The 72,089-nt window shown below is 39.5% G+C and overlaps 3 protein-coding genes across 4 annotated transcripts in view; 2 read left to right on the top strand and 1 right to left on the bottom strand.

The window, feature by feature from the left end:
- Positions 1-32,293: 32,293 nt before the first annotated feature.
- On the bottom strand, positions 32,294-36,617 carry TFPI2 (tissue factor pathway inhibitor 2). Its single transcript, XM_086397865.1, has 5 exons — positions 36,453-36,617; positions 36,017-36,199; positions 34,629-34,808; positions 33,295-33,465; positions 32,294-32,933 (listed from the first exon to the last, which is right to left on the bottom strand). The coding sequence occupies exons 1-5, from the start codon at positions 36,538-36,540 to the stop codon at positions 32,851-32,853; spliced, it is 705 nt and encodes a 234-aa protein (XP_086253991.1). The 5' UTR covers positions 36,541-36,617; the 3' UTR covers positions 32,294-32,850.
- Positions 36,618-38,401: 1,784 nt separating this feature from the next.
- GNGT1 (G protein subunit gamma transducin 1) lies at positions 38,402-63,484 on the top strand. Of its 2 annotated transcripts, XM_086397866.1 has the most exons (4): positions 38,402-38,487; positions 54,567-54,651; positions 57,369-57,474; positions 63,213-63,484. In XM_086397866.1, the coding sequence occupies exons 2-4, from the start codon at positions 54,644-54,646 to the stop codon at positions 63,339-63,341; spliced, it is 243 nt and encodes an 80-aa protein (XP_086253992.1). In that variant the 5' UTR covers positions 38,402-38,487; positions 54,567-54,643; the 3' UTR covers positions 63,342-63,484. The 2 variants fall into 2 exon arrangements, with proteins under 2 accessions (XP_086253992.1, XP_086253993.1); XM_086397867.1 differs by lacking the exons at positions 38,402-38,487; positions 54,567-54,651 and adding an exon at positions 57,180-57,280.
- Positions 63,485-70,951: 7,467 nt separating this feature from the next.
- GNG11 (G protein subunit gamma 11) overlaps positions 70,952-72,089 on the top strand; it is a 4,835-nt gene continuing 3,697 nt past the window's right edge. Inside the window, exon 1 of the mRNA XM_086397864.1 lies at positions 70,952-71,116. Within this exon, the coding sequence (XP_086253990.1) occupies positions 71,021-71,116 (96 nt within the window). The 5' untranslated portion in view covers positions 70,952-71,020. The remainder of the gene's footprint in view (positions 71,117-72,089) is intronic.

The raw sequence follows: 72,089 nt of genomic DNA, 5'->3' as shown, positions 1-72,089 counted from the left end.
AAGTTTCATGTCGAGTAAAATGAACTTCAGAAAAAGAGAAATTACAGAAAAGAAAAAATGACCTTACATAATGATAAAAGGATCAATCTACCAGAAACACAAAATGACACCAAACATGCACACCAAACAAAATTCTCGAAATAAATGTAGCAAAAACTGATGGAGCTGACATAGCAATAGAAAAATCGACCATTCTAGTTGGGGAACATTAACCAAGATACCATATCCTGACCCATAAAATGAATATAAATAAATTTAAAATAATTGAAATTATATATAATTAATCTTACAGAAATTCTAGTTCAAAACTGAATTGGTTAAATAAATCCTGTTATAGATTTTCCCCAATAATTACAAAAATACCTATGAAGGTGTAGAGAAATAAAGAAACCCTTACTGGTAACAATTTCTAACCGAAATTGTTAGAAAATGTTATCAATGTCTGAGAGAAATCTGTACTAATTGTGATACTAAATGAACTAGATTGAAAAACTCCTGCCCGCTTAGGCAGCCATGCTAGAAGAGAAAACTTCTTTTTTTGAATGAAAGGTCCTTTGAAAGTGAAAGTGGCTCAGCTGTGTTTGACTCTTTGTGACCCCATGGACTCTACAGTCCATGGAATTCTCCAGACCAGAATACTGGAGTGGGTAGCCTTTTCCTTCTCCTGGGGATCTTCCTAACCCAGGGGTCGAACCTATGTCTCCCACATTGCAGACAGATTCTTTACCAGCTGAGCCACAAGGGAAGTTCAAGAGTACTGGAGAGGGTAGCCTATCCCTTCTCAGGGGATCTTCCTGACCCAGGGATTGAATCGGGCTCTCCTGCACTGCAGGCAGATTCTTTACCATCGGAGCCTACTTTTCCTCACCAAATGGTTCTTTCCACGAGCTACCTGACTGTCTGCAAGATGTGGAAACCAGCCTCTCCCCGAACAAATAATCAGAAAAGAGAAAGGAGAAAGAGACAGAGAGAATACTCCAGATGGAAGCTTTTAGAATCCTAGAAGCTACATCCCACGGTATTGGTTGTATGCTGTTGATCTCAGAGACCAACCGTGATCCAGTGTGGGAAAGGACCACACAAGAGGTGCACATCACACAGCAGGGGAGCGTCGGGCCACCTTGGAAGGAGAGAATCACAATCCCGCGTCAGCAGCACTCTTTCTCTGTGTAGCCAATTAGAATTTGTGACTCCCTAGTAAACAATGCCGGAGAAGGCAATGGCACCCCACTCCAGTACTCTTGCCTGGAAAATCCCATGGACGGAGGAGCCTGGTAGGCTGCAGTCCATGGGGTCGCTAAGGGTCGGACACGACTGACCGACTTCACTTTCACTTTTCACTTTCATGCATTGGAGAAGGAAATGGCAACCCACTCCAGTGTTCTTGCCTGGAGAATCCCAGGGACGGGGGAGCCTGGTGGGCTGCCGTCTATGGGGTCGCACAGAGTCGGACATGACTGAAGCGACTTAGCAGCAGCAGCAGCAGCAGCAGTAAACACTGTGAAAGCAACAGAGAAGGCAGAAGAACGATCACTACTGAACATTGCATCTCAGGAGTTACGGTTTCCCAAATACATGCTATTCGAAAACCTGCAAGAGGAACCACAGCGTGAGGTTTTCTGCTTTGTCTTTGATTTATCCCAGTTCAGTATCTCAGGAAGCATCTGGAAATGGGGACACAAGAATTAGGAAACCTGGGTCCGTTTATTATCTGCTGAACTCTGGTAATTGCTCACTGTACATAGATCCAGGCGGGCGTGTGCATTCTTGGGCGTGTCCGACTCTTTATGACCCCGTGGACTGTAGCCTGCCAGGCTCCTCTGTCCGTGGAATTTTCCAGGCAAGAATACTGGAGTGGGTTACCATGCCCTCCTCCAGGGGATCTTGCTGACCAGGGATCAAACCCGTGTCTCTTTCATCTCCTGAATTGGCAGGTGGGTTCTTTACCACTAGTACCACCTGGGAAGCCCACATAGATAATATCCAACTGCAGTTCTAAAGTAGAGATCTGGGCACCACAGAGAGTGGTAGTGGGGACTTCCCGGTGGTCCAGTGGTTGAGACTCTGTACTTCCAGTGCAGGGGGTGCAGCTGTGATCCCTGAGCAGGAAACTAAGATCCCACATGCCGTCTGGCATGGGCAAAAAAAGAGAGCGGCAGTGACTAATACTGTCAAAGGAAGTCTACATATACCCTCTTAATAGGCCAAATTGATTTCTTTTCCTGTAAAAAGGCAAAAGGTATAAAATTAGTGTGGGACCTGTGAAACTACACTGTAAATTTATATTAAATGAACATGTCCTTAAAAGACTCAAAGGAAAAGCAAACTGTTTTACTTCAGGGAAAACATTTTATATAACAGAGTGCCAGTATAAAGCCTTTACGAAAAAGAAGAAATCCAAGAGGTTGCACAGACTATGATGAAAAGAATCTAATTAGAAGAGAGGGGTAAAAGGCAAGAAAAAATTTGTAAGAAAATGAAAAATGAAGTGCTAGAATTTTGGTGAACATTAGAGGAAGAACAGAAAGTGTGGGATTGAAACTGACAAAATAAAATGAATAAAGAGGAGGAAAAGCTATGTAAGCTTTTCCAGAATGTAAGAGAGAGGTAAATAGATAAGCAAGAAAAAAAGAACATGGTAGAATTCTAGCTATGCTTATGACAGAAAGCCTTTCTGAGTATGTGGATAGGAAAGGTTCATAGATTGTTACAATGTTAAAGAATAGAGCTGAGCATAGAATTCTTCTCCTAGACACTAAATGACAATCAGTTCAGTTCAGTCACTCAGTCGTGTCCGACTCTTTGCGACCCAATGAACCGCAGCATGCCAGACCTCCCTGTCCATCACCAACTCCCGGAATTCACCCAAACCCATGTCCATCAAGTCGGTGATGCCATCCAACCATCTCATCCTCTGTCGTCCCCTTCTCCCCCTGCCCTCAATCTTTCCCAGCCTCAGGGTCTTTTCAAATGAGTCAGTTCTTCGCATCAGGTGGCCAAAGTATTAGAGTTTCAGTTTCAACATCAGTCCTTCCAATGAACACCCAGGACTGATCTCCTTTAGGATGGACTGGTTGGATCTCCTTGCAGTCCAAGGGACTCTCGAGAGTCTTCTCCAACACCACAGTTCAAAAGCATCAATTCTTTGGCACTCAGCTTTCTTTATAGTCCAACTCTCACATCCATACCTGACTACTGGAAAAACCATAGCCTTGACTAGACAGACCTTTGTTGGCAAAGTAATGTCTCTGCTTTTGAATATGTTGTCTAGGTTGGTCATAACTTTCCTCCCAAGGAGTAAGCATCTTTTAATTTCATGGCTGCAATCACCATCTGCAGTAATTTTGGAGCCCAGAAATATAAAGTCAGCCACTATTTCCACTGTTTCCCCGTCTATTTGCCATGAAGTGATGGGACCAGATGCCATGATCTTAGTTTTCTGAATGTTGAGCCTTAAGCCACCCTTTTCACTCTCCTCTTTCACTTTCATCAAGATGCTCTTTAGTTCTTCACTTTCTGCCATAAGGGTGGTGTCATCTGCATATCAGGTTATTGATATTTCTCCTGGCAATCTTGATTCCAGCTTGTGCTTCCTCCAGCCCAGCATTTCTCATGATGTGCTCTCCATATAAGTTAAATAAGCAGGGTGACAATATATAGCCTTGACGGACTCCTTTTCCTCTTTGGAAGCAGTTTTTTGTTCCATGTCCAGTTCTAACTGTTGCTTCCTGACCTGCATACAGGTTTCTCCAGACATGTTCTTCCTCATATATGAAAACAAAGAAAGACACTCAAAAATTTTTCAGAAAATATACCATTGATGTAACCTTCCTGAAAAAATGTATTCAAGGTATACTCTACTTCCTCAAGATATAAGATGACTAAAGACATAAGAGTGTGAAAATTGGTTATTTTTCATCTTCTTGGAAACTATCATATAACAGAAGTAGGGGAGTAAAGTTTTGCCTTTTTTGTTTTTTTACAACTCTAGATAGACAGAAAGTATAGTCTTATTTAGGATATATTTAGGAGGAGGTGAAGCTTAATACAAAGAAGATCTAAGACCAATATTTTTACCTACTTCACTGTTAGGACCCATTTCCCCCATCAGCTCTTTAACGTTATTAGCCCCAAAGTCCACCTTCCACCTCTACTTTAAGATTCTATTCAGAAACTCAGTGATTGCAAACTGGAACTGAAGGCCAAGGCTAGAAGATAGTAAGGTGGGAAACAAGGGTTTAAAGCAATTAGACTATAAAGGAAGGAGTTTCCAAAGAGAAACATTTGTGTCTTTGAGAGTCAAGAATGGAGGCATTCATTGTTATGAGACGCTTGGCGCTCACAGAGGTACTCTGGAACCCCCACATGCTATGCGCTTGTGAGCACTAGAGAATAATAGTCATGGTACAGAGGAAAATTTACTGGTGGAGAATAAAACCCAAGGGCTTTCCCCCTGTGATTAGTGGGTGTTGTTTGTTGGGAGTTACAGAGTGTTTGTGGGTAGGGGAGCCAGAGTACAATCAAGAAGCATGTCTGTACAGAGTTTTCCTAGAGACTTCAGGAAAAAAAAAAAACGAAATTTGTATCTCTCAGGCTCAAATATTTCACTGGCATTTCTTTTCTCATTCAAAATAAGTACTTTGTCACCTAATTTTGGATTTGTAAATTACCTTCTTTATATAAGTGTTACTTTCTCATTAGTGTCCAACTCTGCAACTTCATGGCCTATAGCTCGCCAGGCTCCTCTGTCCATGGGATTTCCCAGGCAAGAATACTGGAGTGGGTGGGCATTTCCTTCTCCAGGGGATCTCCTGGCTTAGGAATCAAACCCAGGTCTCCTGCATTGCAGGCAGATTCTTCTCAGCCACCGAAGTATATAGTCTCAAAACCCTGTAAGCTTCACATCTGTCACCTGGAAAATACCATTTATGTAGTGCTGATGAAGACTGGAATGGAAGTAAAGAGCTTTTCTGTACACTTTGCTGACTTCACATGTTTAATTGACTGGTCCCTCTAACATCTCTTATAATTTCAGCTGCATGAAAGCTGATTCTGTGTCATAAATGCATACATATTCATAGCTGCTATCTTTTCATTGTCATATCTCTTAACATTATATTAATATTATGTCCTTTGTCTTATTTAAGCCTAGTTTATAACCATTTCTTCTACTGTGTCTCTAAGCATGCTATCTTTTTCCTTTTTAGTTGCCTTGACTTCTTTTATTTTTGACTTTGAATCAGATTTTATTTATTTATTTTTCTTTTCACTTATTTTTTTAATTAATTTATTTGTTTTAATTGGAGGCTAATTACTTTACAATATTGTGGTGGTTTTCACCATACATCGACATGAATCAGCCGTGGGTGCACATGTGTCCCCCATCCTGAACCCCTCCCTCCCCATCCTCCTACTTCCCTCCCCATCCCATCCCTCAGGGTCATCCCAGTGCACTAGCTTTGAATGCCCTTCTTCATGCATTGAACTTGGACTGGTGATCTATTTCACATATGGTAATATACATGTTTCATTGCTATTCTCTCAAATCATCCCACCCTCGCCTTCTCCCACAGAGTCCAAAAGTCTGTTCTTTATATCTGTGTCTCTTTTGCTGCCTTGAATACAGGGTCATCCTTATCATCTTTCTAAATTCTATATATATGCATTAATATACTGTATTGGCATTTTTCATTCTGACTTACTTCACTCGGTATAATAGATTCCAGTTTCATCCATCTCATTAGAACTGATTCAGATTACTTTTAGATTTGTCTGTTGTATATAGTACAGAAGGAGGTTTTTCTTTGTGAGCTAATCTTTTCTTTTCCATGTGATTTAAATCAAATTACTGTCAGGGATATGACAGGTATGTTTGGATCCTTTCATAGTGTTACATTATTTATTCTGTTTTTTAATTAATAGACTATATTTTAGAGAAGATTTGGTTTTGCAGAAAAATTGAGGATGCAGTACAGAGTTCCCATTTTTACCCCTCTTTTGCTCACAATTTCCCCTATTATTAATGGTGTGCATTAGTGTGATGTAATTGTTATAAGTCATGAAATAATATTGGTGCATTATAATTAAATAAAGTCCATAGTTTGGGTTAGGGGCACTCTTTGTGTTATGCGTTCTGTGGGTTTTGACCTATGCATAATGTCATGTATCCACCATTAAAGTATCATACAAAATAGTTTCATTGTCCTAAAAATCCACTGTGCCTATGTATCCCTCCCTATCTCTCCTCAAAGTGCTGGCAACCACTGATCTCTTTGTTGTCTCTATAGTGTCATCTCTCCCAGAATGTCATTTAATTAGAATCATATGAGATGTAGCTTTTCTAAACGGGTGATTTTTACTTAGCAACATGCATTTGGGTTTCCTTTATGTCTTTTGGTGGCTTGATAGCTTTTTATTGTTAATAATATTCCATTCAATGAAAGGAATGGTATTTTGTTTATCCATTCACCTACTGAAAGGCATCCTGGTTATTTCAGATTTTTAGCAAATGTAAATTGCGAAGATGATTTGTATGTAGGTTTTTGTGTGGATCTAAGTTTTCAACTCATTATGTAACTATGTTGGAGTGTGGACTGGGGATCACGTGGTGAGACTGTGTTTAACTCTGTAAGGTTGAGTCCCCAGGTGTCTTTAATCTCTTGAACTAGCCCATGTTCAGTCTCCAGCAAGTGGTCAGTTTTTATTTAAGCGTTCCTATCAGTTGCTGGTGTGAGCAATGGGTTTCTGCTGCCGGACCTCTGGGATTCCTGAATTCACCTTTATCTTTAGTTTCCAAGGTGGCCATTTACTCTGTGACCTCAGTTATCTGGATCTAAGAGCCGTTGTTAATTTTTAGTTTGTTCAGCTTTTATCTTGTTGTAATCAGATCCAACCAGTCCCTTCTAAAGGAGACCAGCCCTGGGTGTTCTTTGGAAGGAATGATGCTAAAGCTGAAACTCCAGTACTTTGGCCACCTCATGCAAGGAGTTGACTCATTGGAAAAGACTCTGATGCTGGGAGGGATTGGGGGCAGGAGGAGAAGGGGACGACAGAGGACGAGATGGCTGGATGGCATCACTGACTCGATGAACGTGAATTTGAGTGAATTCCGGGAGTTGGTGATGGACAGGGAGGCCTGGCGTGCTGTGATTCATGGGGTCACAAAAAGTCGGACATGACTGAGTGACTGAACTGAAGTGAAGGACAAAATAATAACTTTCAAGTTCTGTGTTAGTGACTAGAAACTGGAAATCTTCTATTTTCTGAAATATGTGTATTTCACTAAATGTTCTGTTTTCTGTGCTTTTTATCCCAACTCTCAGATAGTTGAGAAGTTTATTTCGTTTCTACTGGCTACTTGACAATTCTACTTTTATAAAACGCTCTCAGTTCCTCCTTTCTGTAGCCCCTACCTGTGTGGGTGCATGCTCAGTCGCTTCAGTCATGTTCAGCTCTTTGTGACCCCATGGACTGTAGCCTGCCAGGCTCCTTTGCCCATTGAATTCTCCAGGCAAGAATACTGGAGTGGGTTGCCATTTCCTTCTGCAGGGGCTCTTCCTGGACCCAGGAGTCAGACCTGTGTCTCCTGTGTCTCCTGCATTGCAGGCAGATTCTTTTTAACAGCTGAGTCACCGGGGAAGCCTTAGCCCCTGTGTGTCAGTCCTCTCTGTGAGCTACAGTAAAGTTCGCTTATGCTGTGCCTTCCACTGATGACTGAACTGCACGGCTGTAGTCAACAGTTGACCTTAGTCTCTGTATTTGTGAATGTGTTACCAGTCCTGCTGCTTGACTTCTCAGCTGGAAATGACATCCTTTGACTCCCGGGTATCACAGATGATTCTGTTTTCCATCTTCTCTTCTTTTTGTGTTCCTCTGTCCATGGAATTTTCCAGGCAAAAATGCTGGGGTGTAACAACCTAGAGGGGTGAGAAAGGGTGGGAGGTGGGAGGGAGGGGACATATGTATACCTATGGTTAATTCATGTTGATGTATGGCAGAAATCAAACCAATATTGTAAAGCAATCATCCTTCAATTAAAATTAAATTTTTAAAAAGTGCTGGGGTGGGTTGCCATTTCCTCCTTCAGGGGATCTTCCCGACTCAGGGATTGAGCCTGCGTCTTTTATGCATCCTGCATTGGCAAGTGGGTTTTTTACCACTAGCACCACCTGGAAAGCCCTCTCTCTCTCCCTCTTTTTTTTTTTTTTTTTTTGCATCCTGATTTATGGTAGGTGTTTCATTTCTACATTGAGCATGCAACAAAAACACTCCATTCTGTTAGACCTACTCCCACCTTTTCTTTCCTAATGAGTCTACAGTTATCAGCATTCACAGCACCCCACAATCCTTTACTCACTTTTCTCTGTGATCACTTACTTGGCTGCAGTTCTCTAGGACTGTGTCCATTTAAGATTTCTGATTTGTTGTCATAGAGATTGTGGCAAAACTGCTTTTAATATCCCTGTAATCTCTATTCACATCTAGTCTTCTGATATTTTTCTTTGTTTTCATTTTGTTAATCTTTCCAGAAGTCTATCAATTTTACTATTAATTCCAGTTCCTCAGCATTTGGTTGTGTTTTTGGTGTCTGTCCATTTTCTCTTTGCCTCAACCTCCTTAATTCTTCTGTCATACTCTGTTTGGGGGCTTTGTTTTGTTATGAGTTTCATTTCATTGTTCTGACTCTAGTTTCTTGGGAAATAAATGATTAAGTAAAAAAGTCTGCATCATATCTACTGTGCTAGTCAGGGGAGGAAATGTTGCTGGAAGAGTGAAGGCAGATATCCTGGTCTAATCTCCTTGTAAACATATTGATGACAGGCTTCATAGTAAACAAACCGAGTGGTTTTGTAGGCATTATCTATGAAAGGCTTTTATCAGGGGGTGCCTGGTTACTTAGAATCACTTAAAGTAAAGAAACCCGAAATCTATGGATTTGTAGGAGTTGACTCCCTGAAAAATATCATGTAAGCTATAAGCATCTGAGTATAAAGCAGAGATGGCTTATGACCTAAATAGTGCCTTCGCTGTGAGTGCTCTGAACCACAGACTATCTGAGGTAGGGAAAAAAAGACTAGAGAATGCCCAAGCAGAGGTCCTGCACCTCTCTCTGTGATTTGACTATGCTCTTTGACTATTTGCATTCTTAATAAAGCTTGATCTCTTATTCATGTGAGTCTTATTTGATTATCCAAGCTTTTTAATCTCAATTTTTACCTAGGTCATTCAACTCATTAGTTTAAACCATTCAGATTTTCTAATACATGCATTAAATGCCACCAATTTTTCTCTAGCCACTTCTTAGCTGCTCTCTGTGAGTTTTATGTAATATTTTCACCATTATTCAGTTCAAAATATTTTCTGACTTCCAATTATTTTTTTTCTTACCCATAGTGTTTTTCTAAATTTCCAAACACAAGTGATTTTCTAGTTAACTTTTTTCATGGCTACTAACTAAGTTAACTGTACTATTTTCAAAGAATGTGGCTTATGTGATAGCAGTACCCTGAAATTGGTTGAGTCTTGTTTCATGGTTAGGTGGTAATTTTCATTAATGTTCAACATGTACTTAAGAACAAGGATTAGCAAACTATGGTCTACAGGCTAAATCGGCTAGGTACCTTTGTTAATAAAGTTTTATTAGAACACAGCTGCCCTGTGTATTTCTGCATTGTTCATGGCTGCTTTTATAGGTATCCTAGATGGCTCAGTGGAAAGACTACACCTGCCAATGCAGGAAACACAAGAGACTCAGGTTTGATCCCTGGGTTGAAAAGATCCCCTGGAGAAGGAAAGGGCAACCCATTCCAGTATTGCTGCCTGGGAAATTTCATGGACAGAGGAGCCTGGCGGGCTACAATCCATGGGGTCGCAAAGAGACAGGACTTAGTGACTGCACAGCAACAGCATGGCGGCTTTTATACTACGTGGTGGAGTTGAGAAGTCGTGGCAGACACTGAATCCTGCAAAGGCTGAAATATTTACCATCTAGCTCTTCACTGATCAAGTGTGCTGACCCCTACTGCAGGAAAATATGAATTCTGCAGTTTGGAGGCAGTGTTCTATATTCTATTAATAGTATATTTGTTCATTTAGCCTTGTAATTCGGTAAAGTTTTTCAGGTTTGCTGTAGCAAGATAGATAGATAAATAAATGATTTGTTCTTAGATGCACAGAAATAGAATAGTTACATCTTTCTGGTGAATTGATTTTTTAATTGTGAATATTGGATGGAATTCTGACCTAATATTAATATATACTACCCCTTGTCTATGTTTTAGATTTGTCTCTGCTGAACAACAGAGATCTGCAATTTATTGTTTATTCCAGGAAAATTGTCTTTAGAATTTCTTCCATGTGCATTTAATGTAGTTACTGTTATATTTATTCCTAACACTTATATTGTACTGCTTTCTATTTGTCCTGACTTTGGACTCTTTGACTCTTTTTTGCCCCTTTCTTGTTCTTATTTGAAATGATTATGTTTCTAATTTTATCTTTTCTCTTTAACCTAAATCACATATCAGTAAATATGTTTATGTTCCTGGAATCAGATCAGATCAGATCAGTCGCTCAGTCGTGTCCGACTCTTTGTGACCCCATGAATCGCAGCACGCCAGGCCTCCCTGTCCATCACCAACTCCCAGAGTTCACTCAGACTCACGTCCATCGAGTCAGTGATGCCATCGAGTCAGTGATGCCATCCAGCCATCTCATCCTCTGTCATCCCCTTCTCCTCCTGCCCGCAGTCCCTCCCAGCATCAGAGTCTTTTCCAATGAGTCAACTCTTCACATCAGGTGGCCAAAGTACTGGAGTTTCAGCTTTAGCATCATTCCCTCCAAAGAAATCCCAGGGCTGATCTCCTTCAGAATGGACTGTTTGGATCTCCTTGCAGTCCAAGGGACTCTCAAGAGTCTTCTCCAACACCACAGTTCAAAAGCATCAATTCTTCAGTGCTCAGCTTTCTTCACAGTCCAACTCTCACATCCATACATGACCACAGGAAAAACCATAGCCTTGACTAGAGGGACCTTTGTTGGCAAAGTAATGTCTCTGCTTTTGAATATGCTATCTAGGGTGGTCATAACTTTCCTTCCAAGGAGTAAGCATCTTTTAATTTCATGGCTGCAGTCACCATCTGTATATCAGTAAATACGTTTATGTTCCTGGAATACTTACATTCTAATCAATTTACTTTCCACTTAAACATAATTTTTCAGTTTAGTTCTATCATATTTTAACCTCCTCCCCTAAAACTAGTGTTACTGTTTCTTTTATTTTTTACACAAATTTATTTGAATTTAACCACAGATTTCTACTTTTATAATTCATTTCTAACAATATTTAAAATCTTTAATGTAAAAAATTTCAAGTAAGAAAAAACAACTTTACATGCTTATTAAAAGATATGGTGGAATTAATAAAGATAAAAGCAAAAATTAATTTATTAGAATACATACAAATGGCAGAATCATGTTTAATTGAATATTTGTTTATTTAAAAGTCTAGTGAAACTGTAAACAAGGATAAAATTAATGAAAATTTTGTCTTTAAAAATTCGATGTAAATTTTATTGCTAAAATTTTTGAAGCTTCCATCAAATTACTTTAAAGGAAAAGATTGATTGCCAAAATCAACCCAGGAAGATATAGAAAGCCTGAATAAATCAAAAGTTATAAATCAAATGTAAAAGGTTGACAAAGAATTTCCTTTAAGAGTGCCAGGTTTAGACAGTTTAATATGTGGGTTATTAAATCCATCTTAAACACAAATAAATAAATCTTATAACATTATAAAATCCCAGAGCATAGAAAATGAGAGAATATTTTACAACACACTTTTTTTTTTTTGTTCAACAAAATACTAATGCCAAAATTTGAAAGAGCATTAGAAAGGGAAAAACTACAGATTTTAGATGAAATTCCTTTAAAATGATCAAATTGAATTCAGAGCTTTGTTAAAGTTTTAATGTTTATATATGGTTTATTTTAAGAATTTATAGACTACAACCACTATAGAAAGCAGTATGGAGATTCCTTTAAAAACTAAGCATAGAAATACCATATGATCCAGCAGTCCGGCGACTGGACACATACCCTGAGAAAACCATACCTGAAAGAGACACATGTACCCCAGTGTTTGCTGCAGCACTTTCTACAACAGCTAAGACACAGAAGCAGCCTAGATGTCCATCGACAGATGAATGGATACAGAAATTGTGGTGCATATACACAACGGAATGTTACTCAGCTTTAAAAAAGAATTCATTCTAATGAGGCGGATGAACCTGGAGCCTATTGTACAGAGTAAATCAGAAAGAGAAAGACAGATATTGTATATTAATGCATGTTATGGAATCTAGAAAGATAATACCAATGAACCTATCAGCAGGGTAGCAGTGGAGACACAGACATGGGGAGCAGACTTGTGGACACAGTGTGGGAGGGGGAGTGGGGTGAATTGAGAGAGCAGCATGGAAACATGTACATTACCATATGTAAAATGGATAGCCAGTGGGGATTTGCTGTTCGACACAGGGAGGTCAACCCAGTGCTCTGTGACAACCTAGAGGGGTGGGATGCAGTGGGAGATGGGAGGGAGAGTCAAGAAGGAGGGGATGTATGTATGTATGTGGCTGATTCATGTTGATGTATGGCAGAAACCAGCAATACTGTAAAGCAAATATCTTGCAATAAAAATTAAAAAAAAAATTATAGGCAAGCTCATGTTAAGATATCTATTAATTTATCTATTAATCTATTAATGTCTATTAATATCAAATTTCAAGGGAGATAAAATGTCACATTTATTTGCTGAAAATCTGTCTAACTTGATCCATGATCTCTTCACATTAAGAAAAATCTTATAGTAATTTAGGAAGATGATTATGTTTCATTAATCTGATAAATAATATTAATTCAAACTTGTAATCAATGTATAGTTAACTATAAGACACAAAAGGTATGTTGATAAAGATCAGAAATAACCAAATATATTTACTTAGTATTATGTATCATTGTTTCTGGAAATTTCAGCTAATGCAACAAGGCAAGAAAAAGAACAAGGAGTTTAGATATTAGTAATAAGGAGATACAATTTTTATTGCAAACTTTGTGAATCTCTGTAGAACAACTTAAAAATCAACTGAAATAGTAAGTTTTCTTGTTTGATTAATCAGAAAATAACTAGGCCATAATTTTTTTAAAAAGAAAAAATAAGACACGTGTACCCCAATGTTCATCGCAGCACTGTTTATAATAGCCAGGATGTGGAAGCAACCTAGATGCCCATCAGCAGATGAATGGATAAGAAAGCTGTGGTACATATACACAATGGAGTATTACTCAGCCATTAAAAAGAATTCATTTGAATCAGTTCTAATGAGGTGGATGAAACTGGAGCCTATTATACAGAGTGAAGTAAGCCAGAAAGAAAAACACCAATACAGTATACTAACGCATATATATGGAATTTAGAAAGATGGTAACAATAACCCTGTGTATGAGACAGCAAAAGAGACACTGATGTATAGATCAGTCTTATGGACTCTGTGGGAGAGGGAGAGGGTGGGGAGATTTGGGAGAATGGCATTGAAACATGTATAATATCATGTATGAAACAAGTCACCAGTCTAGGTTCGATGCACGATACTGGATGCTTGGGGCTGGTGCACTGGGACGACCCAGAGGGAGGGTATGGGGAGGGAGGAGGGAGGAGGGTTCAGAATGGGGAACACAGGTATACCTGTGGCGGATTCATATCGATATTTGGCAAAACTAATACAATATTGTAAAGTTTAAAAATAAAATAAAATTTAAAAAAAAAAAAAGAAAAAATAACTAGGCCAAAATCATATCTTTTCTATTTAACAGTAATTACCAGTTGAAATGTGGAAATTATAAGATGCTCTACTTACACAAAAAAACAAAACTTAAAAAAAAAAAAACATGAAAAATAAACTTTAAATGTAAATAATGAAGCACCAAGGAGTGATTTTTATTATTCTGATATAATGCCCTACCAGAGAGGTCGTTATGTGTCTCACCCCTTTCTTCATCTTTAAGAGAGTAAAAGTAAAGATACCTTTGAAGTAAGTGGGTAGGTGTTTAGGGTTGGCATCCCTAGAAAGGAATGAGATGCATGCTTTTATCATAGCTATCCTTAGACTGTCTAACCTAACTCCATTATAGGAAGAGAGGGTTTTGTCAGCCTTTTATTTCCATAGGGCTTAAGAAATGCATGGAATCCTGGGGATTTGTTGGCACAGGGATTACAGACATCCTCCTTGTAAAATATCTTATTCCTTTCAGACTCAGCATCTCCAGAGAACACCTCAGGAGAAGGTGGCTGTGAGTGAGCCCATAAAGCCTGGGTGTGCCTCGGAGAGGAGTATCCCTGACTTCAACATGAAGCAACAGGATACAGATGTGATCTGAGCCCACGTTCCTTTGTAGGGCCAGTTGATTTGGACAATGGCTGAGAAAGCCACATTAAAGCACAGAGAAGCCAGGTGGAGTTGCAGATGATTGCCGATAGCACATCCTATTTTATAAAAGGATAACAAGAGTCAGGGACAGAGAGGCGGCTTCTCTGTGACTCTAAAGTTGGATACCTAGAACTCTCATCTGTAAGTGAGGAAGGCTTCTAGCTCCCATTACTCAAGTGAAGTAAGAATTCTCATAGATTTGTACTGGACTATCTATGTCCTCATAGTAGTACCTGGAAAAAAAAGTCATACTATGATTTTATAATATAAAGGAGATAAAAAAATATACATGGCCCTGCTGCTGCTGCTGCTAAGTCACTTCAGTCGTGTCCGACTCTGTGCGACCCCATAGATGGCAGCCCACCAGGCTTCCCCGTCTCTGGGATTCTCCAAGCAAGAACACTGGAGTGGGTTGCCATTTCCTTCTCCAATGCAGGAAAGTGAAAAGTGAAAATTGAAAGTGAAGTCGCTCAGTCGTGTCGGACTCTAGCGACCTCATGGACTGCAGCCTACCAGGCTCCTCGGTCCATGGGATTTTCCAGGCAAGAGTACTGGAGTGGGGTGCCATTGCTTTCTCCGATACATGGCCCTAACTGCATACTTTGTGTTATTGACAGATTTCTTGTATTACAGATGACAGTTCTATTGCAAATGAAAGTGTAGATACTATGCAAACCCAACTAATGGGATGGGAGTATTTTTAGCTTGAAAAACAGATTTTGAAATTAACCTGGAAAATAAATGTATCAATATAGTGAAGAAAAAGAGGAATGAAATGCTGTGATATTGTTATAAAAATTAATATAAATCTTTAGAAAAGAAAGTCAAGAAATTTTGTCTTTTTTCTAAGAAGGGCAAATACTGGTCTTCAGTAGTTAAATGTTTAAACCAATGACAATAATTCAGAAATATCCTGATTTTAAAGATAATTACCTCCTTGAAGCATAACAAGTAATCTTGAGATAAGGCTAGCCTTGATTATTAGTTACAAGAAGTGACATTTGCATACAAAAGTTTGATTTATAACATAACATTTTATTATAGACAGCAATATTTGTTAAAAAGTTGTAAATAGCTTTGGTTGCTCACTTAAAATTGTAGACTACTATTTAAAACAAAAGTTTTGTTTAGCAGGTAATAATTAAATTGGTGGTATACCATCATTCATCTCACTCAAATAAGCTCAAGAAACAAAAAATGACTGAGAATATCTTGTTTAAAATTATAGCTGAACAACCTCTATATAAAACAAAATGTAATTTACAAGTAGAAGTTTTCTGAAAAGATTAAAACACAATGCAGAATATCAATTTGTCATGACAATTACAGTGCTGTGATTCAAATGAAAAACTCTCAGGAGAGGATGGTTAAGACAGGCATCTTTAGTATCAAATATCAAAAGAACTGTTAAAGCAAAATATAAAATTAAAATAAGATTAACCTCCATTTTAGAGGGGAACAGCTGGCCTCCACTGCAAATTTCTATCTTCACTGAAGACTCTATTAGCTTTGAATAATAGGTAAGATAAAGTTATACATGGATTCGTGGGGTTAAGGTGCTTAGGTTCTGAAGATAGTGTCAACGTATAGGGTTGACCCTTGAACAACTCAGGGATTAGGAGCACCTGCTTTTGTGCAGACGAAAATCTGTGTACTACTCTCTCTGCCTCAGAAACAAAGGAATTAATAAATGACTAACCCAAGGGCAGGAAGCAGAAAGGTTAGATAGAATCAGAACTGAAACCCCAGTTCTTTCGACTCCACATAATGTGATCTCCAGTCAAACAGAAACTTTTCCCCAAACATAGTTAATTCAAAGATCTGTAAACTGAAAATATGGGTAGTATATTTATTTTTAAAAGTCTGCATATAAATGGGCCTGTGCAGTTCAAATGTGTGTTGTTCCAAGAGTCACTGTAATTTATATTCTGTATACATTAAGAGTTATGAACATAAATATCAGAATAGGTTTATTTCTGATATCAAAGGAAAATTGATCTATGGTTCTTAAACCTTGATTATTTCAGTTTTAAAATGATGTTTTGGATGTCAGTTTTCCCTAGGATAATAGTGGTTACTTAAGTAATAATTTTTCCACATACCCTCTGAAGATGTATGGATCCATAAAAGGTATAAAAGATATATCTCTTTTATATATAAAAGAGATATAAAAGAACCATCCATAACTCACATCTAGAGCAAAATTAGGAAAAAGGGACTACACAAACTTCAGTTCACATGTAACTGAGGAAATAATGTGAAGATTGTGCCAGAAAAAGGGGAGTGTGGTGGGTTCCTGCAGTTAATGAAATACAGATAATATTACACCAAGAAAATAAAAGAGGGTTTTACCCAAACTGGAGTCTGAGACCTGGTGGATCAAAGCCATGACTATTAGGGGACTGGGAAGGAGAAAAGATGGAAAGTGAAGACCCAAAGGTGGCAGTCGTGGGAAGGCATAGTTTAAAGTGGCGGTGTTGTTGCTGTTTTAGTCGCTAGGTCATGGCTTTTGCAACCCCGTGGACTGTAGCACACCATGCTCCTATGTCCCTGAGATTTCCCAGGCAAGAATACTGGAGTGGGTTGTCATTTCCTTCTCCAGGGGATCTTGCCAAGCCAGGGTTTGAACTTGCACCCCCTGCTGCTTCTGCTGCTGCTACTAAGTCGCTTCAGTCGTGTCCGACTCTGTGCAACCCCATAGATGGCAGCCCACCAGGCTCCCCTGTCCCTGGGATTCTCCAGGCAAGAACACTGGAGTGGGTTGCCATTTCCTTCTCCAATGCATGAAAGTGAAAAGTGAAAGTGAAGGCGCTCAGTCATCTCCCACACTTTGCCATCACATGGACTGCAACTGAACTACAAGGGAGCCCAGGATGACAGTGAGGCAATCTAAAAGAAGTTTAAGTATCCTTTAGAGGCTCGAATGGAAATAAGGAAGAAATAGTGAATGGAAAAAAGGAAGAAAATGATGGAAAGCAAGAACCTCACAGAAAGTACAAGAATCACAGAAGTAGAAGACACACCAGCATGTAAAGTCTTTACAATTCTGTGCACCAACAGAGAAGAGTATTCCTAAACTAAGAACCCAAGTAAGCTCCCCAATCCCCCCAAACCCCCCCCTCATACTACTCCATAAGGATGTTCATTCTTGTTAAACCAAGAACATCCAAGACATGAACTATTCAAAAGGAAAATACTAGATATAAGTATAAAATATATACTTATATATAAGTATCAGTTCAGTTCAGTTGCTCAGTCATGTCCGACCCTTTGCGACCCCATGAATCTCAGTACGCCAGGCCTCCCTGTCCATCACCAACTTCCGGAGTTCACTCAAACTCATGTCCATCAAGTTGGTGATGCCATCCAGCCATCTTATTCTCTGTCGTCCCCTTCTCCTCCTGCCCCCAATCCCTCCCAGCATCAGAGTCTTTTCAAATGAGTCAACTCTTTGCATGAGGTGGCCAAAGTATTGGAGTTTCAGCTTTAACATCCTTCCTTCCAAAGAATACCCAGGACTGATCTCCTTAGGATGGACTGTTTGGATCTCCTTGCAGTCCAAGGGACTCTCAAGAGTCTTCTCCAACACCACAGTTCAAAAGTATCAATTCTTCGGCACTCAGCTTTCTTCACAGTCCAACTCTCACATCCATACGTGACTACTGGAAAAACCATAGCCTTGACTAGATGAAACTTTGTTGCCAAAGTAATGTCTCTGCTTTTGAATATGCTATCTAGGTTGGTCATAACTCCTTCCAAGGAGTAAGTGTCTTTTAATTTCATGGCTGCAGTCACCATCTGCAGTGATTTTGGAGCCCCCAAAATAAAGTCTGACACTGTTTCCACTGTTTCCCCATCTATTTCCCATGAAGTGATGGGACCAGATGCCATGATCTTAGTTTTCTGAATGTTGAGCTTTTATACTTAAGATTTTAAAATAAGCAAAATTGCTTAAAATCAGCAAAGCAAATCATGTTCATGTATAAATAATGTAAGTGGCCTGGCAAGAAGAAAAACAACTGTAGAATATTTAAATTTTGGTCAATTTTTATGTACTACTCAGTACATTATTAGACTATAAAGTTAAAGAAAAATCCTCTGGGGTTTCAGGCAAAAAGACTAAGTCACAGAGGAAAACAAATATCAGCAATAGATTTCAATAGCAATATACTCCAGTCTCTGACAAACCCAAACAGTATGTTAAAAAGCAAAGACATCACTTCGCTGATAAAGATCCATAGAGTCAAGACTACTAGTTTTTCCATAGACATATACACATGTCAGAGCTGGGTCATAAAGAAGGCAGAGTGGCAAAAAATTGATGCTTTCAAACTATGGTGCTGGAGAAGACTCTTGACAGTCCATCAGACAGCAAGGAGATCAAACCAGTCAATCTTAAAGGAAATCAACCCAGCATACTCATTGGAAGGACTGAATGCTAAAGCTGAAACGCCAATACTTTGGCCATCTGATGCGAAGTACTGAGTAATTGGAAAAGACCCTGATGCTGGGAAAGACTGAAGGCAGAAGAAGAGGGCAACAGCGGATGAGATGGTTGGATGGCATCACAATTCAATGGACATGAACTTGGGCAAACTCCAGGAGATGGTGAGGGGCAGGGAAGGCTGGAGTGCTGCAGTCCATGGGGTAGAAAGAGTCAGCGACTTGGCAACTGAACAACAAATACTCCAGTCTATTGGCCCTACCACCTTTTCACTCTCTCCCCTTGATGCTTTGCTTCCTCTCTTCATGTAGCTTAAATTTCATAGATTTCAACATTAATTATGATGTGAACTGTAGGTTTTTGTGGGCACCCTTTTTCAGGTGAAGGAGGATCTCTTCTAGTCCTACCTTGTTGAGTTTCTTTTTACAGTGAATTGACATTGAATTTTATCAAATGCCTTTTGTGCATCTTTTAAAATGATCATGTGCTTTGTCATTTATTTTGCTAATGTGATCAATTACAATGATTGATTGCCTTATGTTACAACTGTTGCACACCACCAGTAGGATATACGTCAGTTACTCATGATGTGTTGTATATTACTGGATTTAACCTTGTACTTGCTTGTTCACGTCTTATGCATCTTTCACGAGGAAGAAATTGACCTGTAATTTTTCTTCCTTGCAATACTTTACCAATGATTTTTATCTTGAAATTGGGAATTATTTCTTTTTTATCTTCTAGAAGAGATTTTGGAAGTTGGGATTATTTCTTCTTAAATGTCTGGAGTAATTCACCGACGTATCCATCTGAGCCTAAAGTTTTCTTTGTGCTAAAGTGGAATTGTGGCTTCACATTCTTTAACAGATGAGAATGTGCAGAATGCCTTCCTGTTTTTATGTTAGTTTTGGAAACAGGTCCAGCTTAATGGGCATGCAGCCCATGTGGTCACATGCATGTGCAAGGGTTCTGCCCTTGGTTTAATCTTTTATTGTAACCATTTTAAAATTCTTAATTAGTGTTTGAACAAGGATTCTCTCATTGTCACTTTGTTCTGGACCTCTAAAATTATATAGCTATTCACATTTTGTCATTTTTATTATTAAAGGGATTTGCCTGTTTCATCTAACTCGCCAAATTTATTGTTATGAATTTGTTAATAATATCCATTAATGTAATATTTAACATCTTTATAATTTATAACATTGCCTGCTTTTTTATTGATGATAGTAATAACTTATGTTCTTTTTTTTCTTTGAAATCTTGCTATTAACAAAATATTTGATTCATCTTTTCAAAGAAAAAAATTTGACTATTTTCTTGAAATTGGTGTCAGTTTTCTAAATATTTTCATTATTGTTGTTATTTTATTAACTTCCTTCTACACTTTTTGGGGTACTTAAATATGTGTTTAGTATGGTCAAGTTTTCTGATTTCTTGAGATGGAAGATTAGAACTTTAAATCTTTCTTTTAAAAATTAACTTTCCTTACATTTATTTTTGGCTGTGCTGGGTCTTCATCACCGTGTGGTCTTTTCTGCAATTGTAGAGAGAAGGGTGCTGTGTACCTGTGGTGTGTGGGCTTCTCACTGCACTGACGTCTCTTGTTGTGGAGCATGGGCTTGGCTCTAGAACGCCCAGGCTTCAGGAGTTGTGGCTTCTGGTCTCTACAGCACAGGCTCAGTAGTTGTGACACATGGACTTAGTTGCTATATGGCATGTGGGGTCTTCATGGATCAAGGATCCAACCCATGTTTCCTGCATTGGCAGGCGGTTTTGTTACCACTGAGCCACCAAGGAAGCCTTCTTTCTTCCTTTTGATTACTAATTCAGAGCTATAAAATTTCCTTTAATCACTATTTTAACTCACGTCCTGATTTTTGATATGTCAGATTTTTATTTACATTTAGCTGAAATATATTCTCTTATGTAATAGTATGTGTTTAATTTACAAATTAAATGTGAAAAATTCTTAAAGAGATGGGAATACCAGACCACCTAACCTGCCTCCTGAGAAATCTGTATGCAGGTCAGGAAGCAACAGTTAGAACTAGACCTGGAACCACAGACTGGTTCCAAATAGGAAAAGGAGTACATCAAGGCTGTATATTGTCACCCTGCTTATTTAACTTATATGCAGAGTACATCATGAGAAATGCTGGGCTGGATGAAGCACAAGCTGGAATCAAGATTTCTGGGAGAAATATCAATAATCTCAGATAGGCAGATGACAGTACCCTTATGGAAGAAAATGAAGAAGAACTAAAGAGCCTCTTGATGAAAGTGAAAGAGAACAGTGCAAAAGTTGGCTTCAAACTCAACATTCAGAAAACTAAGATCATGGCATCCAGTCCCATCACTTCACGGCAAATAGATGGGAAAACAGTGGAAACAGTGAAAGACTTTATTTTGGGAGGCTCCAAAATCACTGCAGATGGTGACTGCAACCATGAAATTAAAAGACGCTTGCTCCTTGGAAGAAAAATTATGACCAACCCAGATAGCATATTAAAAAGCAGAGACATTACTTTGCAAACAAAGGTCTGTCTAGTCAAAGCTATCCAGTAGTCGTGTTTGGATGTGAGAGTTGGACTATAAAGAAAGCTGAGCACTGAAGAATTGATGCTTTTGAACTGTGGTATTGGAAAAGACTCTTGAGAGTCCCTTGGACAGCAAGAAAATCCAACCCCTCCATCCTACAGGAAATCAGTCCTGAATATTCATTGGAAGGACTGATGCTGAAGCTGAAATTCGATATTTTGGCCACCTGATGTGAAGAACTGACTCATTTGAAAAGACCCTGATGCTGTGAAAGATTGAAGGTGGGAAGAGAAGGGGGCGACAGAGGATGAGTTGGTTGGATGGCATCACTGACTCAGTGGACCAAGTTTGAGTAAACTACGGGAGTTGGCGATGGACAGGGAAGCCTGGCATGCTGTAGTCCATGGGATCGCAAAGAGCTGGACACGACTGAGCGACTGAACTGAACCGAATTTCCAAACAGTCAGAGGTTTTCCACCTATCTTTCTGTTATAAATGTCTAGTTTCATTTTGTAATCAGGAAATATATTCTAGGGGATTTGGATTATTTGGAGTATTTTGAGACTTACCTATGGATCAGCAAGTCTATTTGGTAAATAGTCCACATAGTCTTAAAACCGTTATTTATTCTGAATGTGTTAGGTGTAGTATTTTGTTGTGTAAATTTCCTATTTCATTAATTTTTCCTACTTTTTCATTTATGAAGGAAATGTATTTAAATATCAAATTATATGCTATAATTATAGATATGTCTATTTCTCTTTTAATAAAAGAAAAATTCTCCTTTTAATTATCTCGATTTTCTTTCATGTACTAAATTTTATATTAAACATGTAGACATTTATAATTATTATATCCTCCAATTGATTAAATTCTCCAAGCCAGGCTTCAGCATTCATATTGAATATGCTGTTTGTTTTAGTTTTTTTTTATCAGATTAATTTTAACACAAACTATTCCAATACCAAAGAAAGGCAATGCCAAAAATGCTCAAACTACCGCACAGTTGCACTCATCTCACATGCTAGTAAAGTTATGCTCAAAATTCTCCAAGCCAGGCTTCAGCAATACGTGAACCGTGAACTTCCAGATATTCAAGCTGTTTTAGAAAAGGCAGAGGAACCAGAGATCAAATTGCCAACATCCGCTGGATCATGGAAAAAGCAAGAGAGTTCCAGAAAAACATCTATTTCTGCTTTATTGACTATGCCAAAGCCTTTGACTGTGTGGATCACAATAAACTGTGGAAAATTCTTTAAGAGATTGGGAATACCAGACCACCTGACCTGCCTCTTGAGAAATCTATATGCAGGTCAGGAAGCAACAGTTAGAATTGGACATGGAACAACAGACTGGTTCCAAAGAGGAAAAGGAGTATGTCAAGCCTGTATATTGTCACCTTGCTTATTTCACTTATATGCAGAGTACATCATGAGAAATGCTGGACTGGAAGAAACACAAGCTGGAATCAAGATTGCTGGGAGAAATATCAATAACCTCAGATATGCAGATGACACCACCCTTATGGCAGAAAGTGAAGAGGAACTAAAAAGCCTCTTGATGAAAGTGAAAGAGGAGAGTGAAAAAGTTGGCTTAAAGCTCAACATTCAGAAAACGAAGATCATGGCATCCGGTCCCATCACTTCATGGGAAATAGATGGGGAAACAGTGTCAGACTTTATTTTTGGGGGCTCCAAAATCACTGCAGATGGTGACTGTAGCCATGAGATTAAAAGACACTTACTCCTTGGAAGGAAAGTTATGACCAACCTAGATAGCATATTCAAAAGCAGAGACATTACTTTGCCAACAAAGGTCCATCTAGTCAAGGCTATGGTTTTTCCAGTGGTCATGTATGGATGTGAGAGTTGGACTGTGAAGAAGGCTGAGCACCGAAGAATTGATGCTTTTGAACTGTGGTGTTGGAGAAGACTCTTGAGAGTCCCTTGGACTGCAAGGAGATCCAAACAGTCCAATCTGAAGATCAGCCCTGGGATTTCTTTGGAAGGAATGGTGCTAAAGCTGAAACTCCAGTACTTTGGCCACCTCATGCGAAGAGTTGACTCATTGGAAAAGACTCATGCTGGGAGGGATTGGGGGCAGGAGGAGAAGGGGATGACAGAGGATGAGATGGCTGGATGGCATCACTGACTCAATGGACGTGAGTCTGAGTGAACTCCGGGAGTTGGTGATGGACAGGGAGGCCTGGTGTGCTGCGATTCATGGGGTCGTAGAGTCGGACATGACTGAGCAACTGAACTGAACTGAACTGAACTGATTGTTTAAATTGACCCTTTTATTCCTGTGAAAGTCCCTTTTTGTTTTGACTTCTCCTTGTCTCAAAGTCTTTGTCTGAGATTAATAAAGTATTTTATTATAGTTAGTATTTATTTGGTATACCATTCTATATTTATTTTCAGATATTTCAGATGTTTATGATGTGTATATAAAGCTTGTCTTTTATAAACAGTATTGAGTTGGATCTTGAATTTTGTTTTTTAATTCAATATGACTATTTCTTCCTTTAATTGGAATGTTTAGCCAATTTATATTTAATAATATTACTTAGATAGTTGGGTTTAAGTCAACTATCTTGCCATTGTTTTCTAACTGTCCCATCTTTTGTTTCTTTATTTCTTTTTTTTCTTGATTTCCTTTGGATTAAATATTCCATTTTTCCTATTAGTCTATCTTTTCCTCTTTAGCTCTCTGTATTTTTTTATTCTTTCTCTTAGATTACTATATGTATTCTAGCTAGTAAATTGTAATATTCCCCAAAGTATACAAAAACCTGGAAAGGGTTTAATTCCATTAAGCAACACTCCTACCTTTGGTGCTAATAATTCCATGTATCTAAAACCTATATGTTTTAACTGCATAAGATATAATAGTCAATACTTTTAAACAAAATATTCATTTATAGTTTTTCACACATATTTGCTAGTGCTCTCATTTATTTCATTTTGCACTTTCATGCTTCCATTGGGATCATTTTTCTTCAGAATTCCCGTTAATGTTTCTGTAGTACAAATCTGCTGACAAGTTCTCTTGGATCTTGTTTATATGTAAACATCTTCATTTATCCTTTCGTTTTTAAGGATATTTTTGCTGGTTATACAATTACTGGTTTGCAGGGTTTGTTTGCTTAGCACTTTAAAATGTTAGTCTGTTGTTCTCTGACTTTCATGGTTTCTGTTGAAATATCAGTCACCAGTTTTTTTGATGCTCATTTGGGGATATTATCTCTGTTTTTTCTAGGTAGATGAATTTGACTTTAATTTTCAGAAGTTTGGCTGAGATGTGGCCAGTGGTATTTATCTTTGGATTTATCCTGTTTGGAGTATGTAGAGATTCTTGAATATATAGTCATATGTTTTTAGTTAGGAGAAACTCTTAACCAGTAATTTTTCCAATATTGCTTCTTTTTATATTCTCTATATTAATTATTACAGTACATAGAACTTTTCTTATTGCTTTGTTCAAAATATTACTGTGTTTTGAGGAAATATCTACTGGGCTTTGGCACAAATGTCATACACCCTGTTTACTTGTAACGATGTCACATAATCAATTTAGGAGTTGAGAAAATGCTAAATGAACCCTGCTTAATGACATCATGAAATTATATGGCATCACAATTCAACTTGCAGAGAAAAATCAAAATAACACCTTCCTCAAATTGGAAGAAAATATCTGTAAATCATGTAACTAGCAAAGGATTGTTACCCAGAATACATAAAAATATACAAATTAATAATACAGAGTCAAATGAAGAAGTAGAAGAAATACAAATAGACAACTTATAGAAGAGGAAATGACAATGGCCAACAAAATAGTAAAAACTGATTTTCAACATCCTCATTAATCAGGAGAATAAAATTAAACAACAGTGAGGTACAATTTCTCAGTTATATGAATGGCAACAAATTAAGGACTTTGACATTGCTCAGTGTTGTCAAAAACTTGAAGAAATAGAAATTTGTATACATTGCTGCTTAATGGTACTAATATCAACATGTCTTTAACTAGCAACCCCATTTCCAGGTCCAAATATGTGTACAATGAGATACATATATAAACATTTGTTATTATATTGTTCATAAAAGCAAAAATTTGGAAATATCCACCAATAGAGAAATGGATGAATATACTGTACTGTTTATGTACTGGGATAACATTATGAAGTCAAAATAAATGAAGCAGTTCTACACGAAACCAGTGGATTTATAGACTATACCTAAAACATGATGGGCTTCCCTAGTGGCTCAGACAGTAAGAATCTGCCTGCAGTGCAGGAGACCCAGGTTCAATCCCCAGGTCAAGAATATCCCCTGGAGGAGGAAGTGGCAACCCACTCCAGTCTTCTTGCCTGGAGAATGGACGAGAAGCCTGGTAGGCTACAGTGCATGGGGTTGCAAAGAGTGGGACACCACTGAGTGACTGACACTTTCATTTTTACAACCTAGTGGTAGCAATGCACGATGACAATGGATACACAGCATGTGACACCATATACATAATTTTAAGACACGTACAGCAGTACTTCATATTGCTCTGGGTGAATATATTTATAATACAAGCGTTAAAATATGCACATACTCCAATATTATGAGATCAGTTACTTTTCAGGAGAGTGAGGCAGAGACAGGATGACAGAGGAACATTTGAATCTTAAGCTCTGTTTGCAACATTTCATTTCTGAAAACAGAAAAAGCAACTGAAACAGATTTGGCAAACTCCTATCATGTTTTTTAAATTGGGTCAGTTATACTGTTTTCTGTAATTTTTTATATGTTTGAAGCAATTCATGATTAAAATTTAAATTATAAAAATATTAGCGCTATTTTTATGTTAACATTATAAGCTAAGTTTAAAGGAAAATATAACCTTTAATGAGAGGAAATAAATAATTTTAAGTGCAACATTTAGTAATAATCCTGGAAATACCAACTAAAATAATGATTAAGTGTGTTAGTCGTTCAACTGTGTCTGACTCTTTGTGATGCCATGAACTCTAGCCTGCCAGGCTCCTCTGTCCATGGGCTTCTTTCAACAAGAACACTGGACTGGGTACCCGTTCCCTTCTTCAGGGGATCTTCCTGACCCAGGGATTGAACCTGGGTCTCCTTCATTTCAGGTAGATTCTTTACCTTCAGAGCCAGCAAGGAAGCTAGTCTAATAATCTGTTGTTGTTCAGTTGCCCAGTCATGTCCGACTCTTTGTGACCCCATGGACTGCAGCATGCGGGGCCTCCCTGTCCCTCACCATCTCCCAGAGTTTGCCCAAGTTCATGTCCATTGCATCAGTGATGCCATCCAGCCATCTCATCCTCTGATACCTTCTTCTCCTACTGCCCTCAGTCTTTCCCAGCAGCAGGGACTTTTCCAGTGAGTCGATGACCAAAATACTGGTTATGACCAAAATAGTCTGTTATTAGATACGTAATAATCCAATAATGATTAGATACTACTTCAGAGAAGGCAATGGCACCCCACTCCTTTACTCTTGCCTGGAAAATCCCATGGAGGGAGGAGCCTGGTAGGCTGCAGTCCATGGGGTCGCACAGAGTCAGACACGACTGAGGGCCTTCACTTTCACTTTTCACTTTCCTGCATTGGAGAAGGAAATGGCAACCCACTCCAGTGTTCTTGCCTGGAGAATCCCAGGGACCGGGGAGCCTGGCGGGCTGTCGTCTCTGGGGTCGCACAGAGTCGGACATGACTGAAGCGACTTAGCAGCAATTATAACTAAGTGGTTTTTCTGTTTATTTTAAACCCATTTGTTGGGCATTTGCATGCATTCTTAGATTCTTAGGTGGGGATAAATTGATTTAACTTTGTAATGCAATTTGTTAGTATATACTGAGAGCATAAAAATGCTCATACGTCTTGACTAAGTTATTTCCACCTTAAGGAGACAAACATTCTTGTTAATCACTTGATGGTGAAATACTAGATTGTTTATATATCCTTATATTTTTCTTTTATTTTCTATATAGTATACAGTGGGTATAATAATATATTTTAAAGTGAAAGAAAATCCTCTTAATTTTGCTTGAGAAACCCAAACACTCTAACAATAAAACTCCTAGGAAAATAAATACCGTATTAGTGTGTCTAGGAGTTGTATCAGGTATAGCAAAGCCCAAGGGGACAAACGGTTAAACTTGCTTGAGGTGGGTCAAGGAATTCTGTGCCAACAAGAAAATTCAACTTGCCAAGTGTTCCTCAATGAGTGATTTAAGTATTCATCCTAATCATTTGGAGTCAGTGTTTTTAATGTACATCTTTTGAGTGTCAACTCAAACCACTAAATCAAAACACTTGGACATGGGGCTTAGAAATCTGCATACATGCCTGGCTGCCCAGATGGTTCTAATGCACAAAATTTGATAACCATGTTATACAAAAATAAGGCAGTATGACGTGTTCTGGAAACTGAACATAATCTAGTGCAGCTGAATTGTAGGTTACAGATGGTGGTGGAATGGGGTAGATCAATCTGGAAGAGAATACTATGGTCTACTTGTAAGAAGTCTTAAATGACACACAGGTACTTGGACAGTAACGTGAAGATTCAACAGAAAATCATTAGTTTTAAGCAGAAGAGTAAACTGATAAGATTTTTTTAATAAATATTTCTGGGGCATCAGTGTGAATGATTGCATATGGAGCAGACATAGGCAGGGCGGAAACTTGGGAAAATGTTTTAATTTTCCTGGAATAAGGAGGCTTAAAATAGGCATGTGCTTCCCTGGTGGCTCAGACAGTAAAGCATCTGTCTACAGTGCAGGAGACCTGGGTTCAATCCCTGGGTTGGGAAGATCCCCTGGAGAAGGAAATGGCAATCCACTCCAGTACTATTGCCTGGAAAATCCCATGGACAGAGGAGCCTGGTAGGCTACAGTCCATGGGGTCACAAAGAGGTGGACTCGGTTGAGCACACACAACACAGAACAGGATTGAGTAGATATGCTTGGCAGCCAATTGAATATGTGAGTGAAGGGAGAAGAAATAACTTTAGATGATTTTGATTTCTGCATTTGCTTGCCTCCATCTCTAAATTTATAACAATATATAGGCAATGAATATTTAAAGTTTGCAATTTTCACTTTTCTATTTTTTTGTATTTTTATCCAAAACCAATATTTTTCTTTTAGAAACACAGCACTTGTAAAGACAAGCTTGTCTTGTTACAATATAAGGAAGGCCATGCCAAAGGACAGTCCCTCACTGATAAACATCATTGCCTAAATGGCTACAAGACTTTTGGCAGAAATAGCATGTACACTTGGAGATACTAGGACTTCCCTGGTGCCTCAGATTGTAGGCAAAGAGTCTGCCTAAAATGCAGGAGACTCAGCTTCAAACCCTGGGTTGGAAAGATCTCCTGGAAAAGGGAATGGCTACCCACTCCAGTATTCTTGCCTTGAGAATCCGTGGACAGAGGAGCCTGGGGGGCTACAGTCCATGGGGTCACAAAGAGTTGGACACAACAGAGTGACTAACACTTTGGAGGTACATGATTCAAGAATCCTCTGAAAGGCTCCAGGTACAGTTTCTATGAGTGAACATGTACAATATGTATACACGGGTGGTAGTCCATAATAACTTTTTTCAGTAAGTGAATTCACATTCATATTAAAAGCTAGCCCATTCCTTTTTCATGTCACAGACTGGGACATTTCTTTTAATCAGTCTGTCTGGTGAAACCACAGTAGTGACTTGTCTTCAGGCTGATTGTGGCAAGAAGGAATTTCCCTTCAACTGCAGAACGGAGAGGGTGATATGACCCCACTCCAGTACTCTTGCCTGGAAAATCCCATGGACGGAGGAGCCTGGTAAGCTGCAGTTCATGGGGTCACGAAGAGTTCAACACGACTGAGCGACTTCACTTTCCCTTTTCACTTTCATGCATTGGAGAAGGAAATGGCAACCCACTCCAGTGTTCTTGCCTGGAGAATCCCAGGGATGGCAGAGCCTGGTGGGCTGCCGTCTATGGGGTCGCACAGAGTCGGACACGACTGAAGCAACTTAGCAGCAACAGCAGCAGCAGCAGAACGTCCTACAACAGCTTTATTTGTTACTTCATTGAATTAAAATTGCAGAGATTTGGAGTATTAGAACAGTTGTATAAAAGTCCACTTTTGACCCTTGCTGAATAGAAAACTGCAGCTGTAAGCTAAGTCACGTCCATGAACCTGGGTTAAAGGCGACGAATAGCAAATCAAGTTTTCCTTGTAGTTCTTGGAACTCCCCAAGTCCCCCGCAAAGACTCTGTATCACTCACTCAACAATCCCAGAACACAGACAAGATCCTTCTGCTGTAATCATTCTCAGAAACCACCAGTAAAGTCCTAAATATAGGCCTTACTCAACTGAAAACTTTTAATGACATGCTTTTTGTTGTTGTTACATCTCATACTCTATAAAAGCCTCCTCCTCTTTTTCCTCCTCTTAAAAATATCTTTGGTTTGTTGGAGAAACTAGGATGTTTGTCTTGTGGAGTGTCCAGTATTATGGATTTGGCTGATTAACTTTCCCTGGTCTCTTAGAACTTGCTCCTTTATCCCCAAGCGTGCCTTACAATCTGGCAGTACAATGATAGGTAAGGAGATCTAGAGACTGGCTTAACTTTAGGCTTAATTTTTTCTCTCCTTCTGTCTGTAAGATCACTTCATTGGATGGGATGTCCATTTCTTGTTACCTCATATCCAGAAGTGAATAATGTGTGTTGGCACACTTTTAGTAAGGTTAAAATTGCCCATTAGTCTCATTGCTCCATGAAACTGTTCTCCATCAATCTTTCATGCCCTGGTTTCAGCATGCACGGATAATCATTACCTAGATGCACACTTTCTTTTTTTTTTTATTTTATTTTATTTTTAAACTTTACAATATTGTATTGGTTTTGCCAAATAGATGCACACTTTCACTAGGGGTATCTTCTAATATTTTATTGCCTGTATTAGGTGGGATTCCTCTTTGAGTAACTTTCTCTCATACATTATTTAGTTTTTAAGACTAAATAAAAAAGAATAAGTCCTTTATTATTTCTCTTAATTCATTAGTGTTCAAAGTAATGAGATAGTGCTCTAGCAACCCTCAAGAGTCACCAAGGAGGTGTTTGTGTGTGTGTGTGTGTGTGTGTGTGTGTGTGTATGTGTGTGTGTGTGTGATGATCAACTCATGTTATATTCATATTTATATACTTACCTGTATTGTGGTCAATATTTGTTCTGATGCTCATTTTGCCTCATTCCCTAATGGTACTCTCCTGTTCCTGTGATAGGACTCATTAGGCTTTATAGTTTCCTTACTTAATTTATGAAATGGCCCAGGTTCATCTTTCAGATTTCTTGTCCGAGACCTACACTCAGCGATTATTCTCAAGACCTCTGGTTTCTTTTAGTGATTATAATCTGGACAGTAGCTGTACCTACTAATGCTGGATTGTCATTGATCCAAAGACTTTGCGATGAAAGGGTGGGAGACACATTTTTATAGAATATATAATATTCTATATATAATACATTCAAAATAACACTACAAAATGCATTTTCAGAATTTATTTGACTCTTGGATTATATTTTCCAAAAGATACATAGTCAAATTACTAGTTTTGAAAGTCACTGGAATTAATCATATACCCTTTTCACAGTTATGCCATCATTTAATATTTATTTAGGTTCAATTGTTTAGGTTGGTTTCCAATTTTAGAAAAATGCTTTTTATTTTTTAAATTTAATTTTGGTTTTAAATGACACAAAAATTTACATGGTCCAAGATCAAAACTATATAGTAAGGTACATTCACATCTTCCTTCATCTTATAGGTAACCATTTTTAATATAATATCTTTGTATCTTCTATTCTTTGTGTGTGTGTATTTAGTCACATTGTTCTAGACCCTGTTTTTTAAAATGTATTCTGAGGATCAGATGATATTCACATATAAAGAATTTGCTCACTTTTCACCCATAATTTCTTCAACCAACCCCCTAATGATAAGTGTCTCATTTGTTTCCCGTTTTCGGTGTTATTCCAAATAATACATCAACCACAGAATATAGCATTTTCATTTTTTGTTTTTGTTGTCATACCTTTGGGATAGATTTTTAAAAGAAGGATTGTTTAAGAAAAGCACATATGGAATTTAGAAAGATGGTAACAATAACCCTGTGAACGAGATAGCAAAAGAGACAGTGATGTATAGAACAGTCTTATGGACTCTGTGGGAGAGGGAGAGGGTGGGAAGATTTGGGAGAATGGCACTGAAACATGTAAAATATCATGTATGAAACGAGATGCCAGTCCAGGTTCGATGCACAATACTGGACGCTTGGGGCTGGTGCACTGGGACGACCCAGAGGGATGGTATGGGGAGGGAGGAGGGAGGAGGGTTCAGGATGGAGAACACATGTATACCTGTGGTGGATTCATTTTGATATTTGGCAAAACTAATACAATTATGTAAAGTTTAAAAATTAAATAAAATTAAAAAAAAAAAAAGAAAAGCACAAATGTACTTATACTTTTGCCAGATCAGGGGCATACTTTTAAATATTACTCTTGCCAAGAAAACGTAGGAATTCTTAAAAAAAATCTTGTTGTTACAGAGAAAGAAAAAATTGTTTAAATGAAATGATCATATTTATCAGAAATATTAGTGGAGTTTAAATTATTAAATGTATGAATTGTCTCTGATATAAATACAGGACAAAAATTTTAACAACATATGCTGAATGGGGATGGATGGATAGATGAGCAGAGAGAATTTTCCCCCTCCAAGGAGACCATTTCTGATATAATTAATGTACTAGCTTTTTAATTCAGTCAAAAACATTACTTTATTATCTTTTAAATGACACAACAGAAATGGAAGTAAGTTAGCAGGACCTACATAATAGCATTTTAACATTTTTTGAAGTATTGGTACATCTTCAAATTTGTCTCCTTGGGCCTAAAATATAATCTAATTTTAAAATGCAAAATTAAATATATTTGCTGGTCCTTTTTATAATCCTATATGTTAAAAAATATGATTATATTGTCTTATGTTTTTCAGTTAAATCATCTTCTGAAATCAGGGAGAGCAACCCCAAGAACTGAGTGAGTCGTATTTGCTTTTATATCTTAAACACAGCAAGAATTTAACCTCATAAAAAAATAGTTGAATAGCATATTAAAAACAATAGATTCACATTTGAATAGCAGCTACTTATGTATTAAAAAATACACAAATAAAAAATGTAACAGGTAAGAACTGGTGAATAAATCACTGATGATTCGCTTGCCTGTGTTACCATGTTGTCCTTCAGATATAACCATAAGGACATTCACAAGATGACATACAGAAAAACAACAACAAAAAAAGCTGGTTAAAACTGCTTCTTTTTAATTTTCAGTCTTCTATTGGCTAAGAGAAGTCTTGGCATCTTCTTGTTCTTTTCCTTCTTCAAGGCTAAGATCAACAAAATAAAAATAAACATCATATGTCCCCAGTCTGTAGACTCATTATAAATCACCATTTCCGACATGCTTACAAACCCACCTCGTCTTACTTTTAATGAGTATGAAGTCAGTTTTACTCACTATCCACTAAGTTAATAACATTCTACCTGTAAAATACAGCTACTGCCGACTGTAGTTAGCCTGTGTAAGCATTTAGACAAAACGGATCAGTACTGAAGTGCTATGTATGTAGAAGTAGTCTAGAAATGGCGATATGCTATTAGTAAAATGGGTACATAAAATAATTTTGTTTATGAATTATGTATAAAGTTAGTTTAAAAACTGAATAAGAAAAAAACCCAAAACATTACCTTTTACACAAGTGCGTTTGCAGTCCTTCAAGTTGACAAAATTATTGTCATTCCCTCCACACCCAGTATAGTTGAAGGCCTCACAGGCTTTGTGTCTTGGGTTAAAATAATAGCGAGTGACATTAGCAGAACACAGCCCCTCATCTTTTGGGCTGTAGCAAAATACTGGAGCTTAACAGAAAAGAAAATAAAATTAGAAATGCAGTAATACTGGAAATAATAAGCTGTGCTGATTACTGAAGTAACTGAAGAACATCTAATCCCATAGAAGCTTCTTTCTGAATCCAAAATATTATACTAAGCCATTTAAAAAGTGTGCCTTAAATTTCAAACACATAGTTTGTTAATTATAAATTCTTACGGAATTTATAATTTATCTTATGGAATTTCAAGCTATATCTTGTATCATTTGAATGTGTAAAGAAATAAACCCCAAAATCATATGGTCAGGTAAAAATGAGCTATGTTTCAAGAGAAAATATGTGACATGCTTTGGCATACTCTCTTGTGTTGGTAGTTTTATTTTCAATGTTTCTATCAGCTCTCCTTCCATTATTAAGGAAGAATACATATATCTAATTCCCAGGTAGCCACTGGAACACTTAAATTTACATAAACAATTTAAGAGAACACCAGCAACAAGCAACTCCTCATTAATTCAAGATTTTGCATACTCAACACGGTATAGCTACAGAGCTTTATCACAGACTGCCAAAGCAAATTTTCCTTGTTTGTTGAACTTATCTATGTGTACATGTCTCTGCTGTGCCTACGGAAAACACCTGGACTGTCTCTACAAACATTACCCACTACCCAAGTAACCCATCATTTTAGGGATCGCATGGGGTATGTGGGTAAAACATGGGGAGGAGAGATCAATTTGTGTTACAATCTGTAATTACTAAAGAACACAGAAATCTGAAGAAAAAGTTTAGAAATCTTCAGGTTTCACCAGCTTAAGTCTATCACACTATCTCATATACATACCTGATTTCATGCATGTGATTCATTAATGAACACTGTAGTTTTTTTATGTGCAAGTTAAATAGATGAGAAATAGTTCTAAAGAAACAATGCCAAAGAGGAAGTAAAAGCTTGAATCATAGCTTCGTCACTTTCCAGCCCTGAGAACTTGGCAAGTTATTAACCTTCTAGCTCACACTCTCACATGTAAAAATACTCCCTCACGGGGCAGTAGTGTGCAGACTGGTATCATATTATAGGTGAAATCATCAGAATGCAAACCAGCTTAATTTCATATCAAATTATTAATGTTTTCACCATAAAGTCTAAATAAAGAAATGAAGTACAGACACCACAAAGAGAGTATTTACCTCTCTTTGGTGCACAGAAGTCCATACACGTAGCTTCATCCGGGAACCGGTTCTCATTGCTGTGACACCCGCCAGATATGAACTTTTTACATGTCATAGAACTTAGATTGAAGAAATACTGTTCTCTGAGCTCCCCACACTGCTTCTTATTCACTTTTAACCGGCAAATTTTGGGAACTTCTAGGAAAAGGAGGGCATAAAACAATGTTAGTCAAAAATTAGCCTTCTTATTCTTCCTGTAAAACTTAACTGTATTTTCAGAAGCCACTGGTGATGGCCAGGAGTAGAGTGGCAGTGGGGGTGGGAGGCATGATATTTAGTGCTGGGCTAGTAAACGCCCAAAAGATTGCCCATTAGTCCAGCTACAACAAGATTTTGTATCCTTGGGTCCAGCATTCCACAGATTCAACCAACCCAGAGAGAAAATATTCAGGAAAAAATAATTCCTGAAAATTCATTAAAAAAAAAAAAACAAAGCTTGAATTTGTCCTATGCTGGTAGGGAATCTAGAGATGATTTAAAGTATAAGGGAGAATGTGCACAGGTTATATGCAAATACTGTGGATTTTGGCATCAGAGAGTTGGGGTCTTGGAACCAGTCACTGCAGACACTGAGAGACAACTCTATTCAGCTTCTGTTTTTTTTTTTTAACAGTGTCTCCAGACCTGATTCAGCTATGATAAATTTTTCATGCTTACTGGAAAGATTATTCTCTCAGAGTGTTCTGATTGTTTCTATGTATGAAATTAATCAAACTTATTCATAGGAATACATATTTTTCCCTGGCTCGGTTCCTTTAACAGCTGAGCCCCATGTTCTATTACAGGCCTTCACAGAGACAGTAGACATAATTAAAATAAAATTGCAAACAGCATTGTGAATCTCTATATTTTTTATATCTCTATACTAACCCAAGATCTCTTTGGGTATCAAGGGACAAAAGTAAGGTTATAATTAGCTAAATTCAGACGTTAATAACAAAATCCACTGAAAGTATTTCAGATCGCTACACAGTGGGCAAGAGAAAAATGCCCTCTCAAGGAGGCATAAAAACCATAGGTTTAGAACTAATGATAAATACAGACAGGCACTTATGTTGCACCTAATACATGACACTCTTGCATCCTTATGCCTTAGGAGAAATCTTTCCAAAGTCTGCACACACACTGAATTATGATAAATGCCAGTTAAGGGAGAGGAAATGTTTGTCGTTGGAAGTTTCATGATCACTTTTAGTCAACTGAAAAGCAATAAGCCTAACTTAGTATCCGAGAAAATCAAGGATGAAACTTACTATAGAAAATGGGATGTGAAAAATAAGCTCATTTCCCACTTAGCCCTTCTCTGCCGCAGTACTGGAGTTCTGGGAGTGGGAGAGAGCACTTACTCTCAATCTTCCAGCACGCTTCGTTGCAGGCCTCCAAAGTTTCAAAATTGTTGGCATTGCCCTCGCAGCCTCCGTACATGAACTCGCGGCAGCTCTGCGTGTACCTGTCGTAGTAGTAACTGGGGATCCGCGCCCGGCAGGGCCCGTCGTCCGGGGGCAGGAGGCAGATCTCCGCGTTATTTCCTACGGAGGGGTAGGAGGTCAGCCGCATCTCCGTGGAGGGAGAGGCTTCCCGGGGTAGTGGGGGTGGGGAGGTTTGTCCCAGCAGCTTCCCAGCCTAGCAGAAGGGCCTTACAGAGACAGAAAGTGCAAACTTGCGGTGCACGACAGGAATTAGGGGGAAGGAGGGCGCAGAGAGCGGGTGCAGGGGTCCGCGGAACCCCTGCCGCCTGGCCAGGGCGAAAACGGGTCCCCTGGGCGCGGGTTGGTGGGGTACCTGGCGGCGCCTGCGAGGCATCACCCAGCGCAGTTCCCACGAGGAGCAGCGACAGAAGCATCAGCCAGAGGGGGCGAACCGAGTCCATGGTGTCCGGATTCAGACGTTGCCGGCGAGAGGAGGGGAGGAGGGTGCACAGCGTCCAACCTCCAGGCGGTCTGGATCCCAGCGCCGTGGGTGCCGCTGCTTTTGTAGGGTTAGCGGCCCTCAGAGACGGGACAGGGCGGAGCGCGCCTTCGTGGAGCCTGGAAGGGGAGGCTGATTCATGCCCCGTGAGCTCTGTGACCCGGCCGCCTCCCTGCGCTGGAAAGTGTGTGCGGGGGAGAGGAATTCCCCGCCAAGCTGAACCTGGCCCCAAACTTTCTCCCGTGGCTCTGCGGGGATGACCCAGATGAAGCATTGTGTCAGAGATGGGAAGTCGACAGGCTTGAGGGAAATGACCTGGGTGTGATTGCACAAGGTTCCAACGTGCAGCATCACGCAGAGGCCTGAACCCACACTTTGAAAGCTCAAAGTCTATGTCTTTGCCGGGTACAAAGTGTGAAACTCCTAGGGCCCAAGGAAGCGGAGCTTATTACATTATATCCTTTAATTAGATTACAAATGTAAGCATATGCGTATCTATTTACTTTATACATAGATATGGGCTTCCCTGGCAGCTCAGATGGTAAAGAATGTCCCTGCAGTGAGGAGACCAGATTCAATCCCTGGGTAGGGAAGATCCCTTGGAGGAGGGAATAGCAACCCACTCTATTCTTGCCTGGAGAATTCCATGGACAAAGGAGCCTGGCAGGCTTCAGTCCATGGGGTCGCAAAGAGTTAGACATGACTGGGGGACTAACACTTTCACACATATTCATATTTCAGTAGAGGTCTAATTTACATTTCATGGGCTCATAATATGTCTAAGTGTATAGTTAGATCAATTTTGACAATTATATATACTTTTGTAATCACCACTCCAATCCAGAATTAGAACATTTCCATCACCCCAGAACATTCTCTTATACCCTTTCCCAGTCCATCCTTCCAACCCTAGGCCAGGAACAATAGCTCTTCTGATCAGCATAGATTTGATTTCCCTGTTCTAAATCTCATGCAAACAGAATCATAAAATATGTACTGTTTTGTACTTCACTGTACTGTTTTTAAGACACACATATGCTATTGTAGGGGCTTTCCCTCGTGGCTCAAATTGTAAAGAATCTGCCTGCAATGTGGGAGACCCAGGTTCAATCCCTGGATTGGGAAGATCCCCTAGAGAAGGGAATGGCAACCCACTCCAGTATTCTTGCCTGGAGAACCCCACGGACAGAGTAGCCTGGCGAGTCACAGTCCACGGGGTCCCAAAGAGTCGGACACGACTAAGCGACTAACACACACACTCACATGCTCTTTCAGAGTTTGTTCCTTGTAAATGTTGAGTAGTCTTGCAATGTATGAGTATACAACAAATGTCCTGTTACTGGACATTTGTGTTATTTCTAGTTTGGGGCTACTACTATGAATAAAGCTGCTTTGTGTATGCAAACAACTCTTATTACTCTCGAATAAAATACTTTAAAATGTTAGAAACTGCCAAATAGTTTTCCAAAATGATTTTCCACCCCTGTCAGCCATGTGTTTGAGTTATAACTGTGTTTTTGGACCCGGAACAGGAAAATCCAAAAAGCAATGGCCTTGAGGGATGTGGTGAGTAGATCCTGAAGCTTTGACCAAATCAGCTGCTTCCCATACATTTCTCAGTGTCAGTTTGTCTATTACCATTCAGTGGTGCTTTGACATAATAGCCTGAGCCTAGCCTTTTGTTTATACAAAACAAATGGTCTACCCTGGGATTTTATATGAAATGTGAAGGATATTTTTGGAGAATATTTTAATGGGTTCTCTTGATGACTGTGTATTTCCTTCCTCCACCTTTTCCTTTTGCTCTATTTAATATTCTTAAGAGAGTAACTATTCCTGGCTGCTTCCAAAGATACTGAAGGGAGTTTACAAGAGTTCTTTCCAGTTTCGGAAAATCTCTCTGCTCAAGGTGAGTTAGTGATCTGGGATATTTCCACATATAATGCCTAGGGCCAGTTCTCGGTTTTCCTGGTATCATGGCAACGAACCATATTCCTAGGAAAACTAGCCTGGTCTGGAAATACTCTGTGTCACTTATACTGTCAGATTGCTAGATATCTGTGGTTAAGAGTGACAGGGTTATAAGGATAAAGTGGACAACCAGTTTGCCAGGAAGGAAAAAAGAAATGGGGGAAGGGTGTGTTGGTTTGAATATTTTACTGGTTTCCATGGCATAAATGCTCCCAGTTATGGCTGATTCCAAACCACCAGAGTTGGAAATTAATGAATACAGTTGAGTTCACCAGAGCCAACGCGAGTTGGCTCCAGCAAGTCAAACACTGAGGCAGCCAGCTGGTTTTGGAAATATATACTCCTCTGAGAATCAGATTAGATCTTCCCAATACCTCCCAAATACTAATAGGGGAGGGAACTTTTACCAGACATTTAGCCAGGATCATGTTGAGACAATCACTTCATGGCAAATAGATGGGGAAACAATGGAAACAGTGACAGACTATTTTCTTGGGCTCCAAAATCACTGCAGATGGTGACTGCAGCCATGAAATTAAAAGATGCTTGCTCCTTGGAAGTAAAGCTATGATAAACCTAGACAGAGTATTAAAAAGCAGAGACAGTACTTTGCTGATAAAGGTCCATATGGTTTTTCCAGTAATCATGTATGGATGTGAGAGTTGGACCATAAAGAAGACTGAGCACCGAAAAAATTGATGCTTTTGAACTGTAGTGTTGGAGAAGACTCTTGAGAGTCCCTTGGCCTGCAGGGAGATCAAAACCAGTAAATTCTAAAGGAAATCAATCCTGAATATTCATTGGAAAGACTGATGCTAAAGCTGAAAGTCCAATACTTTGGTCACTTGATGGGAAAAGCCGACTCATTAGAAAAGACCCTAATGCTGGGGAAAGATTGAAGGCAGGAGAAGAAGGGGATGACAGAGGATGAAAAGGTTGGATGGCATCACTAACTCAATGGACATAAGTTTGAGCAAGCTTTGGGAGATGGTAAAGGACAGGGAAGCCTGGCTTGCTGCAGTCCTTGGGGTCACAAAGAGTCAGACACGACTGAGTGGCTGAACAACAACAACAATGTTGAGAAGAAAAGCTAATTCAACTTCAAAGGTAACTTATTTGCATTCTTCTGAATCTGTTTAAATATGTCTCCCAAATGGACTAAAAACAGATTCAAGGATTGAGACTCAGACACAATTACCATTCAGCATTGACTATTGTCAATTGTTCTTTGTTCTCAGCTGCTAGCAATTTGTGATCACTTTTTGCTTCATGTATTAATAGAAAGAATAATATTTTGAATTAGGGCAGATTATTTTGGGGAATTGCACGGTGCAGTGGGAAAGCAGACTTGGGAGTCAGAGGGTACCTGGATTTTCTTTCTTGCTTCTTTGGAAAAGTTACATAAACTCTTAGAGCCTCAGTTTTCTTACCTGTGAAATGGATATACTTACTGTCCCTTATAAGTGTGCTGGGAGGATTTGACTCAGACAGTAAAGAATCTGCCTTCAAGCAGGAGACCCAGGTTCGATCCCTGCATTGGGAAGATCCCCTGGAGAAGGGATGGCTACCCATTCCAGTATTCTTGCCTGGGAAATCACATGAGGAGCCTGGCTAGCTACAGTCCATGGGGTTGCGAAGAGTTGGACATGACTAAGCACATATACACACACGCTGAATATAAGATGCATTCCAACTTCAGAGATAATATAAGAAAAAAGGAGTGTCATAGAATTGACAAAATGCACAGTTCTTAAGGGATCAGTCCCGGGTCTGGAAGATCCCCTGGAGGAGAGCATGGCAACCACTCCAGTATTCTTGTCTGGAGAATCCCATGGATAGAGGAGCCTAGAGGGCTATGGTCCATGAGGTTTCAGAGTCAGACACGATTAAGCGACTAACACACACACACACACACACACACACATGAGGATTAAAAGGAAAGCACCTAGGAACTCAGAGAGATGAGCTTCAGCTCCTCACACACAGGCACAGAATCCACTACAGTCACCCCATGTCCCAGTTCCCACTGAAAGCCTTGGCACAACATTTTAAGATGGAGCACCAACCACAATTGAGAAGCAGAGCATCACGGATTGACCTTGCAGAACTGCAACCCATGACTTTGCTCCCATCAGATTTCCTCTTTGGCTGAGCTCAGAGGTCACCTCTCCACTTCAGAAGGTGTCGCACAGTCAGATATTGCTTTGTGAGGAGCTCTTCTGGGGAGGTGAGCATCAGCCCCAGCAGGCGCTCACTGCCCTCCGGCCTGCTGTGTAACAGATGGAGGGACATGAGGGCAAGACCAGACCTTTCACCCCTTTGAGGTACAGAGGCTATGGACGCAGGCTGCAGTTTGTGCACAGAGGTGCTCTAGACATGTCCATTTCCTCCCTTGTTGTTTAGTCTCTCAGTTGTGTCCTACTCTTTTGCAACTCCATGGACAGTAGCCCTCCAGGCTCCTCTGTTGTCCATGGGATTTCCCAGCCAGGAATACTACAGTGGGTTGCCATTTCCTTCTCCAGGGGGTCTTCCTGACCCAGGGATCAAACCCACGTCTCTGCATCTCCAGCATTGGCAGGTGGATTCTTTACCGCTGAGCCACCTGAAAAGTCCAGTTTCCTCCGTTGCTCTGTCCCAAATGGAGCATGTCTCTAACAGCTCTGTGACCACTGAGCAGGGACAGGGAAGGACAACTGAACACATGGGGGAGTTAGGAGTGTGAAATTGTCAATCCAGGTGATCAGGAAGAACATTACCCCTCAGTTGCAAAACTCTTGAGTATTTCTATATCCCTAAAAAAGATCTTTTCCAATATAAGAGGAAGCTAAAATTCCTGGGACTACTTTAAGTTGCTAAATTTATTTTTAGGACCATGTGGAAAGGAGCTATGTGACCACTACAATCAGCCTCCATACGGATGTCATAGTACTTCTATCTCCTTAAACCTGTATCTAGGCCAAAAGGTTAGCACAGCACAGCCGAGAAACAGAATTCCTTTATCCGAGTCAACAGGAAGTGCAAGGCTGGAGGGAACTGGGAAGAACAGTCACCCAGATTGATTTGTCATTGCCAGACCAAGTGACAGCTCTAATGGCGCAGCTAAAGACAGAGGCTCAAAATAGCTTAGAGATCTGTAAAATAAGGCATGGAGTTCGTACATTCTTATGGTGCGTGCATGAGTGCTCAGTCATGTCCAACTCAACTGGGCTGACAAATACAATCCTATGGACTGTAGCCCACCAGGCTCTTCTGTCCTTAGGATTCTCCAGGCAAGAATCCTGGAGTGGGTTGCCATACCCTCCTCCAGGGGATCTTCCCAACCCAGGGATTGAACTCAGATCTCCTGCATTGAAGGTAGGTTCTTTACCACTGAGAAACCTTTGAAGTCCCCATTCTTATAGAATGAATGCTGAAAAGAACTGTTAATACCATCTGATCCAGTATTATTATTTTACCTTTACGAGTTGAGGCCTAGAAAGATAAAATGGTTGGTCATGTTCACTTGCCTTCATTGTTGGCAGAGCTGAGCCTAGAACCCACATTCCTGATACTTAGTCAGCCCTGGATTCTTTCTGACATAGCCAGATTGAGGCTCTTTCCACTGTGTCAGGACCTTAGAGTATTTTCTGCTTCATTTCTCAGACATGTCCAACTCTTTGCAACCCCATGGTCTGATCCTCTGTCCATGGGGATTCTCCAGGCCAGAACACTGGAGTGGATTGCCATGACCTCCTGCAGGGGATCTTCCAAACCCGGGGATCGACCAGGTCTCCTGCTTTGCATGCAGGTTCTTTACCATCTGAGCCCCCAGGGAAGCCCTTAGAGTATTTAGTGTCCACGTAAATACCAGAATTGGAGCGCACATACACTCCTGTGGGTTCAGGAGCAGCATTTGTATGTCAGATCCTTGCCTCTGTTCTTTCCCACACCCTCCCCCACCTTGGCCCCGTAACAAGTGGATGTGCAGTTGATTTGGAACACAATTGCTTCTAGAATTGCCAAGTTTTGAGCATTCTGTTCTATCCTCTGAGCGCCCCACAGACCTCAAAGGTGACCATGAATTTAAGGAAAGGATTCAGGCAGATGGTCTTCCTTTCTGTCAGATACCTGAGGGAGTGGTGACCTGTCTAACTTTTGAAAGAATGAGGAGAATTAATTTAACTCAGTGATTTGGGGATGCATATCATAACATAACATCACCACTTAAGGAGTTACATTGCTGCTGCTGCTAAGTTGCTTCAGTCGTGTCCGACTCTGTACAACCCCATAGACAGCAGCCCACCAGGCTCTTCCATCCCTCGGATTCTCCAAGCAAGAATACTGGAGTGGGTTGCCATTTCCTTCTCCAATGCATGTATGTGACCCCATAAATGGCAGCCCACCAGGCTCCTCTGTCCCTGGGATTCTCCAGGCAAAAATACTGGAGTGGGTTGCCATTTCCTTCTCCAAGTTACATTGATAACTTGTCAGTAAAGAAAGTTCTTGCTGCCTGTACAGTTCTTCTGTGTATTCTTGCCACCTCTTCTTAATATCTTCTGCTTCTGTTAGGTCCATACCATTTCTGTCCTTTATCGAGCCTATCTTTGCATGAAATGTTCCCTTGGTATCTCTAATTTTCTTGAAGAGATCTCTAGTCTTTCCCATTCTGTCGTTTTCCTCTATTTCTTTGCATTCATCGCTGAGGAAGGCTTTCTTATCTCTTCTTGCTATTCTTCAGAACTCTGCATTCAGATGCTTATATCTTTCCTTTTCTCCTTTGCTTTTCGCTTCTCTTCTTTTCACAGCTATTTGTAAGGCCTCCTCAGACAGCCATTTTGCTTTTTGGCATTTCTTTTCCATGGGGATGGTCTTGATCCCTGTCTCCTGTACAATGTCATGAACCTCTATCCATAGTTCATCAGGCATTCTATCTATCAGATCTAGTCCCTTAAATCTATTTCTCACTTCCACTGTATAATCGTAAGGGATTTGATTTAGGTCATACCTGAATGGTCTAGTGGTTTTCCCTACTTTCTTCCATCTAGTCAAGGCTATGGTTTTTCTCGTGGTCATGTATGGATGTGAGAGTTGGACTGTGAAGAAGGCTGAGTGCCGAAGAATTGATGTTTTTGAACTGTGGTGTTGGAGAAGACTCTTGAGAGTCCCTTGGACTGCAAGGAGATCCAACCAGTCCATTCTGAAGGAGATCAGCCCTGGGATTTCTTTGGAAGGAATGATACTAAAGCTGAAACTCCAGTACTTTGGCCACCTCATGTGAAGAGTTGACTCATTGGAAAAGACTCTGATACTGGGAGGGATTGGGGGTAGGAGGAGAAAGGGATGACCGAGGATGAGATGGCTGGATGGCATCACTGACTAGATGGACGTGAGTCTGAGTGAACTCCGGGAGTTGGTGATAGACAAGGAGGCCTGGTGTGCTGCGATTCATGGGGTTGCAAAGAGTCGGACACGACTGAGCGACTGAACTGAACTGAACTGAACTTGCTTCCTGTTAGTTTAGCCCTGTTAAAATAAAATCTGAAATGAATCCGGCTGGCAATAACAAGGAGTTTGCACATCTGCAAAGAAAGGCAGCTAATCTCTTCTGAGTGAGTCAGTGGTCACGCGAGTTTTGTTAAAGTTTAGGCAGTTCCTTCACCAGCTAGACAATTTTCTAGTGGGTTGGGCTATGGAGGAAATGTTTGCTCTATCGCACCCTCTGTCGGACACAGAGTGCATTTATCAGTGTTACATAATAAGGTGGAGTCACTTAAAAGCATGAGACATTCCCTATGCCTAATTTTATTATTCTCCTTCTCCCTAAGCAGAACTAGATAATGAAGTATATTATGTGTCTCTTACCGTGGTCATTCTTTCATTCACCTATTTTAAAAATAAGCAGATTAAACATTTAAAGTGTGTCCAATTTTGTGCCTTTGTGTACATTTGGGATACAAAGATGATAAACACAGTAGGTATCTCATGGCAAAATAGGGTAGACAGATAAACACTCTGTGACCCAGTTGCAATATAGTGTTCTTAGTACAATATTAAAAATCTGTACAAGGTTCTATGGGACCATGGAGGAAGAAATCAAAACTTAAGCAAGAGCTCAATTCACAATAAAAACCAATCCAGGTCAATGTATCTCATATTGCGTCTTCTGTGTCTGCGGGACACAGGCTCTTTTCTTCATCAGCTAGTTGCTTTGGTTGGTTCTTTTAGGAGCTGGGGTTATAGCAAAGCATTACCCTCCTCAAGAAGGCAGGATTTCAGAACCCTCCTTTCTCTTCTTCCTAGATGTATGTTCCATCAAATATCATGCCTACTTGGAATGCAGACCATCTTTTTTCTCATCCAGGTTGCTGGACATTTAACTGTGTAGGGCACCGAGAAGATTGGGACAGATTTTGAATTATTTTACCCAAGTTTTTAGCATTGTGCAGCTTCACCACCTATCTAGAATTCTAGCTGAGGTTACCAATCCACTAGAAAGAGCGGCAGATTAAGAATGAGGGAAGGAAGGAAAAATTTCCCTGAGCTCTTGTACACCATGTAGGATCCTCAGTAGCAATAAATGTCTGTTCAGAGTTTGCATTGTACTTTGCACTCATTAAATGCCCCCACAATAACCACTTGAGGAAAATACTTTTTTCTCCCCACTCTGCAAATGAGGATCTGAAGCTTTCGATAGATATGTGACTTGGTCAAAACTACATATACAAGTCGCACAAGCAGTCTGGTTTCTGGTTCCCCTGGCCTCACTGCGCCCACATCCTTTTCTTCCACGTTCATGGGGACTAAAGTCAGACTCATTTAACAGAACATGTGCTCATGACCCTAGTTCAGTACCTGGGCAGCTCTATCTCAGTTTTCCTTTCTCCTCAAGTATGAAATTATAATTGAGAACTAGCAGAGAACTACAATTTAAATGCACTGCTCTAAGGCTCTAAGAGAAACATCTGCCGAAGTTGATAATCAGATAAGAGGATTGGGAGAGTTAATCGCTAAAGACCTTATTTTCAGGGTTATATTTAGCAGAGAGTAATGGGTCTTGACCTTTCAAGTATAAAGATACACTTTCATGAGAAAGTCTTGTTATTTTTATACTCTAGCCCAGATCCCATGTTGGGTATACATTACTTACTAATGTGTCATAATAAGCCATTCAAACGTTCATTTGCTGTAGCTTTATGTAGAAAAGTTTTGTGTATTAAGTCACAAAGTGGGGACAACCTGCCCATTTGGGGGCAGAAGGAGACGCGAGCTGCTGTTTGAAAGGGGCCTGCAATGTGGGAGACCTGGGTTTGATCCCTGGGTTGGGAAGATCCCCTGGAGCATAAAGCGCTACCCACTCCAGTATTCTGGCCTGGAGAATTCCATGGACTATATAGTCCACGGAGTCACAAAGAGTCAGACATGACTGAGTGACTTTCATTTCACATGCATCTCCTAGCACTCACGGTTTTGTTTTGTTTTTTCCCTCTTATTGACTGTTAGTGAGAGGAAAACTGAGCTGAACTGAAATGTTTGTATTAGAAGAGAATTGAGTACTAGTCTGGACTAGATATACTGAACGAGTCAGAGAAGGGTGAGTTGTTCCTACTGGTCAATGGACTGTCCTGTATTCTCTGTCTTCCTTTCTCTTGCAATAGAGGACATGCCCTGGTCCAGAGATCAACCCCTTAGCCGCTTTTCTGGGTCCTTTCTTCTTTTGCTTTCTCACCCCTCTGTGACATCAGCTCTGACCCATTCTCATCCTTCAGCACAAATACCCAGGTTATAAATTTCCATTTGGAGTCCTCTATCTCTGATTTTTTTCATCCCAAACTTGCAGTTCACATTCGATTCTATGGCCCTTTCCCAGTAGAACCCGACTTCACCACTCCCTTTCCCAGCAGAACCTCTCAGAAATGTTATCTTCACTATCTGCTTCCACTTCCTCATCTCCCATTTTTTCTCACATTCCATTCAGTAAGCTTTCGCCCTGAGAAGAGGAAGAAAAAGTGCTCTTGTCAAGGGCAACCCATCCCGTTGCCACATCCTACTGGACCTCCCAATACATATGAGAAAGCAGCTGGCTCCAAGGTCACCAGAGACCACATTTTCCCAACTATATTTTGTCTAACCTTTCAGCAGTAGCTAACAATTTCAAATCCTTCTCATTCTCAAAATGCCTTTTTTTAGTCTTCATCATACTATATTCTTTTGGTTTTTCCCTACTTAGTTGATTTAGTAAGACCTGGAAAGTAGGATCTCATAAGTATCTGGGGAATAAACAATTTTTTATTATTACCACTCTCCTACTTCTTTTCAAGTGTCTTAAAAACCCAACTTGCTCAGTAGAAACAGAGAACCAGAGTTGCCCTGGAGAAGAAAGCGAGTTGTCATAGAATCTATTTGAATGTCTAGGCTCACTTGTGCTTAGCTACAGGTTGAAAGAGATTGGTATGCAATCCGTGTAATAAAAATAGCAACAAATACAAAAGCAACTGGCTTTGAAAAACCAAATATGATAAAATGTGTAATCAACTTGATTAGACGGAAAAAAAAAAACCCAGACACAAACTATCTTTTATGTAATAGGAAAAAAACTCTCAACAGAAAAAGAGTGATTTATGGAAGGATGTAGTATAGACACCGTAAGAGATAAGAAAGTTGATTTTGTTGCTGCTTCCACACCTAGCAATCAAGAGCACCTGGTCCCTGGGAGTTAATAAATATTTGCTGAATAAATAAATGCTTGTTAGTAGCTATCATTTTACTGGCCCATGTAGAAAGAGGAAAAAGAGTAGATACACAGATAAAAAGGGATACCTATGGGTGTTCAACACAGTGTCTGGCACACGGTAAGTGCTCAGAAGTTATTAACCAATTAATCCTCATCACAACAAGCTCATTTTCCTTTATTAATTTCATCTCATCTCCTCACTTTAGAGGGTTCAGGTTAAGCCTTTGTTCTCTTCTCTTTTCTGTTTTTTTCTGGCTGTCTGCTAAGCTCTGGCCTTTCCCCTAAACTTTTACAATGCAAAAGTAATTGCAGTTTTGCATTGTTGAACTTTGCCACTTGATACTGGAATGCATTCTTAAATAAATGTGGCCATGTTATACATCATTTTAATACACATTTCTTTCTTTATGGTTTTTGCTAATGAATTATTGCTGTTTATTTTATATGCATTTTAGACTATGGAAAAATGATGTTAAACAAAAAGCAAATTCGAGTGATTTTCTTATTTGAGTTCAAAATGGGTCATAAAGCAGCGGAGACAACTCAAATTATCAACAATGCCTTTGGTCCAGGAACTGCTAATGAACGTACAGTGCAATGGTGGTTCAAGACATTTTGCAAACGACACGAGTGCGTTGAAGATGAGGAGTGCAGTGACCGGCCACTGGAAGTTGACAATGACCAACTGAGAGCATCATCAAATCTTGATCCTCTTAAAACTACATGAGAAGTTGCCCAAGAACTCAACATCGACTATTCTATGGTCATTTGGCATTTGAAGCAAATTGGAAAGGTGAAAAAGCTGGATAAGTAGGTGCCTCATGAACTGACTGCATTTCAAAAAAAGAAGAAATCATCATTTTAAAGTGTCGTCTTCTGCTTCAGTCGTGTCTGATTCTGTGCGACCCCATAGATGGCAGCCCACCAGGTGCCCCCGTCCCTGGGACTCTCCAGGCAAGAACACTGGAGTCGGTTGCCATTTCCTTCTCCAATGCATGAAAGTGAAAAGTTAAAGTGAAGTAGCTCAGTCGTATCCAACTCCTAGCGACCCCATGGACTTCAGCCTACCAGGCTCCTCTGTCCATGGGATTTTCCAGGCAAGAGTACTAGAGTGGGTTGCCATTGCCTTCTCCGATCTCTTATTATATGCAACAACAATTAACCATTTCTCAATCAGATTGTGACATGTGATGAAAATGGGATTTTACATGACAACCAACTCAGTGGTTGGAGCGAGAAGCTCCAAAGCATTTTCTAAAGCCAGAGTTGCACCAAAAAAGGGTCATGGTCACTGGTGGTCTGCTGCTGGTCTGATCCACTACAGCTTTCTGAATCCCTGTGAAACCATTACATTTGAGAAGTACACCTAGCAAATCGATGGAATGCACCAAAAACTGCAATGCCTGCAGCCTTGCAGCTGGCATTGGTCAACAGAAAATGCCCAATTCTTCTCCACAACAATAATCGACCACATGTCACACAACCAGTGCTTCAAAAGTTGAATGAATTGGGCTACGAAGTTTTGCCTCATCTGCCATATTCACCTGACCTCTTGCCAACCAACCACTGCTTCAAGCATCTTGACAAAATTTTACAGGGAAAATGCTTCCATGACCAGACCAGCAGGAGGCAGAAAATGATTTCCAAGAGTTCGTCAAATCCTGAAGCACGGATAATAATTTTTTTTTTTTTTGCTACAGGAATATACATAATGACTTCTGATTGGCAAAAATGTGTTGACTATCACTGTTCCTACTTTGATTAATAAGATGTATTTGACCTTAGTTATATTTAAAATTCAGGGTCCAAAACCGCTATTACTTTTACACCAACTGAATAGCAGATTCCTTTTTCAGTTGTTCAGACTCAAATCATTGGAGTTACCTTGACTTTTTCTTTCTTTTAATTCCTATATCTGATCTCTCAGCATGTCCTATTATTTCTACTTTCAAAATATATTGAGAATCTCATCACGTGTCCCCACCTCCGCACCTATTACTCTGATTTTAGTCACCATCGTGTCTCACCTTAATTACCAAAATTGCCTCATCTCTGCCTCTCCCCTTGTGCTCTATGTTCTAACCTCAAAATAGCTGCCAGAATCATGATGCTGAAACATATGACAGATAATATCACTCTATTACTCAAAACCCTCCCGTGTTCCCTGTCACTCATAATGAAGGCGGAATCTTTACAGTGGCCTGAAAGACCCCTGCGAGTCCTGATATCACGTGCTATTCTTCTCCCACATTCACTTGACTCATCACTTTCATGCTGGTTCACTGCTGCCCTTGCACTCACTGATCCCTGGAGCCAGCTTCTCTTGGATACATGCAGTGTTCTCTTAGACACGCCATCACTCCTTCGGGTCTTCATTCAAATAGCACTGTCTCGGAGAAGCCTGCCCTGGCCACTCTCTCAATGACTGAAATAACTTCTCTTGACATTTCCTTTTCCTTCCACATTATATTTTTCCCCTTAACACTTTTCACAATATATTGCTACATTTAATTTCTTAAATCTTGTTTATTCTTTGTCTCCCTCATGAGAATGTAAGTATTCTAATTTTTTTTTTCTCTGCTCTACCTTCAAGAATCCAGAATACTATATGGCACATAATAGAACTCAGTAAATATTTATTGAACAAATGAATAAAAATGTGAGCTATTATTCGTTAATAGTCCCAAGTATAATGTCAAGATGAAAAAGAAAAGTACAAGAAGAGAAAGTTTATACCCATGATTACAAGTTTACGTAACAGAGTGGATTTGTGTCTGAAAAATGTGTCAAACTGAATGTTTATGAATCAACATATTTGAAGTGCCCTAACAGAGGATGAGATGGCTTGATGGCATCACCGACTTGATGGACATGAGTCTGAGTGAACTCCGGGAGTTGGTGATGGACAGGGAGGCCTGGCGTGCTGCGATTCATGGGGTCACAGAGTCGGACACTACTGAGCTACTGAACTGAACTGAACAGCATTTCTATTTCAAAGAATCTGTGATTGATTCTCTGTAAAAAACAAAAGACTTTTAAAAATTAATTGTAGTAATTTTCTCCAATATAGTCCTTATAAGTTAATTGTTTTATTAGTCAAGTTTTCTTCAAAATACTCTAATCTATAATGTTTAAAAGTAAACATAAGACAAATAGCCTTTTAACTTTACACTGTCCTTGTCATTGTTTAGTCACTAGGTCATGTTAGACTTCTTTATGACCCCATGAACTGTAGCCCACCAGGTTCCTCTGTCCATAAGATTCTCCAGGCAAGAATACTGGAATGGGTTGCCATTTTCTACAACAAGGGATCTTCCTTTAATTCTAAATAAATTGTCAAGAAACCTATGGAAACTCTGAAAGATATTAATGAGACCTTAAGCTACTCTATTGAAAACTGTGGAAAATTCTTCAAGAGATAGGAATACCAGACCCTAACCTGCCTCTTGAGAAATCTGTATGCAGGTCAGGAAGCAACAGTTAGAACTGGACCTGGAACAACAGACTGGTTCCAAATAGCAAAAGGAGTGTGTCAAGGCTGTATGTTGTCACCCTGCTTATTTAACTTATATGCAGAGTACATCATGAGAAACGTGGGCTGGATGAAGCACAAGCTGGAATCAAGATTGCTGGGAGAAATATCAATAACCTCAGATATGCAGATGACACCAACCTTATGGCAGAAAGTGAAGAACTAAAGAGCCTCTTGATGCAAGTGAAAGAGGAGAGTGAAAAAGTTGGCTTAAAGCTCAACATTCAGAAAACTAAGATCATGGCATCCTGTTTCATTACTTCATGGCAAATGGATGGAGAAACAGTGGAAATAGTGACAGACTTTATTTTGGGGGGCTCCCAAATCACTGCAGATGGTGACTGCAACCATGAAATTAAAAGACGCTTGCTCCTTGGAAGAAAAGTTATGACCAAACTAGAGATAAAAAGCAGAGACATTACTTTGTCAACAAACATCCGTCTAGTCAAGGCTATGGTTTTTCCAGTGGTCATGTATGGATGTGAGAGTTGGACTATAAAGAAAGCTGAGTGCCGAAGAATTGATGCATTTGAACTGTAGCATTGGAGAAGACTCTTGAGAGTCCCTTGGACAGCAAGGAGATCCAACCTGTCCATCCTAAAGGAAATCAGTCCTGAATATTCATTGGAAGGACTGATGCTGAAGCTGAAACTCTGATATTTTGGCCACCTGATGCAAAGAACTTACTCATTTGAAAAGACTCCGGTGCTGGGAAAGATTAAAGGTGGGAGGAGAAGGGGGGCGACAGAGGATGAGATGGTTAGATGGCATCACTAACTCAATGGACATAAGTTTGAGTAAACTCCGAGAGTTGGCGATGGACAGGGAGGCCTGGCATGCTGCAGTCCATGGGGTCACAGAGTCAGACACGACTGAGCAACTGAACTGAACTGAACTGAAGCTACTCTATTCTATTGGGAAGCCCAATGGTTCAGTGGTTTAAAAAAAAAAAAAAAAAAATCCATCTTCCAATACAGGAGATGCCAGTTTGATCCCTGGGTTGGGAAGAGCTCCTGGAGGAGGGCATGAAAACCCACTCCAGTATTCCTCCCTGGGAAATCCCACGAACAGAGCAGGCTGGCGGGCTACAACCTACAGAGCCACAAAAGAGTCAGACATGGCTTAGCGACTAAAACAACAAGCTACTCTACACTGTTCTGTCCTCAACATCCTTCACCCATACCTACAAAACCAGTGAAAACCATAAACAATCTGGCGGTTTCAAAAGGCCCCCTAGGGGGCACTATTGCTCCCATTGAGAACCACTGCTCTGTCTCCCCCGCCTCTACTCCTCTTGGCTTTTTTGGACCTTAACTCCTCTGATCAGAGAAGGCAATGGCACCCCACTCCAGTACTCTTGCCTGGAAAATCCCATGGGCGGAGGAGCCTGGTAGGCTGCAGTCCATGGGGTCGAGAAGAGTCGAACACGACTGAGCGACTTCACTTTCACTTTTCACTTTCATGCATTGGAGAAGGAAATGGCAACCCACTCCAGTGTTCTTGCCTGGAGAATCCCAGGGACGGGAGAGCCTGGTGGGCTGCCGTCTATGGGATCTCACAGAGTCGGACACGACTGAAGCAACTTAGCAGCAGCAACAGCTACCCTGGTAGTGCAGGGTGGAAGAAGAGGTAAAAGGTGATGTATCTTCTACCTGATGGGAGTATCTTTCTTCCCTGAGTTAGTTAGCTGTACCTGCTACCTGGGCTTGTTGTTCTGAGTCTTCAGCCCTCCCTGTCAACTCTGTGCTCTCTTTCTCTAAGTAATTCTGTAAGAATGGAGTACATGAAAGAAAAGCAAATCCAGTCTTTTAAACTAGTTTGAAGAGGGTAACTGGGAGTGGTTTGCAAGAATGGAAATCATCCCAGACCAGAAAACAAACACTTGTGTTATAACCCCAGCTCTACTCTTAACAACAGTGTGATTTTGGACACGTCAGTTCTCTTGATCTCCTTTGCCTCATCTGCAAATGGGATAAATAGTAATGAGATGATAAGATGGCCAAAAAGCACATGAAAAGATGCTCAACATCACTAGTTATTAGAGAAATAAAAATCAAAACTACAATGAGGTATCACTTCACACTGCTCAGGATGGTCATCATCAAAAAAAATCTACAACGCTGGAGAGGCTATGGAGAAGAGGGAACTCACTACACTGATGGTGGGAATGTAAATTGGTACAGCCTCTATGGAGAACAGATTTCTAAAAAAACTAAAAATAGAACTACCATATGATCCAGCAGTCCTATTCCCAGGCATATACCTGGGAGAAAACCATAATTCCAAAAGATATATGCACCCCAGTGGTCACTGCAGCACTGTTTACAATAGCCACGGCATGAAGCCAGCTAATTCTATCAAAACATGAATGGATAAAAAGATGTGGTACATATATATAATGGATGTTACTCAGTCATAATAAAGAACAAGATAATGCCCCTTTCAGCAACATGGATGGACCTAGAGATTGTGATACTGAGTGAGGTAAATCAGACACAGAAAGACAAATATCATATGACATCGCTTATTTATGGAATAATAAAAAAAACAGGTACAAATGAACTTATTTGCAAAACAGAAGTAGATTTCTGATGTAGAAAACAAACTTGTGGTTACCAGGGGATAAGGTGGGAGGAATAAATTGGGAGATTGCTGTTGAAAATTACACTACTATGGGAAAATAGATAATAGGAACCTGGCTGTAGAGCACATGGAACTCTACTCAATACTCTGTAATGACCTATATGGGAAAAGAGGATCCAAAAAAGAGTGGGTATATGTATGTCTACAAGTGATTCACTTTGCCGTACACCTGAAACTAACATAACGTTGTAAATCAACTACACGCCAATAAAGCTTTTAAAAAAGTAGTTCTATGATATTATATCTAAATGCTTTTAAATCTTTGACTTCAATACAACTCTGAGCATGGAGATATAGATAGATATATAGATATATATATATATATATATTTAGAGACAGAGAGAGAGAGAGATCTATGTGTGTGTGTGTGTGTGTGTGTGTGTGTATATATCTCCATGCAGATAATATAGGCTGTGTTTCACTGTGTATCTAGGTGTCCTTGCGGGTGGTCAGAGTTTTGATCTTCACTTTTTGAATTTTTCCATACAAGACCTGTGGTATCAAATTTGGCAAGCATTCTCAAATTGTCGAAGATTCACCTTCTAAGATTCACATCAAATGAAGTGTGTTTTGCTTAACTTGTTATTAAATATGGTGAATCAGAGCATTTTAGAGTTAAGAAATCATTTGTTAATAACTTGGAGTTAGGTACTGGAAGGGAGAATAAGATGCCAGCTCACAATACGTCTCTCTGGCATAAGAAGTATTTTGAGCTGATTATTTTTAAGAAACAGCAGACATAGGAGAAGCCATGAAAATCAAGTAGAAGTTATTCTTTTATAAAAGACGTTTATATTTCTAAGCGAACTCTCCATTTGTAATGGTGTCTCCCTCTCTGTACCAGAAAGAGGAGGAGGAGTCTAAATCTCTAAAAACTCTATCAATGGAGAAGACAGCAACTCATATCTCATAGCCCTTGTTTACTGTGCTTTGCCTGAATACCTCCCATAACTGACTCCTCCTCCCCCTCCACAACATTTTCTTTTGTCTTTAGCAGGAAGCAGTCTTTAAGGTGGTGGCTTGGGCCATTTGAGGAAGTTACTCAGTTTTCCTGGGTCTCTCCCATGTATATAGGAGGTATATGTGTTACTAAACTTCTGTTCATTTTTCTTCTATTAATCTTTTATTACAGGGTTTTCTCAGCCGAGAACCTAGAAGGGTAGAGAGAAAATTATTTTTCCTCCTCTACAACATCTTGCACTTTTCTCTATGTCGAGGTAAATATTTCTGACATAGGTTGCAAGTGGCTTTATCAGTACTTCATGGTTCTCTTCTGCATCTGAACAATATACAAAACAATACAAAGTGGTAAGGACATATGTTATAAAAGAAATGGGTGCTGTTGTAAAGGTTCTTATAATCTATTGTGTTTCAGTGTGTCTCGGAAGCAGATCCTAAGACAGGGGCCCTTTTCCAAGTGATTTATTGAGGGTGAGTGCTCAGGAGAGATCTCTGATGAGGAAAGCAGGCTGAAGGAGGAGAAGGTATGAAAAGATGTAGTTTCAGAAGTCTAGCTTCATCCTGAACCCATGGGATGCTCAGGAAGGCTCTCAGCTCAGCTATATCAAGGCTTTTCAGCCCAGAGGCAGTGGTCTGGACTATCAGAACCCCGCTTCAGGCAGCCATTTGCTACAGAACACTCACAGGGGCCAGTTGTCATAATCTGCCAGGTATCATCAGTTGAAGGTTTTCATCAGCCAAGGGAAAACATAAGAAAAGGTGTGTGTCAATACCCACAGCTTCTAGAGGGACAAATAACCCACCCTGGAAAGAGAAAGAGGAGTCTGGAAAGGGCACCAACAGCATCTACTACACGTGGTACTACAGGACCTAAATCGTGTCCGTGTGATATCCTTTAAGAGCACTTTTAAAGCCACGTATCAGCAAGTGACAGGTATAACAGCACAATGTGAGAGTCTAGAGGTACAGAGTAAGTGAGTCACATCAGCTACCGTGGACTGAGTGCTTACTCCATGCTCCAAGTGTTATACAACCTTCATTCTTCTCAAGCAAAGAAATCTACAATGTAGATACTATCATTGCTCCTATTTCCTAGTAAAATGAGTCACAGAGAGGTTATAGAACTTGGTCAGGACCACACAGCTAGCAAGTGCTAGTGGATGATCATTTTATTGCCAATATATCGTAAGCCTTCTCCACAACAGAGAAAATGAAATTCTAAGCCCTACCCTAAATCAAAACCTAAGTTGGGCTTCTGTTTCAACAAGTTCCTAAAGTGATTCTTCAAAGCCATTGCCAAGTGGAAAACATTTTCCAAGATGGGGAAAAGTTTTGCAAAGGACAATGTCAACAAATAAAAATGATCAGGAGAAACAGATGTGCTTGTGAACTTTTGCAGATAGTCTAAAGGAGGTGAGAAGGAAGGTAAGAATAAAATTGAGAATGGGCTTTCAAATACCAAACAACAATTGCACAGTGGGATTCGTAGAATAGAAAAAAATTAAAAATGCAAAATGAAAGTTAAAAGTATAGGAAATACTGGCTTTGGGTATCCATTGGGTGGGCTTCTCTGGTGGCTCAGATTATAAAGAATCTGCCTGTAATGCAGGAGACTGGGGTTGGATCCCTGGGTCAGAAAGATCCCCTGGAGAAGGGAATGGCTACCCACTCCATTCTTCTTCCCTGGAGAATTCCATGAACAGAGGAGCCTAACAGACTACAGTACATGAGGTTACAAAGAGTCAGACAACGATTGAGTGATTAACACACACACACGCATGTCCATTGGGTTTTCTCTTTTACCTCTCTGTTGGCATCAGTAGGCATTTATCCCTGAAAATAGGCCAAACTATCTCTTTTATTCAGAGAAGAACAGAGTATTATAAAACTAAGAAGGAAAATAATATTTCCTCAAATGTTTTGGAAATGAAAATACTATATAAATACAAGGAAATAAATTAATTGCTAACATATGATTAGCAGCATATTTTTATGTATATGTATGACTTTAAGCTCTTTTCTAAAATAGCATATGACCCGAGCATATCTAACTTTCATAAAAATATGTCATCATAGAAGTTGGATTAGAGACACGAAAGGAAAGGCAAGACTGAAAGAGGACAGATCACAAAGCATGATGCCACTTGGATACAGTGAAATATTTTCCAGGCAGTTTCATAAAGGAATCACCAAAATACTATACTATCTTTCCCATTGCCCACTGATTTAATTAAGAAGAAGAAGATATTGCTACTGCCCTAATTCTTTTATAATACACATCGGGAGATCAGACTCACCACGTCCCCTTTAACTTGCTGCATTTGCTCATCATTGCTATCCAATTCATTGTGACAGTAATATACAAAAAGAAAAAAAAAAAATTCTGGGTATAATCTAAGTAAGATACTAGTTTGTTCCTAATTAGCAAGATCATTTGTTGGTGTATTTTCATCCTGTTGGTTCATATGTCAATCCATTATTTATAAGGGACTTATAATGATACTTTTTGCATGTTTTTCTGTTAATACCAGATTAAATACTCTAGTGATTTAGAGAATTAATGGGCAGTCCTCAGTGACCTCAAACTAACCTAAATGGCATAAATCATATAATGGAGGGTTTTGGAGTTGGAGATGAGGGTTGGAACCTCAGTTTATACACTGTGCCAAGAAACAGGGAAAAGGACTGGATATTTAAGATTATATACTGACTAAACTGACCTCTCCACAAACCTACTAGCAGGTGTTTAGAGTTAAATACTTAATCATATTAGTGAAGATTATAAGAAAGCCTTAAAATCTCAGGGCTAGTGCGTAGGCTAGTATTGTTTGGAGGGATTCAAGAGAAATTGGTTATCAAAGGAAGTTAAAACAAACAGTTTGCTTAGTAAGTTCAGAGCTGAAGGAAGGTTTGGCTTACATTAACTTGAAGGGAGTCTGACAATTCAGGTGTATAAAACTTTATACTTTTTCAGCAGGCAGAAGATGCCAGTGATCAATATTGAGGACCTGACAGAAAAGGACAAATTGAAGATGGAAGTCGACCAGCTCAAGAAAGAAGTGACGCTGGAAAGAATGCTGGTAAACTGCTGTCCTCTTTTGAATTTTATTTGTAAGGGACATCTCCATTGGTAAGGGTGTCTCCTTCTCTGTGGGGCTTCCCAGGTGGCACTAGTGGTAAAGAGCCTGCCTGACAATGCAGGAGACATAAGAGATGTGAGTTCGATCCCTGGGTCAGGAAGATCCCCTGGAGAAGGAAATGGCAACCCACTTCAGTATTCTTGCCTGGAGAATCCCATAGACAGGGGAGCCTGGTGAGCTTTGGTCCATAGGGTTGCAAAGAGTCGGGCATGACTGAAGCGACTTAGCATGCATACAAGCACTCACTCCTCTGTATCAGGAGGAGAAGAATAACTCTTGCTGCTACTGCTAAGTCACTTCAGTCGTGTCCGACTCTGTGCGACCCCATAGATGGCAGCCCACCAGGCTCCCCCATCCCTGGGATTCTCCAGGCAAGAATACTGGAATGGGTTGCTATTTCCTCCTCCAATGCATGAAAGTGAAAAGTGAAAGGGAAGTCACTCAGTCATGTCTGACTCTTAGTGACCGCATGGACTGCAGCCTACCAGGCTCCTGCATCCATGGGATTTTCTAGGCAAGAGTACAGGAGTAGGGTGCCATTGCCTTCTCCGAGAATGACTCTTAAGTTGCTAGAAACTCTTATCAGTGGGGAATACAAGGATTTAAATCTGCTTAACCACCATCCCCTTGTTTACTGTTGTTAAAAAACAAAATGTAACTGAGTAAATTTGAAGACATAATTGGCCTTATTAAATAATTCATGGATTGAGCAGCATCGCATCTATCAAGTAGAAAGGCTCACCAAGGAGCTGTGCAAAATGGAAGGTTTTTATAGGGACAAAGGGGCGGGACAAGGAAGTCATAAACAAAGAAACAATTATTTCAGGCAGGAACAACTTCCTTTGGGGGAAGAGTAGGAGGTCTCTCATGCAGATTAGCTCATGCAGACTGGGAAATTCCTGTGTGTTAGGTTTACTCTTGGGAAACGTTGAAACTGCAGTTAAATTAGATATTAAGTTTTGGTTTGTTGATGTGGGGCTTAGCACAAGTGACTCCATTTGGGCCTGTTGTTTGTTTTTATTCTTTTTTTTTTTTTTTGACACTGTGCTTTTCTTTTATCCTTTTTTTGTTTTTTGTTTCGTTTTTTTTTTTAATGAAAAATGTTTATTTGGGGCTCTTAAATATTACAATTCAGGAGACAGATTTGGGTAAAACTTGGAGAGTGTTCCAGGGAGGAGAAAGTCAGGGGCTTATGAGGGCTTAGCCAAGAGGTTGTATTCTGACATAAGAAAGGGAAATATTTATCCTTAAGGGATAGGTTGTCATGAATTATTTTAAGGTAATGAAAAGTGTTAGTTGCTTAGTTGTGTCCGACTCTATGAGACCCCGTGGACTATATAGCCTGCCAGGTTCCTCCGTCCACGGGATTTTCCAGGCAAGAATACTGGAGGGGGTGAGTAGCCATTCCCTTCTCCAGGGGATCCTCCCAACCCAGGGACTGAATACAAGTCTCCTGCATTGCAAGCAGATTCTTTACCATATGAGCCTCCAGGGACTTTTCCAGGTAAGGGTCTGATAATTATCTTAAGCTCTTAACTGGCTGTCCACACCCCTGTCATCCACACCCACCGTCTTATTTTGTCTTTCATTGTAGCAGTACTTAAGGTGGTGACTTGAACTAATTCAGGAAGTGCCTCAGTTTTCCTGAGTTTCTCCCTTGTATACAGAGGGTATACATGTTTTTAAACTTGTTTTTCTCCTGTTAATCTGCCTTTCTTATTACAGAGTAATCTCAGTTAAGAACCTAGAAGTGTAGAGGGAAAATTATTTTTCCTCTTTCACATCACTCACTGGAGAAGCTCAGTATAGTTGAAAATAAGTTATTCAGATAAAATTCATCAGAAATTAAGAAAATTAATAATCATAATTATCTTTTGATTTAGAGTTAAAATTAACAGCCTGGAAAACTATGTTCCATAAGCCAAATCCAGCCCTTGGCCTGTTTTTGTTTTTGTATGGTTGCTAAACTAAAATGTTTTTACATTTTTATAGATTATTTTTTTAAAAGGGGTGGAGAGAGAAAAAATGAAGAATATGAGACATCATATTTTTTAGCTAAGCAATAAAGTAAAGCAATGCATATAGGCATTTTGTTTTTACTTTACTAAATTGATGTTTCTCTTTATTTGATATTGTTCAAATACTCTTAGCCAAGACGTCATCCCCTCCAGCATTGTCACGGCCAGTAATGAATGAGTACATTCTATTCCTTCTTTGAAAATAAAAATGAGGTCAGGCACAAGAACTCGCTGGTTTCTCCTACAAACATTTCTCAGATCTTAAAAACCGTTACCCAAAGTCCTCTCCCATTAGAAGGAGCAGAAATGGCAAAGAAATAAAGCTTTCCACCCAACAAACAGTGACTGATGCTTGGAAAATGTAGATATGTATTTCAGATCTCTTTGTTTTAGAAACATCAGTAGAACAAAAACTCCTCCACAAGTCATAAGAGTATATTTCATGTTTCTTAAAAACACTTGTTTTATCAGGCCAAAGTGAAAAAAGGAGTTTGTATTATCTTCAAACTTTGCTCAAAACTCTCACTCCCAGTAAAAGTTGGAATTTTGGCTTCTCTTATGTTTATAATTGTCTCAAACTTCCCTGTTGCCCTTTCCATACTGGCCAAACATACTTTGTTGTAAAGATAAAAATTAAATCTTTAAACAGCATAAAAGCTTGGAACATACACCAAAAAAGTTAAAACCCTTATCTTTATAATTTGTGGGAAAATAAACTTTTGAGATAAAGGAGTTAATGATTTTTTCTTTTATACTTGAAACATCCAAAAGCTGTTTTGTTATTTATATAGCCAGGATTGTTTTATATGCAGTTTGGTCATCTTCATGTTTACTGTTCACTGTGGCAGGTTCACCTGGGAATTATTGTTTTGGATAAACATCACATACATCCCCATTTTGTCAGGCTTTCTGGTTCCTTTTCCTATTACATAATGTGTCTTTGCTCTTGGAAGTCAATTTAATTTAGTATCAGACTGCCAAAACCACACACACACACACACACACACACACACACAGAACTTTCCAGGCCTGAACCCAGAGCTCTGACATAGGATGGCATAGTGTCCATCATAGTATGGTTAAGTGTGTCTCCTCCGGAACCATATCTGACTCAGATTCCGGCTCCACAACTTTCTCCCTGTGTAACATTCACTTAAGTTAGCTAACTTAGCTATGCCAATTTCTTCTTCTATAAAATGGGAATAGTAACAATAGGTAATTATTATTACTTTAAAAATTATTATTGATATCTATGAACCAGACTGATCCATAATATGCCTCAACCTTGCTATCAAGGTGGTAGCATTGTGAGACTCCCTGGAGGAGGAAATGGCAACCCACTCCAATATTCCTGCCTGGAGAATCCCATGGACAGGGGAGCCTGGCAGCTTATATTCCATGGGGTCACATGGAATCAGACATGACCTAGTGACTAAACAGCAGCATTGTCAAACTGGGACAACTCTTGGCATCCAACTTCTAAAAAGATTTGTAATGACTTTCCTGCTGCTGCTGCTGCTAAGTCGCTTCAGTCGTGTCTGACTCTGTGCGACCACATAGACGGCAGCCCACTAGGCTCCTCTGTCCCTGGGACTCTCCAGGCAAGAATACTGGAGTGGGTTGCCATTTCCTTCTCCAATGCATGAAAGTGAAAAGTGAAAGTGAAGTCGCTTAGTCGTACTTGACTCTTAGTGACCCCATGGACTGCAGCCTACCAGGCTTCTCCGTCCATGGGATTTTCCAGGCAAGAGTACTGGAGTGGGTTGCCATTGCTTTCTCTGTGTGATGACTTTAAGTGAATATAATAAGCAAAAATGAAAGGCAGTCTTTGTAGTTAATAGCTACCATTTGCTTCACTATCTATGCCAGATATTTAATGCAACCTATGTTCCTTCTATTTCATAGATGGAGTAGTTAAACCTTAGATAAACTGTTTTAAATAAGGATACAGCTGGTAAGTGAGCAGAGCCAAAATCAAACCTGGGATCTCCTGAATCCAGTGTCCATGTTGTTTCCACCGTGCTGTGTAAACTTGTATTAAACTGTATATAATAGAGTTTTGAACCACATACACTCACATAGGATTGTAGGTAATTATTGCTCCTCAGTATTCTCAGATCCTAACCAGACACTGTCAGAACTAACCCTCACTGATTCCTGTTGCTGACATCCAGTTGGGGCCCAAAGAGCTGGTGTTTGGAAGAAGGGGGAAAAGTGAATCTAAATCTCAAGTTTGAATTTTGAGGAGGAAAAAATGTGATTCTAAATCATTGTATATTTCAAATTAATATTGTTCAAATGTGTGCATAAACTCCAAGTATCATCCTATGAAGGAGCCACCTGACCAGTGCCCCCGCCCCAGTTAGAAATGATTTGTTCTAATATGCAGATAATGAGTTTGCAGAGTTATAAGTAGTTTTAAGTCTTCTGTCTGATGTTGCTTAGAACTTCCATGAAAAAAAAAGCATGAAGATTTTATTAAAACAAAACAATAAATTCCTTAGATAACTTGCGGAATGGTTACTTCCTGGACTGCCAAAAATAAAACACCTTTGTGTTAATATCATGATGGTGTATTAAGTGAAAACAAAACAAGTTGACAATTAAAAGGAATGAATAACGTGGCCCCACGTGTGTATATGCATATGTATACATATACACAACACACACACTTATATTTACACATGTATAGAACTTTGCCTCTCTCTAAACAGTATGTTATATGGTACATTAACAGGCTTTGACTGAGTCCATTAATTAAAATACTAAAGCCTGATTTTTCACAAAGTCATTACTATAAGGTTGCAGATGACTAAGGAGCAAGCTCATAAACAAAACAAATGATTTGGTTCAGCCATTATTTTTTTACTGAACACCAGTAAAATGTAAGGGTCTTCCCAGGTGGCATAGTGAACCGACTGCCAATGCAGGACACGGGGAGGGAAGATCCCCTGGAGTAGGAAGTGGCAACCCACTCCAGTATTCTTGCCTGGAAAATTCTACGGTCAGAGGAGCCCAGCAGGCTATAGTCCATGAGGTTGCAAAGAGTCAGCCATGACTGAGCACACATATACACACACACAAATAAATAGGTTCTGTTCTAGATGCCTGCGATACATGTGAACAAGTCAGTCAGCTCCCTTTGGAGCTTACCTTCAAGTTCACAATCATGATCAATCATTAGACAAGCTTAAAATAAAATTACAAGTGTATCCTTCTGAGAATCCAGGAGTGGTGATAAGCCTGGAATTTAACAATGATTCATTCCCTTCCACCTTCACAGGTCACATTTTTGGAATGAGGAAAAACATTTAATCAATGCTTACTCTGGTAACATTCTTGACTTGTATTGTCAGCTGTGTTCTGATCCCTGGATCCTGTCTCCTTTAAAGAGGCTGGAGGCAGTATCTGCTGAGAACCCTTAGCTGGTGTTTGGCCAGCTGATTAGTCTTTGCTCTAAGATATCCACAAGGACAGAGGAGGGAGCCGCTGTCAATGTTTCTTCTTCTTTTGTACAAAGTATGAGTGTGTTGGCCGAAAGCAGAGTCACATTAAAAAGATAGAACACACACACACAAATGGTTATTATAAATGCATTCTTGGGTTCTGAAGTATTCTCCATTAAACCAAATGAATCATCTCTTTCTTTTTTCCTTTAAGGTGTCCAAATGTTGTGAAGAATTCAGGGATTATGTTGAAGAAAGATCTGGGGAGGATCCATTAGTAAAGGGTATCCCAGAGGACAAAAATCCCTTCAAGGAGCTCAAAGGAGGCTGTGTGATTTCATAAGAATTTTTTCTTTTTTTGAATCCCGTGGAATATCTTGAGCTTTAATGATGTACTAATGTTTGGTCACATGTAATAATATGGTTAAGCATATACATAAAATTTAAAATTATAAATATAAGTGGTTAATAAAATTTGGAATGTGATAATGTGTGAGTCTATGGTTTTCTTAAAGTACTTACCACAGGGTTTAACACATAATTGACAACAAATATTGATTGATCCCTTTCTTTAACAATAATGTGTTTTATAATGAGTTTATATTATTCTGGATGCCAGCATATAGTAAATGTTTTATGTTTATCCATTACCCTTTCAACATCCTTAATATTCCACCTAGAAATTTCCTGGTTAGACCTATATTTTCCTCAACTTTTCTCTTCCTTGGGTGATTAGGAAGTCTATCCTTTTGAGTCATGGAAGACCTATATTGGCAGAATGTGTGCTATGAAGATGTTTATTGTTGATGCTATGGTTTTTGTGTCCCTTTCTGAACCCCTAGTCAGCAGCAATGGCTTTAACATAACCTCTTTCTACATTATTACCAATTGTACTTGTCAGCAATAACATGACTTTTCCCCAGAATCCCAGTTGGGTTAAGTGTGCAGTCTGTGGTCATGGAGCACGGTGGATTTAAGCAGCACATGTATAAAGGTTATGAGAAACTGGAAAGGTCTGGCTCTGGCATTTTACTGCCTTCTTGACTTTGGATAAATTACTTAATCTTTCTAAATCTCAGTTTCTTCTACTGTAGAATAGGGATAATGAATTCCCTTTATAGTCAATCCTAAAGCAAATCAACCCTGAATAGTCATTGGGAGGACTGTTGCTGAAGCTGAAGTTTCAATACCTTGGTCACCTGACATAAAGAGCCAACTCATTGGAAAAGACCCTGATGCTGGAAAAGATTGAAGGCAAAAGGAGAAGGGGGCGGGAGAGGATGAGATGGTTGGATGGCATCACAGATTCAATGGATGTAAATTTGAGCAAACTCTAGGAGACAGTGGAGGACTACAGATAGAGGAGCCTGGCGTGCTGCAGTCCACGGGGACAGAACAGCAACAACAAAATATACTAGTTTAGCTACAGTATTTAACATAATATCCGGCATGTAATAAGATCCAGTAAGTGTTAACCAGTATTATTCCTGGAAACAGAACTAGACAAAATATTCAGAATCCTTTAAGATACATGCTATTCCCTGCCCTCCCCATGAAGACTCACCAATATAGTCCTTTTTTTCTGTGGCAGTGTAAAGATGATAGAATAACAGCTATCACCTGCACTATCTTCCTCATCAGTTTCTTCCTGGCATCTTACTGAGTTTTCATAAAACAGATTTCACCATCTTTGTGCTGATGACTAAGAGATAACTCGCCCATGCTTCTGTAACACATGACGAATGTTAACCTGAAAACTATTTTTACTCCAACTCGGAAACTATTTTTGTTGTTATTTTTTGTTGTTGTTGCTGTTTACAGTGCTGTTTTTGAATACATCAACATCAGAATACTTAGAAATGCTAATTGATTGTCATCCTTTTAAAAACAAGGTAAAAGACCTTTGGGGCTGCAAGGGAATCCGAAGGTTGTTTCCAGGGCTTTCCCAGGTGGCTCAGTGGTAAAGAATTCACCTGCCAATGCAGGAGACATAAAAGACAAGTCAAGAAGATCCCTGAGAGGAAGAAATGGCAACCCACTCCAGTATTCTTGCCTGGGAAATCCCATAGACAGAGGAACCTGGGGGGCTATAGTTCATGGGGTCACAAACAGTCGGAGACGACTGAGCCCCCACGCACACAAAGGCTGTTTCAGGTTTGGCTCCTACAGTGACCTCCTACTCTGACCAGAGTAAATGCTCAACAAAGATCTACTGACTCTTGTCCAGTCCCTTTTTCTTAACATGTATCAAACTGAGTCCAAGCTCATACTGCTCACCGCACAGCAGACCAGTAATCTAGAAATGAGTTGTTGGGGCAAGGAATAGCAACTTTACTCAGAAAGCCAGTATACCAAGAAGCTGGTGGACTTGTACCCCAAAGAACCATCTTGCCTGAGTTAGAATTCAGGCTTCTTTTATACTAAAGGGGAGAGAGTAAAGGCAAACATTTCCTGGTTCCCGTCAGCCTCTGGAGAGGATGTGTTCATGTCTGTCTTCCTGCAGTCATCCGTAGGTGGGCCTGGTCAGGATGCTTCCTGTAAGCTAAACAAAAGTATTTTCCCTAAATGCTCATTACCTGGGAGGCAGGGTTCTCAGAGATTGGCCAGTCTGTGTAATTTCAGTTCACAGGTAACATCCCTTTAGAGATTAACTCTTGTGTGTTGATAGAATACAAAAGGTTCTTCCCTATTACATAACGTTGTTGTTTAGTTGCTAAGTTGTGTTCAGCTCCTTTGTGACCCCATGGACTGTAGCCTGCCAGGTTCTTCTGTCCATGGGATTTCTCAGTCAAGAATATTGAAGTGGGTTGCCATGTCCTTCTCCAAGGGATCTTCCTAATTCAGGGATTGAACTCTGGTCTTCTGCATTGGCAGGCAGATTCTTTACCACTGAGCCACCCAGGAAGCCCCGTTATATAATATGCTTTTTACATTAAGGGATTCCAAGATAGACTACAGGAGTCTCATCTTTTTTTCTTCTGCAGAGGCTTTTCTCCCCTCTGTGGAAAATAATAAAAACGCTCTCCAACACCCCTCCCCCACAGTACCGCCCATCTCCCTTTCCTATTCTAATTTTCCTCCATAGCACCCATCATTTTCTAGCATCCTACATATTTTATCTATTTGTTTAATTGTGGTCTATCTCTAAACTCTTTTCCCATGTGCCATTTAATATTCGTTAAGTGTTCCATATATCTTTTAATTTTTTTCTTGATTAAAAAAAAACAAAGTCTTGGCTTTGGCATTTACTGACATGTATAGTTTTAACAACATCCTTACCGTCCATCTCTCAACTGGAAATAGATTTGGGAGCCAGATGATTCTAAATTAAAACCCTGACTAATCCACTTTCTAGTTGAGACCTTCAGGTAAGTAATTTCAACATCTGAACTTTGTAAAATGGATTAAGATGGATCCTTATGTGACTATTTCAAGTCATTTAGATAGGAGATAAACATACAGGAAAAAGGTAATAAATCCTACTCCTCTTCTATGGTCACTAAAAGCAATCTTTGTCTCTCGCTCCATACCCAGAGTATATCTCCTAAGTCATTTAACATAACCTTGCTTTCTCTTACTATAATGTATATGGTTGTCTTAGTATTAATGCTATACTGTAAATTTCTCAAGCCAGAAGCTCTGTTCATCTTTGAAACTACCATAACAACTAATAAATTGTCTGTACAGTTTAATTAACATAATAAGTGTTTAATTCAATTAAAAGCAGGCAAGGGTGGTGCTTTTTATATTGGATAATCTAGAATTCCTATTGGCTTATCTAATGATGAAACCAACCAGAGACTAAAAATTCCTGTTCCTTTAAAATACAGATTATCAGCAGGATTTGAATAAGATAAAAATTATAGGAAGGAAATATAGAGAAAGATGGTCCAGGAAGAGGGAAATAAGATCATGACTGTTTCTCAGCCTACATAGCTACATCTGGTGGTTAGTGACTCTGGGGGTTTTTTCCAGAAATTATTTCAGGGCCAAGGAATGAACAAAAATTAAGGAATTAAAAGGAATTAAAAAGGAATGATCAAAAAAATGCTCCAGAGTCTTAGTATTTGGCTCTTCAACAGAACTTCCTAATATTCGTGGAAATGGGTTAAGTACACATTTTTACTATGTCATTCGAGATACTTGAACTTTGATGTTTTGTACATTTAAGTGAGTTTAAACTGTAGCCAGAAAAAAAAAAAGAAAGGAAAAGAAAAAACCTCAATGTTATTTTAATTTGGATTGATTTGACTTTAGCCAGATTTCCAAACAAGGCTAATTTCAAACTTCCTAAATTCTTCAAAGAATATATTGCCACAAGGAAAACAGTAAACTGAGTAATGAAAATGAAATGCAGTAGAACAAGACTGATAAATCATTTTGATACCGTGAATCATAAGTAACTGTTAATGAAAATCGGAGTATCAGACCTGGTCATCCTGTGATTTCCTATTCTTTTCATTTAGAAGAAGAATCTTATCTTATAATAAATTGAACCAATATCAAATGAACAGAGTGCATCAAATGTGGGTTAAATATTTTCCTGAAAGAAACAACCATTTTAACGACCTAAAGAGTCACCATTTACTTTTTAAATTTTAGAAGGGAAGAATTTGGGAGATAACCTAGTTTTAGCTATACCTACAAAATAGATGCAGAGAGGATCCACGTCTTATAAAAATTAGAAGGCAAAACAAAACAAGAACCCTGCTTTTTTTGAGTTCAAGTTAGTATTAAATCACTTCTCTGGTGGATCAGCTGGTAAAGTGTGTGCCTGTAATGCTGGAGATCTGGGTTCAATCCCCCTGGAGAAGGAAATGGCAACCCACTCCAGTATTCTTGCCTAGAAAATTCCATGGATGGAGGAACCTGGTAGGCTACAGTCCATGGGGTCCCAAAGAGTCAGACAGGACTGAGCGACTTCACTTTCTTTAGTATTAAATCAACTCCAATACAACTAACTTCAATATTTTCTTATAGACTTTTCTTTATATGTATTTTTAACAGCATACATTAGAAAAACAGTCAAAGAACTTTTTCCCTTTCTTTGTATGTCAAGGTACATATGTCATAGTCTTTGCCCTTTTATACTTTAAAAGTGAAAATAACCACATGGTTTTTTTTTTGTTTTTTTTTGGTTTTTTTGTCAGATTCTTTAAAACATTTGTCAGGAGCGATTGGGCTGATACGGGTTTGTTTCTGATTATGTCTGTCATCTTCACTGAAGAATGGTTTCTACACATACTATTTTGCAAAACAACTTCTATTAAAAGTAATATATACAAGTAAAAATCAACACTACAGTTGGATACAATTAATAATGGATTTTAACATTTGTCTATTCAAAATCTTTGCTTGATAAAATATGTTTTTAGAATTTATGAGAAATTGCTTACCATGGTTGCTCTCTGAGAGATGATTGCCATGCTTAGGAATGGGGAGATACCCGCTCTTATTTTAAGTACCCATCATTTTACCATGTAAAATCAAACAACAACAACAAAACATTTTTCAGAATGCTGTGTGATCATGAGATTTCAGCACTTTCCAACTCATTTTAGTGTAATCAATTTACTTAATATGATATTAGCATGTGATTTTAATTAAAACTATGAATTTTTAAGTATACTAATATGCACTTCATCTCTAACTTAAGTCTGATAATACTGTGGAAAAAGTTAAAGAACCATTATGGTTTTATAACTATCACTGCACACAACTAGATGATTTCACAGGGAAGAAATTTCCAGGCCAAAATAACCCTCCTTTTATGATTTGGAACAGGCATGCATTAATTTACTTAACCAACCTATTTAATTTGGGTGCTGAGCTTATTTAATTCAAGCCACATTAACTTACTTTCACTAACTTATTTAAGCTATTTTTAACCAAGCTTTTAAATTTAAGCAATGGGGAAATTAAAAAAAAAAAGAATCAGTTCTGAAGACAGATTCGGGTTTTTTTGTCCTGGCTCATTGCTTGCTAACAGGGAAAGCTCCCGCAGTTCATCTAATTTTCTTTGAGCCTGGGAGCTCCTAGAATGTGTAATATTTCAAATATAGAAAATGAAGCTCCTAAATATTTTTCTTTGTGAAAGTGGTTTATCAGATGTAGATACATAAAAACAGTTAGAAATGAAACACACTTTAGCTAGTTCACCCCTCCCTTACTCCATCACATATCTCACAAATTGGAGAACCAAAATCCAGAAGAAAATAAGTGACTTTTCCTAGTGATGGCCAGTGGCAGAGCAAGGACTGGAACTCATGGGTGGTCATCAAAGATTCATTTCATTCTAACAGATTCAATGAGGATAAGTGGGTAGAGCCCAGTGAGGAATTATGAACAGAAAAACCTCTGCTTACATCACAGAGAATGGCTATGGTGTCTAAGGCCAAGTACTCTGAGATACTCAGTTAATGCCTACACTCAACTTGAATTTTTTTTAATTTATTTAATTTTTATTGAAGGATAATTGCTTTACAGAATTTTGCTGTTTTCTGTCAAACCTCAACATGAATCAGCCATAGGTATACATATAATCCACCCTTTTGAAACTCCCACCTGTCTCCCTCCCCATCCCGCCACTCTGGATTGATACAGAGCCCCTGTTTGAGTTTCCTGACCCATACAGCAAATTCCTATTGGCTATCTATTTTACATATGGTAATATAAATTTCCATGTTACTCTTTCCATACATCTCATCCTCTCCTCCCCTCTCCCCAGGTCCATTCAACTTGAATTTGACTCTACAGGCAGGAGGTCATTTCCGGGGAGAAGGAAATATGCATCTGACCACTTGAGATACTTTATTTTGCTTTCTTCACGCTTCATTTTTCTTCTAGTCTTTTGAGCATCATTAACAAGGTTTTAGATAGTTAAAGGGAAAGTTTGTATGGCAGGCAAACATTTGTCACATCCTTCTTCCTGGCTTTACAAAGTAGCAGCGAGATTCATATGGCTTTCCAGAAAGTGGAAAAACCAAAACTAAGTGGATCCACTGCAGACATACGGGAAGATGCTTGAGCCAGGAATTCAAAACCCTTGGTGTCAAGTGTCATCCAAACCTTGACAGATAGGGAATGGAGAAATACTTTCTGGTAGGGCTTTAAATTTGCTACTTCGGTCTTCTCCAGGACCATCTGCTTATACTTCAAACACTACAATCATTCCCCTGAAAAAAGAATAAAATCCCTGCTCTTGAGGATGCCAATTTATTAACGTCAGAGCCATAAACAATATTCACATCCCAATGCCCTTTTTATCCCAAATTTGTAAATGTATTTCAGGCATTTAGCAGACTGGTTGTGTTCACATCAACAGATGTGGTGCGCGTTTCGGAGATTATAGCTCAGTTTCGATTTCCTCTTGGGACTTTTCTTAAGCGTCCGCATTTCCCCACAGTAAACATGTGTGTAGCTGGGGGGAAAGTTACATGCTGTGTATTTTTGAAACTCTTGGAGAAGTGAAGAGGCCGTTATTTCCTGCCTGGTAGAGTCCTCCTTTTCTTGCTTCACGAACAAAACCCGGATGTGACTTGGGAAAAGAGGAGGTGGGGAAGGAACAAAAAGTAAAACTTTTGTTGTTTCTCCAGGAAAGTGGACTAGCTCAACTCCTACCCTTGGGCCGCAGCCCAGGAGGGTCCTCCCGCGGGCGTGGCAAGGTCGGGAGCCCGGCCGGGTCGGGCCAGCATCCCCGCGGGAGACCGCTCAGTGCGCAGCCTCTCCGCCTCTTCGGGCCGCCTTTGCAAACTCAACCCTCCCCGGGCTCCCAGGGGCAGATCTCCTGGTGTTGTGAGGACCTGACCAAAAGGGCAGGAGTTTTAAGATCCTGGGACGCTAGGGTGAGCTGGCGTGGGGGGATCTCGTCCGGGCGCTGGGGACCGCCGCTGGGAGAGGCGGTCACCTTCTGCGCGGGCGGGGCGCGCAGGCAGCACAGTTAGTTCGGGACGCGCCCTGGTTTGCGGCACTTGCAGCCGCTCCACTTCCAGAGCTGTCCCTGAGCCCAGTTCTAGGGCGAAAATGCCGGCTCTTCACATCGAAGATCTGCCAGAAAAGGAAAAGCTGAAGATGGAAGTTGAGCAACTTCGCAAAGAAGTTAAGTTGCAGAGACAGCAGGCAAGTTGGATGTCCCAGAATATTTCCTTATGTGAAATGAACCAAGATTGGTGTTGTCCAGTTTGTTGCAGTAAAACAAATAGTTTCTTGGCTCTTGGGTGGGTGTGGGGGGTGGGGGGGAGAGTTGTTTGTTTCTATGGTGGTGCTTGAGAATTGCCTGTTGATGTGGGGAGATCATAGGAGGTTAAGGAGAGCAAGGATATCATGAGTAATTTAAAGCCAAATGTTTGAGGATGAGAACAAGCGAGAAATTCTGCCAGCTATTAGATAGTTGATTTTAAAAACCCAAGCTGTAGGGAAAAGGCAGATGGCTATTTAGTTCCTTGATCTTTTTCATAATGGGAAAGAATAGCTTTTAAAAGTTAGATGGGTTTTTGTTTGTTTGTTTTGGTTTTGGCTTTGTTAATCACAGTGGGTCTTGAATTATCTAGTTTTGAGTCTTCATCAGGGGTCTCCAGTGTGATGAGCAGTCCACTGGGACTTGGGAGCAAAACATTACAGTATCCATCTTTGTTTATAAACTTCTTCCCTTTATAATTTCCACTTTATGCTTTGTAAGTATGCACAGTGAACTAATACCTACACAGTACTATCTGTATTTATTTATAAATAACTGTACATATACTGTATACAAACATTCTTTTTTGTTATTATGATTAGAAATTTTAGAGACCACTGAAGTGATCACAGATTTTGTGAGAATGTATGTGCCAGTGTTCAGAAGTCTCCACTGAAATTTGTTGGAGACTTTGTCATTTTTATTTCAAGTTTTTACTGGTAATATAGGCCTTCATTCCTTCCCCTTTTCCTCAATCAGGCAACCTGTAGTCCAGGAAAAGGTTTTTGGATAGATATTTTTTAAGATAAATGATGTAGTTCTTTCTCCCCAGCAAGAAGAATTTAAACTGACTTTGTGGTTTAATACTAGAAAAAGTCAAGGAAAACAATGGAAAGGAAGTAGGTATGGAGAATA

This window comes from Bos grunniens, chromosome 4 (genome assembly GCF_055505025.1).
Source record: "Bos grunniens cultivar Pamir isolate PY7600 chromosome 4, Bosgru_T2T1.0, whole genome shotgun sequence".
Lineage (NCBI taxonomy): Eukaryota > Metazoa > Chordata > Mammalia > Artiodactyla > Bovidae > Bos > Bos grunniens.
Note: the sequence above shows the minus strand (reverse complement) of the source record. Positions and strands in the feature narration are given on the sequence as shown.

Coding starts and splice junctions, on each gene's coding strand:
- TFPI2 (XM_086397865.1), bottom strand. CDS start 36,540: ATGGACTCGGTTCGCCCCCTCTGGCTGATGCTTCTGTCGCTGCTCCTC. Junction 33,466..34,628: donor CTTCTGTGCACCAAAGAGAG/GTAAATACTCTC, acceptor TTTTCTGTTAAG/CTCCAGTATTTTGCTACAGC. Junction 32,934..33,294: donor CAAACGCACTTGTGTAAAAG/GTAATGTTTTGG, acceptor TGTTGATCTTAG/CCTTGAAGAAGGAAAAGAAC.
- GNGT1 (XM_086397866.1), top strand. Junction 57,475..63,212: donor TGACGCTGGAAAGAATGCTG/GTAAACTGCTGT, acceptor TTTTCCTTTAAG/GTGTCCAAATGTTGTGAAGA.